The following is a 72,089-nucleotide window of genomic DNA, read 5'->3' as shown; positions in this document are numbered from 1 at the left end:
TTCCCCTAAAAATTGGGTCATCTTGAAGTGAAATTACGGCCTTCCATCTGACCTCAGAGTTCAATATCATTATGTAGTGTTATAGAAAGAGTCTTAAATTAGACATATTTGATCTTGTAATAATCCCACTTTAAGCCAAATGAATCAGTTAATTTTATGAGACCTCCCTTAATTTATTTGTAATATAATAAACTTTTAAGGTATTATTATTTGTCATAAATTGTCACTTCTACAATGAAAGTAAATCATTCCCATAAGCATAGAAAAACCACAAAATCCTGAAGAAGAGACAAAGTTAAGAGAATATGCATCAATATGGTAATAATTAATGATAATAGAAGATTCTTCTGTAGATGAAGCCAGCTCTGCCAGCTTGATCAAGATCCCATATAATTTCTTCAGCTGCAATCGGGGTCACTCCAGGATTACTCCATAATTTCCTTAACTTGATATTTAAATGCCTATATGAAACAAAGAGAAAAACAAAACAAAAACAAAAGAGGAAATGCTCTGCACTTTAACATCAGCTTTTCTTCAGGCATCCTCATATGTCCTGTTTCATATTAGCTACACCACACTGCTTTATGTGGATGACTTTGAATTCATAATTTCTGAGAGAGGTTATCATTCTATTGGGCTGGAATGACTCTCCGGAGAGGACAAATTTGATTTCAATAGAAGTATCTTTAGCAGTAGAGTTACAGGCATTCTAATGGGCATCATTGATATGGGAAAGAAAATGTGGATAAGCTGTGATTAATAGAGGTTTCAAGATACTTTCTCAAATCAATGCACAGCATAAGTGATCCCTATGGTGGTAAGCTTGGAATGCGTCTCTCAAGGTCCACTATGTTTAATTCTTTAAGCCACAGATTGTTGCAAATTCAGCTGTCTTTTGCAGAAAGAGCAGGCCAACCAAGAGATTCTGAGAAGCCATGTGTGCTGTGAGTGTTCAGGTACTTGTCCTAGAGTTGTATAAAAATCACTATACATCTGTCTATTTTTGTGTATTGCAAATAAAAGGGGAAAGTGGACAAGAGAACAGTGGTCTTCTAATCAGATTTGGAATTAAGTTCAATCCGAAGGTTTTATGAACTGTGATTCTTTTGGCATCTTACTGATTTTAAAAATAGAAATTATTCAAAACTAATGAGCTCCTATTACAGAATTTTAGAGTAACTATTACTGTTCTTGTTGATTTGTTTATCTAGAACAGATAGATACTTACACACAAACTTGATACTGTCCCTGCACTGTCTAAAGCACTGAGGAGGAGGGGAAGCACTCTTTCTCTAAGACAATGTGCATCTAAAAGCCTCCTTCTCCATTTTTCAACATTTCAGACTTGATGTTCGTCCCAATGACTAGCATTTTCTTATTACCAGTTATAATTCACTATCTCTAAGGCACCATACATACAGATATATCATTCTGTTAACATTGTCACTATAATCTCATACTTTCTTTTCTTAAAAATACAGGGTATTTAAATTTTATTATAAATGGAAAAAAGTTGACAACCCACCTCCTTCCACAAACTTCATGTCCTTAGTTTGAGAAGAAAGACAAATCTTGCTGATAATTTTCAAATGGGCTTGGACTCACATGAATTTTTTTCTTCTCCTTAGATAGTGTAGTAATCCTAAGTAATTATAAATAATGATTATCAGGGAATCCTTGTTCTCCTAAAAATAGGATGACAGAACTCAATCTTCCTTGTTCTAGATCTTCTCATTTACCGAAATCTGCCTAGGCATTGTGCCTTTGACAAAAAATGCTCCTTCTTCTACTTCTTATGTAGTCTAGTTAAGGAGAGGAAAAAAACTGTATGACCTTGGGGAGAATATATTCCCAGAGACTTACTCTATGGTCAAAATAATATTGCAAACCTAAAAAGCACTTTAAATTCCAGTTTCAGTTAAACTTAATTTAAAATTAAAACTAAGTGACTCTTTTAACATTAAAGCTTAATCAATGCTCAGCTCATAGCCATAATCCAGAAAAAAAATTTAAAAAAATAATATTTTGATTATAACTTTATTACTTAAATTAATATATGTTGATACATATATTAAATAATATGTTTATTATATAATCCAAATTATCTTATTGTTTAGAAGAATTGCTCTATTTCTAACAAACTAAAAAAGCTATATATAAATAAAAATTAGTAGAGAAATAGTCACTCTTATAGTACTTGGCCAAACAAGATAATACACCTTTAATCCTAGCACTTGGGAGACATAGCCGTAGTGTTCTCTATGAGTTCAAGGCCATCCTGGTCTATATAGAGAGTTCCAGGTCAGCTACAGCTACATAGTAAGACCCTGACTCTGATTTAAATGAACAAACAAACAAAAGAAATAAAGAAGACTGGAGACAGAAGACAGATTTGGAATGGAACTGAATTGCAACAAACTAATTCACTGAAAAACTTATGGGTGTATATACCCATAGACAGCTAAGTGTCCAACAGTACCCAAGATCCATTAAAAAGTGATTGACAGAAAATAAAAATAATACAGAGAATAAAAAAGTACAATATAAAAAAAACCAGCTTTTGTCAGAGTTGTGGGGACCCTCAATGACAGCTTAATTTTCTCTTTGGTTCACATGCAAAATATCCATATCACTGGTGGCAACTAGGAAAGAGCTTTGTTTCTGGAATAAAAATGATATAATTTTATGTGTCTATTTTATTTTCTGTAGTATAATGTTTTGGAAGTTTACAATGCAGTTGCATTATTGGTGATTTGTTCTTATTGAGTACCAAGAGATATGCTACTCTGTAGTCACTCCCTTGTGGATATTTGTATTGCCAGCTTATGACTATTATGAACAATACTTCTGTGAACATTTTTGTGCAATTTATGTGCACATAAATTTTCAGTTCTCTTGCACTGGAACATAAAACTGTAACTACTCTACACTACTGTAAAGTGTATGCAGAGTGCCTAGGGCAGTCTCATGCAGGCTCCCTCATTGTCAGTTCAGTCTCTGTGAGCCCCTATGAGTCCAGATTAGTTGATTCTGTGAGTTTTCTTGTGGTGTCCTTTACTGACTCTTACAATCCTTCCTCTTCTGCATGATTCTCCAAAGCTCAGCCTAATGTCTGCCTATGGTTCTTCATCTGTTTCCATCAATTGCTGGATGAAGCTACTCTGATGAAAATGGTGCTAAGCATCAATCTATGAGTATAGCAGAATGTCATTAGGCATCATCACATTGGCATTTTTTCCCTCCTGTTGTGTTTGTTTGTATCTTAGGTCTCTGTGTCATCCAGTCTGAGGGTCCTTGCTATGGAATAATGCTTTTGTACACTGGTTTAATAAAATGGTGATTGAGCAGTAGCCAGGTAGGAAGTATAGGTGGGATAAGCAGACAAAGGGAATTCTGGGAAGAGGAAGGCTGAGACAGGATTTGCCAGCTGCCACCCAGGGTGCAGCATGTAATGGCACACAGGTAAAGCCACGTAACTTGTGGCAACATATAGATATTAACAGAAATATGTTGAATTTAAGTGTTTGTGCTAGTCAGTGATAGGCCCGAGCTAATTGCCGAGTTGTTAAATTAATATATAACTCTGTGTGTTTACTTGGGTCAGAGTCACTGCAGACTGGGTGGGACACAGGAAAACTTTCAGCTACAGGTCCTGGTGCTTCAGGCAGTCAGGTATAGGTTTACTTGTGGCATGGGTGTTAGGCTAGACCCGTCATTGGTTAGCCACTCCCTCAATCTCTAGGTCAACCTTTCCCCAGCACTTCCCATAGGCTGGACAGGCTGTAGGTCAAATGTTGTGTGGCTGGGTTGGTGTCCCAATCCCCCTTCTTGAAGTGCTGCCTGGTTACAGAAGATGGCCAGGTCAAGCTATGTATCAACTATTGCTAGGAATCTTAGCTGGAGTCATCTTAATAGATTCCTGGGAGATTTTCGTGCATTAGGCTTTTCGCTGATTTTGAAATGCCCTCCCTTTTTAGTAGTCTCTTTCGGTGGTCTTGTCCTCTGCCCCCACAACCTGATCATGTTCTCATCCCCACCTGCTACAGTCCAATCATGAAATTTCTTCTATTTTCCCTTCCCAGGGAAATCCAGGCATTCCCCATGAACACTCTTTTTATCTAGTTTCTCATGGTCTGTGGATTATAGCATTTTTATCTCTTGTGGGCGGCAAGAATATATTATAGAGATTCAGCTGTGTATTAAAGCTATACTTTGACAAGCCAAGGGTCAATCAAAAGGCAAGCCATTTATTATGAATGTTTGATACTATCCAGCCTTTAATATTTCAGCTGTTTTCTACTATGAAATTCTTGCATGCCCAAATATTTCCAAATCTGTAGAGGGTAAGGAGATCTTGGGTAGAGATTTCTGAGTGCCGGGAGTAGAGAGTAGTAGAATGGAGAATGAGGAAACAGAGGACAAATATGAGGTTGGAAGCATAGGAGTTTAGTCATTAGCAGGACTATGAGCTAGGGAACTGGACAGAACTGAAGTTATGGGAACAGAATTTCATCACAGAGAAATAAAGTAGACAGATAAAGAGCTTGATGTATATATATTTATTGTCAATCTGAATGCCTAACAGCTATAGCCGTTTTGATAGAATTTTGTCTTTGAGGAATAAAGTTAACAGATATTAGTGCATAGTGTACGTAGATTTTTTTCCCCTCAGATATCTCATACCTGACTTAGTGCAATCCCGAAATCCTGAGTATTCAATAATTATCCTGTATTTTACAGCTAATATCCACTTATGAGTGAGTATATACCATGTTTGTCTTTCTGGGTTTGGGTTACCTCACCCAGGATGATTTTTTGTAATTCCATCTATTTGCCTTCAAATTTCCTGATATCATTGTTTTTAACAGCTGAGTAATATTCCATTTTGTAAATGTATCACATTTTCTTTATTATTCCTCAGTTGAGGGACATTTAGGTTGTTTCCAGGCTTGGGCTATTACCAATAAAGCTATTATGAGCATAGTTGACCATGTATTCTTGTGGTATGATGGATCATCCTTGTGGTATATGCCTAAGAGTAGTATAGCTGGGTCTTGTGGTAGATTGAGGCCCTGTTTTCTGAGAAACTGTCATAAAATCTTAACTGAGAAAAAGCTTGTTGTGTTTTATTTTTATTGCATGCTGACATTTTAAGCAATTTTCCTAATATGTGAGAAAACAATTGTGCCATTTTTTAACATGGACTTCAAACTTGGCATCATCAGTTTTCCAGTATGGTCTTGAGCTGTTTATAATCCTCCCTTAAAATACCTTTATTTTCTATAGAATCTAAGGAAGTAATATTTCACTCTTCATATATTTAATGTTTTTCATTTTGTATCAAAAACAAGTCTCCTTATTGCATTTGTTTGTTGCTTATGTGTCTCTTTGTGTGAACACACACTTGCCAAGGTGTGCAAATAGAGATGATTGGACAACTTTGGGAATCACATATCTCTTTTCACTATGTGGGTCCAGAAAAAGAGCTTAGGTCATTAAACTTGGTGGTTTGGTTCCTTTACCCATTGAGACATTCCACCAGTCCTGAGGTCTGATCTTTACACTCTGTTCATTTGACTATGTGAGTCTACTGCTATTGTGAACATTAGCTCATCTTATTAATGACTCATCCCTTCACTTACAGGAAGCATTTACAGAAAAGTTTGCTTTTGAGTTGTTTCAGGACTGACTTATTTTTTTAAATATTACAAACAACCACTTCTGATGCATAGAAGACAGTATTTGATTAGATTAACCAATGGTGATAATCTGGGTGTTAATATTGTTAACATAACCATATAAAGTATTCCAGGGAGGTTGTTTCGTTTGATTTGTCATTGTCTCCATTGCATATGTGGATGCTTCCAGAGTTCTCTGCTTTTTTACCCCACAGAATTGTTAGCAATGTTTGTATTCATTAATATACACCATAACCAATTGTTTCAATCTTAGACATGCTAACTTGCTTACATCTGCATAAATCTCCTATTTTAGTCATCCTAGCAATTTTCTCTGAATTTTTCAGTCTTTTCAAATGAATACATTCTACTTTATATCAGTGATATACAAAGAAAGAGTATTGAAATATATAGCAACCCTAAATGGAGTGCTACAGAAACACCCTGCAACAAGAGACTTGAGAAGATTAGACTATGACTTTTTATTACAACTTCATATCCATTAGTGAAAAATAACAGACAATTCACAAGCACAAGAAATGATTCTCACAAACTATTATATAATAAGACAATAGATTATAATTTATGTGGTATGATTCTTATAGACTGTCTTGGAACAATATAATAGACTCTGATTTATAAAGAACAATTCTCACAAACTATCTTATAATAATAAGATAGATTCTAACTGTTATGCCCAGGTTACAAGACTTCCAAGCAAGACTACCACAGAGCCAATATCCGATGCAAGCACACAGAGGATTTTAATGACAAAACAAGCAAGCTTGGTCTACCATCCAATACCTGACACAGCGGGTGAAGGAGGAGGGCCCTGAGCTCTCACTTTAAGTTGTTTATATAGGAGAAGTTTACATGCAGTTTGGGATTGCACATGGGGTCTAGAAAGGGCAGTTCTTTTTTTTTTTTTTTTTTTTTTTTTTTTTTTGGCTTTTTGGCTTTTTTGCTTTTTGAGACAGGATTTCTCTGTGTAGCTTTGGAGCCTGTCCTGGAACTTACTCTGTAGCCCAGGCTGGCCTGGAGCTCCCAGAGATCCACCTGCCTCTGCATCCTGATTGCTGGGATTAAAGGCATGCACCACCACTGCCTAGCTGAGGCAGTTCTTTGAAGTTACTGGCTGAACTATAACCATGAGGTTACTGATGGCTAACAGGATTCAGAGACATCTACAGAGACATAAATTTTTACTCCCTATGCCCTGCTTTGGTTGAACTCAGGATATATACTTTCAGATTTTTTGTTCAAGTCCTACTCTCCTCTAAGGTCAACTTCTTTTCAGTTGAGCCCATCACTCCCCATATCTTGTTTTGCCAAGTACAGGGTATATAGCTTTATTGTCCCAGCCTTGTAAGTCGAACTTCTGATCACTTCTAAAACTGCTGGACAGCAAATACCTTTGGAGGAGAGGAGGGGAAAGCATCTCTCAAGATGGCTCCTGATTTTTCCTTATACAACTTGTGTAATTTGTGCTATTCTTAGTCATAAATACATAAGGACATGTCAACCAAATTATTTGGAGAGTAGATGAAATTTGTGATTAAATTTAGAATATATCAATTCCTAAAAGAAACAAAGAGAACTTCTTATGGAATGCTAACACCTGCTTCTTAACTTAGTTGTTGGTTACATAAAAATGCTGTGCATATAAATTCATAAGCAGCACATGAGTCTTTATGCACAGTATTCTATGGCTTTACTGTTTATAATAGCTTTTAAAATTCGAAGGTTGCTATCCTTGTTTGCTTTGTGTTGCTGTGATAAGACATCATGACCAAAACTAACCTTGGAAAAAAAGGTTTACTATATCTTACAGTTTAGAGTCCATCACTGAGGGAACCAGGAATGAACTCAATCAGAAATTACAGACATAAACTAAAGCAGAGACCATGGAGAGGTACTGCTTACTGGCTTGTTTTCCATGACTTATGCAGCTCTTTCTTATAGAACCCACAGCCACCTGTCTAAGGATGACACCACTCTGAGTGAGCAAGATGCTTTCCTATCAATCACCAATCAAGACAACGTTTCCTAGACATGCTTACAGGACAGTGTGCTAGAGGTATTTTCTCAACTGAGACTCTCTCTGTCTCCCCAGGTGACCAGTTCAGAACAAGTTTTCAAAACTAATCAGCACTGTAGCATTTTATTCATCTTTGCCAGATGATATAACATGAATAATATGCCTTTAACAAGAATTTTCACCCAAAACCTAGACAGCTTTAAAGACAGCTCTAAAATGGAGTCAAGAGCAGCTTCCTAGTTGTTTCTCCTAGCTGTGATGGAGAGATAACTCAGCCTGTAGGCTTGAGCTCGCCAGTTCATCGCATAAAGGCTTGAGTGCAGCATGGCAGATTCCTGCCACTGTACACAGTGGCGTCTGAGAGCCATGCAGCACAGTGTAGTGGATTTAGCTTTTGCTAGAAAAAAAAGGAAGTGTTTTTTGGGCTATACACTGCTGGATGGAAGCATAGACCTGCTGCTTCACAGAGTCATCAATGAGCATGGTTCCTCCAGAGCTGGTTCTAAATGTAGTTCTCCCATGTAGAGAAGCTGAAGTGGGAGGATCGAGCAGCCAAAGCTGCCATTTCAGTTCTAGTAACACTGCTGTTTGAAGCAATAGAGTCACAATAAGACAAATGCAGATGGGATCAACCCAAAACAGTTCACAATGTGTGTAAAAATGTACGGAGGATTGAATGAGAGAGGAAAAGAAATATAGACAGTTATATAAAGAAATAGATAATTTTAAAAAATAAAGTATTTAAAGAGACATTAAAAGTAATATAAAAAATAAGCCATATAAAGATGGAAATCACACAGAGAGTCTGGATTATATTGTCTTTGGGATTTTTAATGAGAGAGAGACATTTACTTGTAAAGGCTGCTGAGTTAAACCAATATGTATATTTTAAAGGTATACTGACTTCAAAATTTGGATCTGAAAATATGTTGCTTTGGAAAGGTGGCTCTGCTTTTGTTTCCAGAGGAAGCAAGAGGCTATAGATTTGTTCCAGATGAAGATGGATCAGATTTGATCAAGCCAGACCTCCTGAACCTTAACAGATGGTCCCTATCAAAAAAGGTCTTAGCCGGTCTTCCCAGGACTTGACCATTATCTCAAATTGTCTCCGGATCTCCATGAGACTACCAGCATCCACTAGCAGCAGGAAGTAACCTAGAACGCTATGCCCACATTCCCAAAAAATTGATTATGAATGTTTGCCATTGTTTAGGTTGTTGGTTACAAATTGTCATTGGTCATAGTCAATATCCTTCTAAAAGAAGAAAGGGGGATATGATATAGAAATAAAGGATGTAGATATGATAAGATAAGAGGAAAGATAATTGAATCTACTTTTTTTTTGTTTTTTAACAACTTGTTTAAAATGTTTCACATTGCTATATATTTTAGTTCATTACAAATTAAAAGATAATTTGCTACACTGTATATTTCTACTCTTGTTTAAGGTATTACATTTGAGAAGCTCATTTAAATAGTATTGGAGCCGGGCAGTGGTGGCGCACGCCTTTAATCCCAGGCCTCGGGAGGCAGAGCCAGGCGGATCTATGTGAGTTCGAGGCCAGCCTGCGCTACCAAGTGAGCTTCAGGAAAGGTGCAAAGCTACGCAGAGAAACCCTGTCTCGAAAATCAAAAATAAATAAATAAATAAATAAATAAATAAATAAATAGTATTGGATAATTAAGAAATACAGATTAATAATTAGTCTTCTATGATAGTCAAAATTATAGTCATGTTAAGTTTTCTAGGTAAACATAGATATAATTCAATTAGGTAGATAATATTCAATCACTTCAAAGGCCTACAGAATATGGCATTGAAAATGTTTTAAAAACTTAGACTTTTCTGGACAATGAGACATGTCTGCTCCTGGCAGCCACAATCTACTTCAGAGAAGATAAAGGGCATTGAAGAAACTTTGCGGAATTTGCTTTCTTTGTGGCAAAAGTTAGCCACTGGGCATAAAAGTACCCTTATATCCACTGCTTGACAGTATGTTGTATAAAGTGGACATGCAGGACCCATAGGAAGGTGACAACTGAACATTGCAAGACGAGATGGTCTTTCAGGTTCCTGCTTTTCAGAAGAAACTGGAAGACATTCTACAGGACACAGAGAGAAATGACTGAGAGACTCTAGACCTGTAAACTGAAGAATGGATGTCCCAATGTTGTAGAGGAACTTTGGATGACTGTTCAGTTAGCAAGCTGTCTCTGTCATTCTAGATGTTAGAAGTTGCTCAAAATGTTCTTCCTGTTTACTTAGGTAATATTATATACTTCTGGAGTCTTTGATTTAGTGGTAGACTAGATAGTTATAATTGTGGTTTTTCTTGGTTATGAAAAGATAGATATGAAACGTTAGACTTACAAATATAGGATAGATAGGATATCTTCTTTAATTTTGCCAAACACAAATAGACTAGATATTATAACTATAATTCTTGCTGGATAACTGTTTTGTTATATATAATTTCACTATGTTAAAGTTAAAACTTTTTTTGAAAATAATTGAGGGAAAATGATGTGTGATATCATTCTGTATTATGTGAATATGTGTTGCTCTGATTAATCAATAAATAAAGCTCTTTGTCCAATGGTGAGGCAGAATAAGGTTAGTGGGACATTCCAACTAGAGAGAACAGGGAGACAGTGCTAGCTGCAGCCAGAAGAAGCGAGATGTAAATTACCAGTAAGTCACAAGGTATGTGGCAAAGTTTAGATTCATAGAAATGGGTTAATTTAAGAGGAAAGAGCTAGCTAGTGAGAAGCCTGAGCCATTAGGCCATACAGTTCATAATTAATATAAGCCTCTGTATGTTCATTTGGGTTTGAGCAGCTGTGGGACTGCAGGGTCATGGAAGGTGGTTGGGACCAGGAAAACTTCAACTACATTTAACTCATTTCTATTGAAATGTTGTGTAAAACTTTTTATGATGGCTATGTTTATGGATATATACATACATGTCTATATGATATATGAAGGTATGTCAGCTGGGAGGAGAATGCTCCTCCTAAAACTATAGACTTTCTTATAAAAACCCAAGTATCAGGAATTGGAAACCTCCATTTGAGTTTCTGGTCAAGATCCCAGAAACCCCAGACAATATACATCACTGCTATGATTCTTAGTGTCTTTCAGAAAAAGAAAATAAAACTGAATTTCTGAAGACACCACACTCTTTGGGCACAGGATTTGATGAAATTGATCTATATCTGACATGGTAACCTCTTCACTCAGGACTAACTCTTATAGTTTCAGGAGGAGCCATGCATTCTACTAACAGTGAATAGCAATAAACAGTCCTATTCTTCTGTAATATCTACAAGCCACAAAAATTAACAGCATGACAGAATAATCCAAAAGCTGCAGTAGTGACACTTGTATCCAGGAGGAATGAACTATCACCTAGTTGGACTTAAGGTCCACATGATAAGAATTCATTTACACCGTAAACTTAGCCAACCATCCATGGACCATGAGGCTATGGAACGTAGATGAGAGCCTACTACTACTCATCTACTAAATCAGTAACATTTCTCCCTGAATTCTAAAATACTTATCATTATAGCCACAGAAAGTGTATCTCCCACCTCTCATCAAGGATGCTTCTTTTGCAGCAGACAGAGACCATTACAGAAAGCATAAGTGGTGGAATTATAGACACCAGCAGACCTTGGAGTCCCTGCCCCCAGATAATCTATTATAGCACAATGCCAACAGTAGAATCTCAGGGAATATCACAAACATGGTGTGCAAAGATAGTAAGATCCAGAGGACTAGGACAATGTGAGAACATTCCTTCTTAAAACAAACAAACAAGAACATAAAATGGGGAGGGAGGCAAGGGACTGGATCAGGGATGAACTTGAGGGAAATGTGAATACAGTCAAGATACTTTGTATGAAATTCTTTTAAAATTAAAAAAAAACATATATTGCTTTTAAACAAAGCTTATTTCATTGCCAGAATATAGTCCTAATGATGAAGTAACGTACAAAAAGGCTTATGTGAGATAATACCCAGTTTATTGATGAAGGGTCCATGGAGAAACATAATTCAGGAGAGCAGATGTGCTATCTGCCCATTTATCTTCCCACAGAATAAGAAAATGACAATAGATCTTACATGCATTGACTTCTGGAACCAGTCATGGAAAACAGACATAGCTCAGAAATTTACCTCCTTTCAGAAACACTTGATGGCCCCAGACTTTCTGTAGGGCATTCTTCATCTCTGTGTTTCTCAGGGTATAGATCAGAGGGTTGAACATGGGAGCTATGATGGTGTAGAAAAGAGCAAACACTTTATCTTCCGGGAAGGTGGTAGCTGGTCTGATATAAATGAATAGAGCAGGTCCAAAAAACAGGACTATAACAGTTACGTGGGAACTGCAAGTAGACAGAGCTTTCTTTCTGCTCTCCACAGAGTATGCCCTTATGGTATACAATATGAAAAAATAAGACAACATCAAAACAACAAAAGTCACTAAAGCAATTAAGCCAGAGTTAGCAATGACTAAGAGACCTATTATGTGTGTGTTGGAACAGGCCAATTTCAACAAAGGGTACACATCACAGAAATAGTGATCTATTTCATTTGGGCCACAAAATGGTAAGAAGACAGTGAGAAGAAGCTGACTGGCTGAGTGCACAAATCCCCCAGTGCAACAAGCCATGATGATCATGTTACACCTATGCCTGCTCATGATTATGGTGTAATGCAGTGGCTTGCATAGGTCATAGGCCATCCCTGTGAGAATAAAGATTTCGATTCCTCCAAATAAATGAGTTGTAAAGAGTTGTATCATGCAGTTATTATAGGAGATTATTTTCCTTTCTGCCAGTAAGTCAGTCATTAATTTAGGGGTCACTGTGGATGTGTAGCAGAGGTCAGAAATTGATAGTTAATTGGGTTGGTCAATGAGCTGAGTGCATGTGATAGAAACAATTATGAGTACATTGCCCATCCAAATAGCAAGGTAGCAAAATAAAAAGAACACAAAGCAGAAGACTTCAGTGTTCTTATTTTGGGAAAGCCCCAATAGAATAAAAGCTGTGATGTTACTGCTTCTTCTATCCATGGTTCAGTGTAGACAGAAAAGGAAAGTCACCTGAAATGACATAATTGAGGAGTTTATGTTTAGAAGTGTCATCTCACAGTTTCTTGACCATATTTTTTCCATGATTTCTTTATTAAGAATTTTTTTTTATTCATTTTACATACCAACCACAGATCCCCCTCTCTTCCCTCTCTGTGCTCCCTCCCAGCGTTCTCTGCAACCCACCACCCATGCCCTCCTTGGAAAACATAAGGCTTCCCATGGGGAGTCAGCAAAGCCTGGTACATTCAGCTGAGGCTGGTCCAAGCCCCTTATCTTGCATCAAGGCTGTGAAAGGTGTCCCATTACAAGTAACAGGCTCCAAAAAGCCAGCTCATGCACCTGGGATAGATCCTGACCCTACTGCCTGGGGCCCTTTTCTGCTGTGCTAACTTGGCTTAATCTACTTCAGCTAAATAAAGCAGATGATAACAATCTTGTGTTCAGTTGCTATAGCTTTCAGGATTTTGTGAAAATATAAGATGGTTTCAAAGAAATCTTAAATCAGATTGAGATTTGTGTTCTATAATTATCCCATGTAATCCTTTGTCCAAATCCGTATACTCTCTAGACAGTGAAAATCACAAATAACTGTGGTTAACAGAGAAAGATGTCTCAATGTAGGCTGTGTTCTTTTTATTCTTCTATAATGTGTCTTTGCATTACAACAACTTCATGTGATTCTCAATAGAGTATAAAATATAACCAGCTCTGATAATAGGCTTATAGAAGACACAGAATAATAGAGTGAATTTTTTGGAAATTCTACAGACTTTCACATGGATATTATTAGTTAAGTATTAGTAAAAACAACTTGGTAACCTTAATTCTGAAAAGTACAATCGCATTTGAGATGTTAAGCTATATGAACCTAGGGTCTTGAAGTCACCTTCCCAACTGTCCTCCTTCACAAGGGTGAGTTTAATTTTAACCCATAGAAATGGATCATTGCTGTGATTCTCACTATCCATCATGAAAAATCATAACAACTGGAAAGATTTGGCTACATGAAATATGGAAATTGTAGTAGATAGTTCCCAGACTTATGACTAGGCTGTTTGAATCGTGGACATGCCTGACTCATTAACAGTTTTTACATTTCATTTTTAATACTTCTAAATGAAACACCTTAAAATTAATTCTTACCAAATAGTCTCAAAACGTTACCTCTTATCTGTATTTTCAGCTACAATTTCACATTCAGATTTTCTTTTTTTTTTTAATTTGTAAATGTTGTACAAATTTTAACAGCTTAAATTGTATATACAGCCAAATAAAAACTTGCATTAATGACTGGTGGGGCTTGTAACTTAGGGCAGGGATCCTTTCCCTTGCCTAGCCCATAGACTTATGGTCTGTGGTCTCCTGGAATGCGGATGCCAAGATATTTAACAACTAGACATGCTTTCATCTTACACGTGGAAAACCTGAGCTCTGAGAGGCTGATATCTCTTCTACCTTCGGTCTGAAGTCAAGCAGGGTAGCCAGGATCTGAACACTGATAACCAATTTAATGGTGGAGTTGGAAAAGTGGCTGATATGGGATGGGACAGCAGGAGTGAAAAGCCTTCATTTTCTTGTCTTCAAACCTCAACATAGCTGATTCCAGGCCAGCAGGCTGATGTCCCCAACCCTACCTATTACAGCACTCAGAACCTAAGATATTTTTGTCTGTCCATTGCAGTCCATGTCATTGTACTGTGTTGTCTATGTTGTTTTCCATATTCACCACTAAGCCCAGTTTGGATTATAGCAAAGGCTCCAAAGGCCAAGGATGCATGTCCCTGATGGGTTGTTTCCAGAATGGCTGACTTAAGAAATGCACCACAGAGTATAAAGAAACAGCAGTTAATGTCTCCCTTGTCAGCCTGGGCTCCCACACTGGACACTTAAACATAGGTCTTTTTCCTCTTTATGGAAGCAAGGATTGATCTCAATGTCCTTTACCTCTAAGTCCTAATCCCTGTGCTCTGAATCCCATTCCAGATTCTCCAAATCTACTTCCTCTCTCGATGCCAGTCTGTGGAGGGCACTGACATGGACTGATCATCAGGCCTCAGAAGCCTGTCTCAAGAAGCCAGGCTTTAAGCTGCTCATCAAAGTAGCCCTTGATTCGAAGAGTACTTGTCACCCAGCTGTGGGCTCAGAAATTCTTCCACATCCTTCTGTAGAGCCCAGATGTCCCCTTCCACCTTCTGGATCACAGTTATCTGTTGGTTTCCATGTGTGATGTCTTTGTAGACAAGGATGTTATACATCTGGGATCACTGAACAAAGTAAGGCAAGTTGGGAGGGGGATCTCTGGGATGCTGCCAGCCACTGGGATTGGGATAATGTTTATGTTTTGTTGGGTCTGGGATTTTGGTAGGGGGGAACAGGCGCTCCACAAACTGGTATTCATCCAGACTCCACAAAGCTGGGGTTATCAGGAGGACCCTGGATTTGGCTCAGCTGCCACAGCCCTTTGCTCCACTGGACACAGTGGCCCCAGTCCTTCAGAGCTGTTCAGATCACAGCTGCTGCCATCTTGGATTGACCAACTGCCCACATTCAGATTTTCAATGAAATGCTATTTAATTTCCCTCTATTATTTGATATACTATTAATTAATACTGACATCTACCTTAAAAGAAAAACAGCTGTTTCTTTATTGAAAATAAATTTTTACATGGTTTGTCCTTCCCAAGCTTCTCCCAGATGATTGTCACCTCTCTACCCATACAACTCCATTCCTTTTTTCTCTCTTTATAGAACAAACAGGCAAACAGGCAAAACAAACCAACAAACAATTAACCTGAAAGAAACCAGATATTAAAAATGAAGAAAAAAAGAAGAAACACAACCCCCCCCACACACATACAACATAAAAACACAAAATTGAAAGATGTGATATATAAGCATAAGATCAGTAAGACAAGAATGCCAAAAAATTAATATGAGGCAAAAGTCTACAAAAATACAATTGAGTCCATGCTGTTTATGATACTGAATTCTGAAATGAAGACTATCATTTCCATAGTGAAATTTCAAGAAGCAGAATTAGACTAAAGGTATAAGATTTTTAGAAGTAAGTTCTAATCTTTCTCCAAAGTAGATAATAGTAATACATTGCCATTATACAAAAAATATGTTTTAATTATTCTTAAATTAGGTTACTAATATAAATTTTCACAAGCAAAATCACACACATATACATATATGTATGTGTGTGTGTGTATACCTGAATTATACTTTTGTACATCTGTAAATCACATAAAGATTTCACACACACACACACACACACATACATATATATGTATATGTATATATGTTACATATATTATTAAAGCTTTCAGAATTCTCAGGCACAGTCGAACAGTTGCTTTCCATTCATTTATTAAGAATTTATTAGAATATATTGCTGGAATCTTGAGTTTTCTTGACTCCAAAGGCTTCTGTTGTTGTTTAACATTCTCCCTGAAATTTGGTTTCTTTTTATATAAAATTTTTATTTATTATTAGTTTGAGATTAGAATATAATTACATTTTCTCCTTCTCTTTCTCTCTCCAAACCCTTCTCTATGCCCCTCACTGTGATGCTTCAAAGTCCTGGCCTCCTTTTTCACTTTGATTCAATCTCTTCATGAACATAGAAATATTGAGTTTAAATGCCACTGTATTAGTGTTTTAAAATATTACTGGTAAGTACTTAATTACCCTTTATAGTTTAGATAACTCCTTGGTTACACATGGTAAATCGAGAGCTGACTTCATATATGATCCTTGTGAATTTAAATGTAAAAATAAATTATTTGCTTTAAAAAAACACTTTAAAGTTGAAATAAATATATACATTTTACTTTATTGTTAGAGATTTATTCTGAGTTTTATCTTTCATAATAGGTCAAAAAACACTTGTTAAAATGTTTTTGGAATGTCAGCATTGAAGCAGTATTGATGTGCCTCTTAGAAAGGTACAGTGGTATTCTAATTGTACTGAAATGTGATTTTGAGTATATGTTAATAAATAAAGTTGCCTGGGCATCAGAACTATTAGAGCCATAGCAAGAGTGTGGCAGTGGTGGCACATGCCTTTAATCCCAGCACTTGGTAGAAGAGCTAGGTAGATCTCTGTGTGTTCAGGGATACAGCCAGCATTGGAGACATATGCCTTTAAGACTTGGGGGCCTGTACATACAGACAGTGAGGAGGCAAATTCATGTTTGGGTTTACAACCAATGAGAAGGCAGAACAAAAAGACTATGAAAAGACGTACACACAGGAAGTAGCTTTTTTTCAGAGAGCTAGGACCACCACAGGAGGAAGGGTGAGATTTTAGCTCTGAGCTCTAACCTCTTGGCTTTCTCTTTTATATTGGTTCTGTGTTTCTTATTTAATAAGACAGTTGGTTACATTATATCTGGTGCCCAACATCACAAGAATTCATTAAAAACCGCTTGGCTTGGCTGCAGGTCCGCTTTCCGGCAAGGGCCGGCTCCCTAGCCCATGGGCGGTTGGCTCCCTAGTCTGAGCGGTCAGCTTCCTAGCCCGGGCCCAGGTCTACTTGGCCTCAGGCAGGACTAACTGTGAGCTGCTTGCTTAAAGTGGGTGCTACAAACAACTCAGGCCTGTCCTGCCGAACAGGGCCCCACCTGTAAAGCCAACGCATGTGGTTGGAGCTTAAGGAAGCCAGAGCCAAGCCTTGACTCGGCTGAGGGAACACGTGGCTGGGTTTAAGCTTTAGTCGGCTACACTTTCTTGCTCTCTCTCTCTCTCTCTCTCTCTCTCTGGATTCAAACCTCGGACACTAGGTAGCTGTTTTGAAAATCCCCTTGGATTTCTACTGTTCTACGCAGATTTGGTAAGTCACAACATATCAGATATTTTAAAGGAAACTATTTAAAAGAGAAATTTTTTCCACATTAAAAAGAAAATGGGTTTTATGTGTACATTGGAAGAAAACTGGGTTTTGTTTGAAATTTTAGGCAGTCTGACAATGGAACAATCAGATGCCTGATCAAATGGCTACACAAAATATTTGGGCTCCAATTGAACTGATGGATTTTAAAAGGTTTAAGGAGGCAATAGTATCTTATGGCATGCATTCCCCATATGTAAAGCAAATGTTAAACTCTTGGTCAACATATAATAAATAGGATTGCACCACAGGACTGGCAGGACCTTGCACAAGGTGTTCTGGAACCTAGCCAGAGACTTCAATTTCTGACCTGGTTTAAAGATGAGGCTAAAAACATAGAAAAACAATGGAGGGATAAAGGAATACAAGTTTGCCAGGATCAGCTTATTGGAGAAGGCCAATATGCTTCAGTACAAACACAATGTTTGTATGATGTCCTAACCCTAATTTTATGTCGAATGCAGCCTTGAATGCATGGGACAGAGTTGAGGAACCAGGAAAAAAATCTGAGTCATTTACCAAGGTGATGCAAGGCCTCATGCAGGCCCCCATTTCAAATCCAGTTCAAACCTTTCCTGCAGCCATAGAGTAAATCCCTGCTCTGAGAGATTAAATAACCAAATGCCTATTGGAATAAATCATGCTGGTCAGGATGATGAAACAGAGAGAACAGAAAATTCAGGAGAAAACATGATGAAAATTTTTTGGCAAACTTCTATTAATGAACAAAGACCAAAATTAACGATAAAAATAAATGGTGTTTTGTTGTCTGGTCTGGTAAAGACAGGTGTGGATGTTACCATAATTGCACCAGAATTTTGGCATCCAACTTGGCCTCTTCAGGAGGTAAATGTTATCTCAGTTGAAACAGAGTGCAAGATGGCTCAAATGTATAGGTCAAGAAGGACAGCGAGGAAAATTAAAACCATATGTGGCTAACATAGCTATGAACCTGTGGGGTCGAGACTTGTTGCAACAATGGAATACTCAGATTAACATCCCTCTAATCACAGAAACAAATCATAAACTAGCACATGTTTCTGAGAGAAATATTAGAAGATATTGTTCTAATGAGTGGTCACCGGCCATCCATATTATACAAGAAAAGGGCACAACTGATGATCTTCCAAAGACACCAACAGCTCTACCTTTAAAATGGTTAACAGACAAGCCTGTATGGTTCAGCAATGGCCTTTAACAACAGAGAAACTCCAGGCTTTAGAAGAGCTGGTAGAAGAACAGTTAAATGCTCAGCATATTGAAGAATCAACCAGCCCTTGGAATTCTCCTGGATTTGTTATTAAAAAGAAATCTGGTAAATGGAGAATGGTAACAGACCTTAGAGCAATTAACAAAGTAATTCAGCCAATGGGCTCTCTACAATCTGGGATGCCTTTGCCTACTCTCTTACCAAATGGATGGCCTCTCATAGTTATTGATTTAAAAGACTGTTTCTTTTAAATACCCTTACAAGAAAAAGACAAAGAAAGATCTGCTTTTACAGTGCCTACTTATAATGATTCTCAACTGGTTAAAAGATTTCAATGGAGGGTCCTCCCACAGGGAATGCTGAATAGCCCAACTCTGTGCCAATATTTTGTACAACAGCCATTGGAAGTGATATGTAAAAAATTTCCTAAATATATAATTTATCATTATATGGATGATATTTTACTAGCTGACTCAAATGCAGATACTTTAGAAAGGGCACATGGATCTTATTGATCCAAAGCTGGATTTCATTTTGGTTATTTTACCTTCTAGGCGTTCTCCTACAGGAATATTAATGCAGAGGGAAGATATTATATTGGAATGGATATTTTTACCACATAAACCAAATAAAAAATTAAAAACTTATGTGGAAAAAAATCTCTGACTTGATTTGGAAAGGAAAATTGAGACTTCTTCAATTAGCAGAAATAGACCCAGCAGACCCAGCACACCATCGATACTTATTCAGGATTTCAATGGTCAACTGCTTTTAGTTCTGAAAAAGCTGATTCTGTAATCACTCATTTGCTAGAAGTTATGGCCATCATGGGTATACCTGCACAAATCAAAACTGACAATGCTCCATCATATGTCTCTGTTAGAATGAAACATTTTTTTGCTTATTATAATATAAAGCATATTACAGGCATACCACATAATCCTACAGGTCAAGCAGTTATAGAAAGATCAAACAGAACTCTAAAGGATATGCTAAGCCGGGCGGTGGTGGCGCACGCCTTTAATCCCAGCACTCGGGAGGCAGAGCCAGGCGGATCTCTGTGAGTTCAAGGCCAGCCTGGGCTACCAAGTGAGTTCCAGGAAAAGGCACAAAGCTACACAGAGAAACCCTGTCTCAAAAAACCAAAAAAAAAAAGGATATGCTAAATAAACAGAAAGGGGTAACAAAAAAAACAGAAATAGACTGCATAATGCTCTATTAACTTTGAATTTTCTCAACGCCAATGATAAAGGAACAACAGCTGCAGAGAGACATTGGATAATAGAAAAAACTACAGAATTAAATCAGCCTATATACTTTAAGGATGTGCTGACCTCAGAATGGAAACCAGAGTATATATTACATTGGGGATGATGTTTTGCTTTTGTTTCTACAGGAGAAGATAAGCTGTAGGTACCATCAAAATTGATAAAGGTTCGATTTGAACAAGAGAGACCTCTTAATTAGAGGAGGTGATAGTTCATCAACCAGCATGAACATCCAATTTAAACTAACTTGTACCAGTAACACATGCCTTTTCATTTAATCAGATAATAACTTGCCAAAAAGGAATATCCCCAAAATTAGTCTTGGGGAAAGGCTTTTGTTTTTGTCTTTTAGGAGAATGAAGGTTAAGGAATCTGAAGAACACAAGAAAAATGAGACAACTGAAAAAAAGGGACAAATCATCTATCCCAGGAAACAGAGTGAAACGGTGTATGGTTATACATTATCTAAAAAATTTTAGGTCTTCCTACATGTTTGCTTCTGCTTTTCTCTAATGATTTAACACTATTAGTCTTCTAATAGTCCCAGTTCAATTAAAATTTAAAGCTGACTTTGGAGTTGGAGAATGGCTCTCTCCTTCTTTAAACTCAAGCATGTTGTTAAAAGGAAAATGCAAACTCCCTGTATCATGCCAAAACAAAAGAGCCATCTTCTGCTATGGGACAGGACAAAAGCCAAATTAATTAAGGGACTATTCTATTACTAATCTCAACTCTTTGATTCTATTCTGATTCTTTAAACTTTTCTTAAAGTATGAATTTTATATCAAAATTTACAAGATTAACATATATATATATGTATATGTATATGTATATATATATATATATATACATACCTTTTAAACTTTGTTAAGATATGAATGGTCATATAGAGTACTAACTAATTCTAGAAAAAAAGGCTTCAATTAGCTGCATATATATGTCTTTGTGTTCGAGTCTCTTATCAGTTTTCTGCCGGAAATCACGGCCAGGCCTAACATCAACTAAAGTCTCCAGAAAGAAGATGGGGCCCCACAACAACAACAATTCCACGTGGACAATAATAATATCACTAAGCTGACAAACATCATCTACAGATCTACTTTGAACTACAAGGTGCTCAAAGAAATTTTGAGAGGACTAGCTGAGATGATCCAGTCTCAAAGACTACTTGAATAAGGACTTGAGATAAACCCTGAACTTTGGCATTATACACAGACTGGATAATGAAGGATATAGTTACCTTTCCTAGAATTTGACAGCTAACCTAAATTTTTCTTTCATGATAAAGATAAGTTCGCCCATACCCAGCAGGAAGCAATTTTAAGAATACGAAGCCCACATTCCCAAAGAGGTGGTGTGGGGCAGGTGGGTTTTTTTGGTCCTTTTAATGGGTTTTGGGTCTGGGATAATTTTCATTGTTTAGGGGGGTTGGTTACAAGTTGTTGTCAAGGGTTAGAAAAAAGGCTAAGCAAAGGAGATTAGATTTAAGGTTCTTGTTTAAAAAAAAAGAAAGAAAGAAAAGAAAAAGACAATTACTAGTTTTAAATACTTTACATTGGATTGGATTGTTTTATATTGTATACAAATATAAAATTGATAGTTAGAAAATGCTGTATGTATATTTCTAATTGTATTTATACCATTCATTTAACAATGTAATGCAATTTTCTGATCCTTGAATGCTATTATTACCAACTATTAGGATATAAAGAAATGAAAGTTAGTAGTTAGACATTACAATAGAACTTGTAGTCATATTAGATATGTTTTAAAAATTGAGTAGATATATTTTAGACAGGTCATCTTCAAACACTTCAGAGATCTACAGAATATGGCATTTAAAATGCTTTGATAACTTAGATTTTTCTTTTTTGAGACATGTTGGCTCCTGGCAGTACCAATCTACTCCAGAGAAAATATGGGCATTGAAGAAACTGCATATGGAGTTAACTTTCATTGTGGCAAAAGTTAGCCACTGGACAACAAAGTATCCTTGAATCAACAGGACAAAATGGACAGACAGAACATGAAACAAAGGACTACTGATTCTTGTCAAAACAAGTGTGATTATGGCTTTATCAAAAGACATCTTCTGAGGCCAGGACAATATGGCACCATCCCTGAAGTGGCCTTCACAATCCAGAAAAGGTACAGTGCCCTTTTCTTGGACGGCACCTGAACAGGCAGTGGGCTGATGGCTTCTGTTGTGCAATGGAACAGCAGCTGAAGACTCACACCTCTCAATAGTAGACTGGCATTTAATAGAGGAATGTGGAGAAGAAGGGGATGCTGAGATGAAGCCATATATACACAACCAAGAAGAATGGACAGCTGAATTAAAAAACCATCAACAATTTCCAGAATTTAAAATCCTGAATCATGACAAGACACTAGTGGAATTCAGGTGTTTCTGGTACATGGACTGCTCTCACCCAATGTGAAGTTGAACTGATGACCTTGTGTACATCCTACTTCACAAATGAGTCTGTCAGATACACTAAGCCTATAGACTGAAGATGATGCCCCAACACTGCGGAGAAACCTCAGGTGACTGTCCAGGCAGCTGGCTGTTTCTGTCAACTCACAAATTTTTTGGAAGTTGCTTGCATGCACTTCCTGTTTTTATATTTGTTAGCTAATATTATTTCCTTCTTGGGTCTCTGAGGAAGTTGAAGAATAGTTAGTTATAGTTGAAGATTAGTTAGTTATAGTTGAAGATTAATTAGGATAGAAAGTGAATTAGATACATCTTGGATTTACCAAAATAGGATAGATAGTGGAATTATTTTCTCTGATTTGTCAAATACAAATGGACTAGAGATTATTTAGGTATTTATTACTTGTATATATTGTATATAGTTATTGTACTTTTGTATATAGTTTTTCTTATGTTAGTTATAACCTTTTGCTTTTTTCCTTTTTATTAAAATAGAAAAGGGGAAATGTGATAGTATTCTAATTGTACTGAAATGTGATTTTAATTATATGTTAATAAATAAAGTTGCCCGGGGGTCAGAGCTATTAGAGCCATAGCAAGAGTGTGGTGGTCATGGCACACGCCTTTAATCCCAGCACTTGATAGAAGAGCTATGTAGATCTCTATGTGTTCAGGGATATAGCCAGCATTGGAGACATATGCCTTTAAGACTTGGGGGGCTGTACATACAGACAGTAATGAGGCAGTCATGTGTTTAGGTTTACAAACAATGAGAAGGCAGAACAAAAAGACTATGAAAAGATGTACACACAGGAAGTAGTTTTTTTTCGGAGAGCTAGGACCACTGCAGGAGGAAGGGTGAGAGATTTTAGCTCTGAGCTCTCAACTCTTGGCTTTCTCTTTTATATTGGTTCTGTGTTTCTTATTTAATAAGGTGGCTGGTTACATCTACAGAAAGGTAAATAAAAATAGCTATAACCTTATCCAGGAAGATACTTATGCATGGTAACACATCCAGCATATAGCCAACCACATCTTGAAAAGAGAGTTTTCTGACCCCAGATCCTGAATTCATCACCACCTCTTTATATGTCTTGTCCAAAGTCAAGAAAAAGTAGAGATAAATTGAACATTCATTTTGCATTGCCAAACTTTGAATTTTATACATCTGTTTGAATAAGTCAATAAACAGATACATTTTGATATTGCTTCAAAGGCAATTATTTTAAATAGAAAACCTTCAATTAGAAAATGAGAATATAAGACAATTTGAAGTCTGTTCACAAATCATGAACTGAATCAGTTCTTAGATCCATAACTAGCCCTGAAAAGTTGCAATAGCATAGTTCTTACAAGGTTTTAGGTAGCAGTATCTGTTACCTTCCAAGAATGATTAGTGATATTATATTCTCAGATATTGGTCATTTGTGAAAAATAAGGGATGAGGGGAGAAATTTGACGTCAAGTCCTAATAATGTCACTTTTTAGATTCAATACTTATCATTCTTAGTCCATAACATTAAGGATCTAGAATGAACGGTTTTCAAATATTCTTCCTACACAAGTTATTAGCAAATATTACAAGTTTAGGCATAATAGAAGGTAATGAAATGCTTTACTCACTTATGTCTTATTCTTATTTTAAATATGTTATTTTAGTTTATAATCATATCCATCTCCTTTTCAGGACATTAGTCATGTAACTGTTTAAATTATTTCCTGGCAATTTCTGACTTGAAGCCTGTAGCACAAATAGCAATACTGATATTTTACCAAGATTATATATGAGAAAAAACAAATTTAAAAACTATGAGTCCAACTATCAAACCACCAAATTCAAATTATAGGATCTGTTCACTCTAAATAGCATTTGAGACACCAATATATTGTTTTTGAAAACAAGATCCATTATAACCTCTATAGAACCAATTTAATTCTAAACATTTCAAACTCTACTGCTGAGCAAAATTTTTGGGCAAACACTATTTCTTAAAGGTAAATTTAAATTTACTCTGAAGATAGTATTTATTGAAAATTTATTATTCACATATGCTCAAATTATCAATTCACCAGTTAACAGCATCCTTTGAGATACGAAATGTCAGAGCAAATTCTTCAACAGAATTATAAATGTTTTGTAAAAACATTGTTTCTCATTCATGACAAAATTTTAATGACTGATAAGCAATTTTCTGATTTTGCAATTTGAATTTCTTTTTCCTTCTTTGTTGTATGGGAAGGAAACTATAGTTATCCTCATGCTGAGAATTAGCCTCAAACAGTTCACACAGCTTTTTTTTATTATGTTCTCTGGGGAGGTGCTATATGTTCAAGTGTGTTTGATGTATTTATTTTTACAATTCTAAAAGTGGAGTTCAGGGCATTGCATGTGACAGGTACATGGTCTGATACATAGAGATGCCTCACAACCTTCTGTGTACCAATACATGTCTAGTCAAGTATGAAGAAGAATAGATAGTGAATGTTGGAAATAATAGGTTGATTAAACCCTGTGTGACTCATTTTTAGATGGATTTTACTATAATTATCTAAAACAGATACACACAGGATGCCTAACTCTACAGTCATAGATATTTTGTTTACAAAGGTTAGTGTACACTCCACAATTTACTATAATGTTATTTTACTTGAAATATGCTTGCATGTAATATTCATTGCCTATATCTTTAACATAAATATTATTCTCTGATATAATGGCATTAAGATACATAGAAAAATGTATTATTCTAGTACTAGTGTGTGTGAGAGAGAGGTGGATAAAGACAGGTTTAATACACCCCAAACAAAAGTGTGCACCAAACTAGATACACAACAAGGGGACTAAAGGCCTGACATGAAAGTGCACCCAATCCAGATAGAACAATAAAAAATAACTGTAGTATTTAATTAAATTCTAAAGAATAAATACATAGTTTATACTAATAAAGAAATAAATGGAAAGATGAATAGAAGCTTTTAAAATTTTATTCTAAAATTATTCGTGAAATTTTAAAAAAATCTTAAATAATGGATGCTTGTACTTAGAAGAATGAAGATAAGTCCGTAAGTATCACCCTGTACAAATCTCAATTCCAAATGGATCAAAGACTTAACATGAAACAAGATATACTGAACCTGCTAGAACAGAAAGTGAGGAATAGCCTTCAACTCTTTGGAACAGGAAAATACTTCTGAATACAACATTGCTATCACAGATAAAACATTAAAAGTGGGACCTCATGAAACAGAAACGCTTCTGTATGGAAAAGGACAATGTCATTTAGAAAAAGTGGCAGGCTACAGATTTGGAAAAGTTTTTTTTTTTCAACTTCATGTATGATAGAGAGCTAGTATCCAAAAATATATAAAGAACTAAAAACTAGGCATCAAGAAAACAACCCAATTAAAAACTGGCATACATACCATGTTTGTGCTTCTGAATCTTGGTTACCTCACTCAGGATGATATTTTCTAGTTCCATTCATTTGCCTGCAAATTTCATGATGGCATTATTTTTCTCTGCTGAGTAGTACTCCATTGTGTACATGTACCACATTTTCTTAATCCATTCTTCAGTTGAGGGCCATCTAGGTTGTTTCCAGGTTCACAGTATGTACCCACTCATAAGTGGATACTAGATATAAAGCAAAGGGTAATCAGGCAACAACCCACAACTCCAGAGAAGCTAATTAACAGGGAAGATACAAAGAAACATGCATGGACTGCGATGGGAAAGGGAAATAGATGAGATCTCCATGAGTAAACTAGAGATGAGGGGTGGGCAGTAGAGGGTATGAATAGAGGATGAGAGCATAAGGGAATACGATGGTTGAACTGGAACAGGGAGGGAGGGGTAATGTAATGAAAGAGGTGCCATGACAGAAAGAGACATCATGGAGATAGAGAAAAACCCAGTGCTAGGGAAATTGCCAGGAATCCCCAAGGATGACTCTAGTCTGGGCTACTAGCAATAGTGGAGAGGATGCTTGAACTGAAGTGGCTTGCCCCAGAGATCAGACAGGTGAATACCCCAACTGTCATCACAGAAGTTTTCTTCAATGACTGATGGAAGCACATGCAGTGATCCACAGCCAATTACTAAACAGAGCTCCAGGAATCTAGTCAAAGAGAGAGAAGAGGGATTCTATGAGCAAGTGCATCAGTATCATGATGAGGAAACATGCAGGGACAACCAAACCAAACTAGAGGGAATGTGTGAAAGTCCGATCAATGGGACTGGACTAGGCCCTTTGCATGGTGAGACAGTTGTGTAGCTTGATCTGCTTGGGAGAACCCCTGGTGGTAGGATCAGAATCCATCTCTGGTGCATGTGTGGGCTTTGTGGAGCCCATTACCTATGATAGGACACCTCATGCAGCCTTGAGGCAAGGACAAGGGCTTGGACTTGCCTCTACTCAATGTGCCTCCCTATGGGAGGCCTTGTTTTCTTGTGGGAGGGAATGGGGGATGGGTTAGAAGGGGAAACAGGTGGGCGTGGGAGGAAGAAAGGGGGATCTTTGATTGGTGTGTAAAATGAATGAAAACATTTTAATAATAAATAAATAAAAACTGACATACAGATCTAAATCAAGAATTCTCAGAAGAAGAAACTCAACTGCTTAAGAAGTACCTAAAAAATTGAGTATTGTTCTTTCCAGGTCTGTGAAAAATTGTGTTGGGATTTTGATGAAGATTGCATTGAATCTGTAGATTCCTTTTGGTAAGATTACCATTTTTATTATGTTAATCCTACCTATCCATGAGCATGGGAGATCTTTCCATTTTCTGATATCTTCTTCAATTTCTTTCTTCAGAGACTTAAAGTTCTTGTTGTACAGGTCTTTCACTTGCTTAGTTAGAGTTATCCCATGATATTTTTTTTATTACTTGTGGCTATTGTAAAGGGTGATGTTTCTCTGATTTCTTTCTCAGCCCTTTTATCATTTGTATGTAGGAGGACTACTGATTTTTATGAGTTAATCTATCCTGCCACATTACTGAAGGAGTTTATCAGCTGTAGGAGTTCCCTGGTAGAATTTTTGGGGTCACTTATGTACACTATCATATCATCTGCAAATAGGGAGGTTCCCAGGAATCCACAAGGATGACTCCTCCATAGACTAGTGGCAATAGTTGAGAGGGTACCTGAGGTGGCCTACTCTGGTGATCAGATGGCTGAATACTCTGTCATCATAGAGACCTAATCCAGTGACTGATGGAAGCAGATGCAGAGATCCACTGCTGAGTCTCAGGCAGAGCTCCAGGAATCCGGTCGATGAGAGAGAGGAAGGGTTCTATGAGCAAGGAATATCGAGCCCATGACTGGAAAAATTACAGAGACAACTAGCCAAACTAGTAGAAACAAATGAACTGTGATCCAATAGCTGAGGAGCCCCCATGGTACTGGATTAGGCCCTCTGGATAAGTGAGACAGTTGTTCAGCTTGAACTGTATAGGAGTCCCCTAGGCAGTGGGATCGGGACCTGTCCCTACTACATGAGCCTGGTTTTTGGAGCCTAGTGTCTATGATGAGACACTTTGGGCAGGCTTGGCGCAGGAAGGATGTGCTTGGACCTACCTCAACTGAATGTACCATGCTGTGCTGACTCCCTGTGGGAGACCTTGCCTTGGAGGAGGTGGGAATAGGGGTGTGTGGGTTGGGGCATAGGCTGGGGTTGGAAGGAGGGAGGACAGGGGAATCTGTGGTTGGTATGTAAAATGAATAGAAAATCTCTTAATAAAAAATTTTATTTAAAACAAAAGAAATAAAATAAAAGAAGCACTTAAAAATGCTTAATATCTCTGGCTACCAGGAAAATGCATATCAAACTAACTTGAGATTTTATTGCATACCAGTCAAGATGGCCAAGATCGTTAAAACAAATGACAGCTCATGCTGGGAAGGATAAGGAGAGATGAAAACATTCATCCATTGTGAGTGTGACTGAAAACTTATACAGAAACTATGGAAATCAGTGTGGTGGTTTCTCGGTAAGCTGGGCAGAGAAATACCTCATCATCCAGATAACTTGCTCTTAGATATATAACCCAACGGACATCTATCCTAATACAGAGACATTTGTTCAACCATGTTCATTGCTGATGTATCTGTTATAACCAGAAACTAGATGTCTGTATAGAGTTGAATGGGTAGGGAAAATACAGTATATTTACACAATGGAATATTACCTGGCTCTTTTAAAAATGAAATAATGGAATTCTTTGGTAAATGGATACAATTATAAAAGTCATCATGAGTGAGGTAACCCAGACCCTGAAGAACAAACATAGTATGCATTTTTTTGTGTGTGGATGTTAGCTGTTAAGTCATTAATAAGCAGCTACAATCAGTAGAGTCATAGAGAATAGGTAGAGAGTGGGGTACTTGGGAATGGGTGCAAATACATCTCCTAGGAAGGAGAAATAGAGATGGGGGAGGATCAAATGGGAAGGGGGATAGTAGATAGGGAAAGGAAAAAACAGCCAAAACATAGGGCCATTTGAGAGGTTGTAAAGAAATGTAATACAGAATAATCTTCCTAAAATATTTACATATATGAAGGTAATCTAACTGAAATCAACAAGGAATGAGGATACAGAGCCCCAGCTGGACATCTCTTGTCACCTAATGAAGCTAATTCCAGGACCAGGAATGGGATACATCTAATCAATTTGTTGTCCAAAGGGGTTGCATTGGAAAATCCAATCAACCCAGGCTATTGTCAAGGCTATTGGTTGCCCTCCACAAACTGAAGGTAAGGTCCTATTGCTGAAGACAACACCTATACAACTTGGTGAACACTGAGAAGTCGAGCTGGTGGATATCTAGAGCCTTCAATACTATGGACTAATGTTCATGATACTGGAGGGTAGTCCACATGTTACAAAAGAAGAAAGATAAACATCAACCCTGCTGTGATGAAGACCTGCCTGGAAGATATGCTGGTGTGATAATGGCACTAATCTTGTGGGAGTAACCAATCAATATCTGATTTTATTTAAAGCCCATTCCATGAGAGTCAACCAATATCTGATACTACTTAGATGGCCAGGAACCTGAGACTAAATAAGGGAAAACCATCACTATTGTTTTCCAAAGGAACATAGCAATAAAATGACTCCTAACCACATTCTGCTGTACTCATCAGAGAAGCTTCCTCTCATAGCTGATGAAGACAAATATAGAGAATCACAGCCAGGAAATATGAAGCGAGTGATAAACCTTGGCACACTGAACCCCAAAAGGGATGTTTTATTAAATCTCTCCCCTCTCTCATGGCTCAGGGAACTCTGTGGTAGAGAAGTTAGAAAGAGTATCAGACCCAGAGAGGATGGAAGACACCAAGGAAACAAAGCATTCTAAACTCAGTTGATGGCCACAGATATAAACTCAGAGACTGAGGTGGCATACATGGGTCTGCATCAGATGGTGTCCTAGAGCTGAAAGAAGTGGACAGAAACAGCCATACCTAACCCAGAAGCTATCTTCAATTGATAACCACTTTCAAATGAAAAATTAGTTTCTCCAAGGGAGTATCAATGGGAAAGCAAACCACCCTTAAGGGTAGGTCCATGTCCAGAAATAGATGGCCAATAAAAAGTGAACTCAAAGCCACCTTTGAAAGTTCTTTGTTTCATATTGTTATGTCACAGACTTCCTCCCTCCCTCCCTTCATCACCTTTCTTTTTTTCCTTCTTTCTTTCTTTCTTTCTTTCTTTCTTTCTTTCTTTCTTTCTTTCTTTCTTTTTCTTTCTTTCTTTCTTTTCTTTTTTTCTTTCTTTTCTTTCTTTCTTCCCTTCCTTCCTTCTTTTTTTCTCTTTCTTTCTTTCTTTCTTTCTTTCTTTCTTTCTTTCTTTCTTTCTTTATTTCTCTCTTTCTCTCTTTCTCTTTCTTGTCTTGTCTTACATGTCCTTTTAACATATTTATTTGCCCTCTTCTGAGATGTTTGGTTTTGTTTCATATTGTCTTATTTTGTTGTTATTATTACTTAGATGCCTGTTTGTTTTCTAAGAGATACAGAAAGGATATGGATCTGTATAACAGTGGATGTACAGAAGAAGTGGGGGAGCTGGAGAGAAAGCCATAAACCAAATATATTATATGAAAAACTATTTTCAATGAAATAAAAAATATACTTAAGCAAAAAAAAATTTCCCTAACCACTCCTCTTATAGAAGAAGGTGAGACTCAACTCACATAGACCTGCACTGAGAATAAACTAGAGTTAGTAGTTCATTTTTAAAATACAGATTAGGGAAAGGGAAGATAGCAACTTTCTTGTGATGTGAAATGGTAGACACTTCTTTAACCAGTTGATTTACTGTGATGCTGAAGTTATATGAGGTGATAAGATTCAACTGAATACCTTCCATCTCTATAATATTATCCAAAAACAAATAGCTCAGATTAGGGTCATTCAGTATTGTACCTGATTCCTTTTGGCTTGAACAACAACAGAAGCCTGTAAAATTGAGAAATGTTAAGGATGTGAGAAGACTTATAGGGAAAGCAAGAAAAAAATGTAGTGTGATGTTTTGGTTCATATTTTTGACTACAGAAAGACTGGTAATTATAATAATGATAATAATAATAAATCTGATGAAATCCAAATATATTCTAGAGTTCAGTTGATAGGACTGTCTTAATGACCAGTTTCTGAATTATAACAAATGAACTATGAGAATGTAAGTTTTGACAAAGGAGAAATTCTATGTGACTTATTTGGGACTGTTTTTCTCTCAAGTTTTCTTAATGTCTAAAGTTATTCCTTGTTGCGGTAACGGCAGCATTACCAATACCCGTTCACCATGTCCGAGCGAAGGGCTGCGGATTAAAAAATAGAGACAAGAGACAGCGGGTCATCCATACGATTGGATGTTGAATGCCGTTTATTGAAAGAGGGAAGAAACCTTAAATACGTACAGGCTTACAGCATAAATGGAGGAACCCCCGGAGGGCAGTCAGAGTCTCTTCTGGAGCGTGTGAGCATCATCTGTGTCTAGCTGCCACGGTCCACTGGCATGGACACGGCTCCAGGAACACGAACCACCAAGGCCCATTTTTCTTGATCCCAGCACTACTTAGGCTGGCAGGTCTGCAAGAGAACAACTGAGAAACATAAAGAAAACAGAAAACAAAAACAGCAAACAAGGAGCAGAACTAATGGCCTCAATAATGGCCACATTCAGGCTTACAAATTTTGAGGTATCTTCAAAAAGGCTAGATGAATTTCAGGAGGCAAATAAATGTTGCACAGAGCCATTCCTGAAAAGTAGGTACTACACCAGCTTGAGGGGGGTTGCAAAATGCGAAAAAGGCTTAGCTGGTATGCTACTGTTTACAACTGAAGTTCATTGACCTTCAGAGTTATCCTTATTCTCCAAGGTGTGGTACATTCTCAATGTTTTTTTTTTGAAAAAAGTTACCATACATTACCTTCTGAAGAATCCAACCACATGGCTACAGTTCCTAGGCTTAGAATAATGTTTGCCAAGGCTGGCTGTATTGGGCTCTCAATCCCCATTGGCATCAGAAGGGGAGAGTTTTTTACGAAGGCCCAATAGGTCTCTGCCATGCTGGGATTCAGCAGCAGCCACAGGGCACACACAGCGTTCAGGAACCCAGAGAGGAACTTCATTGTCCTGTGGAAAGACACAAACAGATCCCCGGGCCCACACCAACACCGGATCGGGTCCCCTCCAAGTGCCAGTAGAAAGATCTTTCCATTGCACCAGAAGATGATTTGCAACAGGAGCCCTCCAGTGCTTATCTGTAGCAGATACTCCAGCAGAATCCACCGATAAAAAATTTAAAATATATAAAACAAGGGAAAGAATAGAATGTGGAGAGGAGAGATGAGCCCCTAGCTCCCCCCTTTTTACTTTAGCAATATAAGTTTTTAAGGTACGATGGCAGCGTTCTACTATAGCCTGCCCTTGAGGATTATAAGGAATACCAGTCTTATTAACAATAGAAAAATCTTGGCAGAATTTTGAAAATCCCGTACTACTGTAGGCGGGACCATTATCAGTTTTTATGCATTTTGGCACTCCCATGTAAGCAAAAGCACGAAGACAATGATTCTTTACATCCTTAACCTTTTCCCCTGAATGGACAGAAGCAAAAATTAGAGAAGAATATGTATCAATAGACACATGGACATATTGTAATTTTCCAAAGGAAGGCACGTGTGTGACGTCCATCTGCCACACATGATTAGGTAAAAGTCCTCGAGGATTAACTCCCAAATGAGGAACAGGTAAAAATTCCACACAAATAGGGCATGATTTAACTATCTGGATGGCTTGTTCCCGGGTTATGCCTGTATGATAACGGAGAGATCCAGCATTAAGATGATAACGCTGATGCAACTGAGTAGCCTTATCAAAGGCAGAACAGACTAATGTGACAGCCATACGAGTAATGGCGTCAGCCCTCTGATTACCTTCACTTAGAGGTCCAGGCAATTGAGTATGAGCTCTAATATGGCCCACATAAAGGTTATGTGAGCGAGACCATATAAGTCCTTGCACTTGCAATAAGTATTCATGAATGGAAGAAATGGATGGTATGTAGGCTGTTGTTTCCAAAGGCATAATGGCATGTGCCACATATTGACTATCAGTATAAATATTTACACTCTCATCAGAAAACATCTGTAAAGCAAGCAACAGCGCCTGTACCTCTGCCACCTGGGCAGAAGTGCCCTGGACTTTTATTTTCTTTACTATGTTACCAGAAACCACCACAGCAAAACCACGTGAAGTGCCATCAGTAAATACCACACGGGCCTGAGGAATAGGAGTCATTTGTACTATCTTGGGAAATATAACAGGATGCAATTTTAAAAATTGACACACATCATTGGAGGGGTAGTGAGTATCAAAATGACCCTGCATGGAGCATGTCAATATGGCCCAATCATTATCATTAGCTTGCAACCATGCTACTTGAGACTGGGTGTATGGGGTCACCACAATATCTGGCTCCTTACCAAAAGTTTGAACACTGATCTTGATTCCTTTAAATATAATCTGAGCGACAGCCTGTGGATAAGGAGTGATGAGTTTTGCTGGAGAAGCTGGGGAATGTACCCATAAAATAGGACCTGTTTGCCAAAACACTCCAGTAGGTGAATGAGTAAAACAAAATATCAAATACAATAAGGGAGAATTAAGATCTATATACTGTACGTGAGCCTGTTCCAGGGCCTCTTGCACACGTTGTAGGGCTACACGTCCTTCAGCTGTTAATTTACGGGGGATGAAGGGTCAGGGTCGCCCTTTAAGACATCATACAAGGGGCGAAGCTGACCTGTTGGAATTTTTAAAGTGGGCCAAAGCCATTGAATATCTCCCAGAAAGGTTTGGAAATCATTAATCGTGCGTAGCTGATCCATACGCAGAGTAATCTTTTGTGGGCATATGCCCGTGCGTAACAATTCATGACCTAAATAATGATAGGGAAAAGATACCTGTACCTTTTCTGGGGCTATCTGTAAATTAGCCAAGCTAAGAACCTCTTGTAAATAAGAAAAGGCATCAAAAACAAGTTTTTTATCTTTAGCAGCCATTAATATATCATCCGTATAGTGAATTATATAAACACCTGGAAAAGCTTTTCGAACTGGAGCTAGGGCCAAAGACACATAAATTTGACATATAGTAGGGCTATTGGCCATTCCTTGAGACAATACCACCCATTGATATCTCTGATAAGGTTAATTAAGATTTTCTGAAGGAACACTGAAAGCAAAGCGAGGACTGTCCTCGGGATGCAAAGGAATGGTGAAGAAACAATCCCTCAAGTCAACCACAATTAAGTGCCAATGCTTAGGAATTGCCACAGGGGCAGGCAAGCCAGGCTGTGTTGCTCCCATGAGAAGCATGGTTTTATTTACAGCTCTAAGATCCTGTAATAGCCTCCATTTTCCTGATTTCTTTTTAATAACAAATATAGGTGAGTTCCAAGGTGAAGTGGAAGGAATGATATGTTCAGCATCTAACTGCTCCTTAACCAATGCATACGCAGCCTCCAATTTTTCCTTAGCAAGGGGCCACTGCTCCACCCATACAGGGTCATCACTCTTCCAAGTGATTTTTATCGGTTGTATTATTGAAGGCTGCTGTGCAGTGACCCCTACGGAAAAGACCCTAATCCTCTAGTATCGCCAGGACCCCTAGTGACACAGTTTTTGTCTGCCGCAGGGAGCGGGTCTCCTTGCAACATTTTCCCTAAGCCTTTGCCCGGGCAGTAGCCCTGACTCTTCAGCATCTGTTGTACAGGCTGTGTAGTAAGCACCGCTCCCATGCCATCCAACACATCCCGTCCCCACAAGTTCACTGGAATGTCAGGTAGCACAAAGGGTTGAAAAGTTCCTGCATGACCTTCCTCATCCTTCCAATTTAAAAGTAGCTTGCTCTGTAATGGCATCTGAGCTGTGCCGATACCTTGTAGGTGAGAGGTAGAATCTTTAAGGGGCCAAGCTTCGGGCCAATGTTTTAAAGAAATAACTGAAGTGTCAGCGCCAGTATCTAAAAGACCCCGAAAACTGTGATCATTAACTTTTAAATTTAGCATGGGTCTTTGTTCTAAGGTGGAAACCCAGCATGCTGGAGGGCCCGTAGAGCCAAATCCACCCTCACCTCTGTGTGGTTTAAGAAAAGGATTATTGTGCTATGCGAGCACCCTGGGGAATAATTGTCACCCCTTTACCAGCCTCAACCATGATTCTAATTTCCCCTTCAGAGTCTTCATCTATCACTCCTGGAATTACTCTAATACCTTGCATAAGAGTGCTACTCCTGCCCAGAATCAGTCCTAAAGACCCTGCAGGTAGTGGACCCATAACTCCAGTACCGAGAGCCTGGGGACCCATCTGAGGTGTTAATACTGTTCTGGTGGAGGAGCAGAGGTCCAATCCTGCGCTTCCAGGGGTGCCTCTGATAAGGTCTTGGACAAAAAGGGGTTCCTTCGAGGAACAAATTGGATGGGATGGTGGGAAACTGGGGATGGGACAGGTGTATCCAGGGCTCCGTACACCTGGCTTCGGGGGGTCCGGAGCGGACCCCGCTGCCCGTTTCCCGACGGCGGTAAAATTTTCCCTGAGCATAAACCTTAGATCGGCACTCATTACTCCAGTGATGTCCCTTTTTACATCGCGGGCAAAGTCCCGGTGTCTTTGCCGTTGCTTGGGCTCCAGGACAATTATTCTTAATATGACCTTGCTGGCCGCATCCAAAACAGGTTTTTGGGCGGTTTCCTCCAGAATTAATGCCCTTCATGGCTGAGGCCATTACCTGTCCCATGATGTGATGCCCATCTATATCTCTACATAGTTTAAGATAATCATTTAAGCTCTTATTTTTATGAGGCCTAATGGCCTCCTTGCAATATTTATTGGCATTTTCAAAGGCCAGTTGTTTTACTATGGGCATGGCTTGATCAACATCCCCAAACACTCTTCCTGCTAGTTGAAGCAGGCGATCTACAAATTCTGCAAATGGTTCTGACGGCCCTTGAATGACTTTAGATAGCTGTTCACCAGCAGCTTTATTAGGTAGCCCTTTCCACGCTCTGGTAGCAGCCACACTAATCTGTGCATAAACTGCAGGATCATACAAAATCTGTGCTTGTAAAGTGGCATACTGCCCTGTACCCGTGAGCATCTCAAGATTACGAGCCGGGAAGCCTGCAGCAGCATTTCTATTAGCTGTAGTTTGACAATGTTCTTGAAACTCACTCCTCCAAATTAAATAATCCCCCCCCCCAGAGAGAGCAGCGAGACACAGCTGCATCCAATCGCTAGGGGTGCAATTTAAGGCAAAAAAAGATTCAAGTATAGCGGTCGTAAAAGGAGCAGGGGGCCCATATGACATCACAGCTTCCTTGAGCTGTTTGATGCTTTTAAAATCTAGAGGATTGTGCTCCCTTTGTCTCTGCCCTTGAGCATTTTGAGTCTCTATAACCGGGTAAGCAACTCCCCCCGTCAATCCCTCCATGGGTGCGGAAGGAAGGACCTCCGTGTTGCAAAAGTCAAGGTTATGGGCTGGAGGTCTATCCTTGCAAGAAATCTGTGATTTCCCTCTTAGGCATCTAGCATCCTTTTTTGATCTGACTTCTACATCATCACCCTCTGAAGATGACTCTGCAGAATCAGAAGACGACTCTGCCGAATCAGAGACATCAGAAGTTTGAAAGGTTCTGAGAGCCTCCTCTATCTGAGACTCCTCCAACACAGCTTTAGCTTCATTTAAGTGTTCTTGGACTTCAATATCATCACTAAGCAATGCATCCTTAACCAAGCACCACAAAGAAAAAGTAGCTAAGGATACGGAATCAGGTCCTTCTTTATGCAAATATTTCTGTAAGTCAACCTTGACCTGTTCCCAATCTGGTATATTAAATCCTCCGGAGACCAGAAACCAAGGACTAGCATTCTGGAGGACTTGAACAAAATCTTTAGCCATCTTGCTCTTAATAATAGTGCCTTGCTGCCTCAACAGTCCAATTAATTGTTCCTCGAGGAGTGACTGTGAGCTAGCCGCACCCATTTCAATCCACTCTTACCTTTACAATGCCGGCCGGCCTTCCAAGAGTGTTCGTCAGCTGGTCCTTCTTTCTCAGACCTCGGTAGGAACCTCCATCTGTTGCGGTAACGCCAGCATTACCAATACCCGTTCACCATGTCCGAGCGAAGGGCTGCGGATTAAAAAATAGAGACAAGAGACAGCGGGTCATCCGTATGATTGGATGTCGAATGCCGTTTATTGAAAGAGGGAAGAAACCTTAAATACGTACAGGCTTACAGCACAAATGGAGGAACCCCCGGAGGGCAGAAGTTCGCTGTCAATGGTCTACATTCCAGACCCAATGTTCTACAATCTTGCATCTAAGTAGTTAACGCCCAAAATGCAGGATACACAACAAGGAACTTCCCTTAAGCATTCAGAAGGGTGGATACCGGCAGGGAATCTGAATAGGGAGGACACAAGGAACTTCCCTTAAGCATTCAGAAGGGTGGATACCGGCAGGGAATCTGAATAGGGAGGACATCTGATCAAGGTCAAGCAAGCAAGGCCACAGCCACTCCCAGTCGGGGGCCAGGGCCCATGGCGCCCACAATTCCTAAATATGTTTCACTAAAAATTCTTCATCAGCACTTGACCATACTTGATATAACAGTATTGCTATAATGTATCTCCAGTCAGAGGTCAGAAAAGGAATGGGTGGGGAATGGTGGAAACAATAGCTAAAGTAAACCCTGTTTTTCTCAGTAGACAGACTTTGCTGGTGTTTAGCTAATGCACAATTGGTCTCAAAATTAAAATTGATTTTTAAAACTACTCTTTCAGGTAACATAAAAAATTTCCAAATGCAGTAAAATAGAGAGTTTTACAGTGGTGGGTATAAAATCATTGCCATTTTTCCTAACTCTGGTGTGTGTGTGTGTGTGTGTGTGTGTGAAGAAACACCTATTTGTGACATTGTTTCTCATTTTACATTTCTATTTCAGTGTTGCACATCAACATTCCCCATGCCATTAAAGTTCTTGCTACATATTATTTTGCCCAAAATAATCTCCATCAGTTGCAAGACATAGGATATATGCATAGGAGAGGTATTTTAAATAAGATATTTGAATAAGGTATTTTAAATAAAACATAACTTCATAATAATATATATCTCTGTTCAAACAATCAGTTTAAAATAGATAAAAAACCAATGTCATTTCATTTTATTAGAAATTTTTTTCTAGAGGGCCAGGGGGTTTGAAGCATATAGTACAAGGATGAGTTCTATCATCAACATCAACCTGAAAGCTGGTAGTGTCTGCATGCACCTGTAACCCAGCACTAAGAGATGACTAGAGGCTGGGGCAGGGACAGGAGTATCTCTGGACAGCCTCAATAAATTATGGCAAGTTCCAGGTTATGTACTAAGTACTGCTAGTATGTAGGTTCTTAACAAGAAAAGCTCACATTAAAAAAAAAAACTGTAATAACAAATATCCAGGTACAGGGAACTCAGCTCCCAGCTGAAAACCCAGTGAGTGTCAAATAGAGATTTGTAGAACACCAGCTTCTAAGAGAAGTTCTTTCCATCACAGGAGATAATGAATCCCCATAAGACAAGTTTCAGATAAAAAAAAAACTGCTGAAATCTGGAAGCATACGGCTTTAAATACTCTTTTAATGTAGGGCACAGATGTTTCCTCATTGAAAGACTGACCAGGAGTGGAATGATTTGAACGTTTTTTTGCAGTTTTGCTACCTCCTTCCCTGTAGGACCAGAATCAGGAAACAAATATTATTTCTCTGTAGTGCCTTACAAGTATCACAGTTCATGCTTTCTTTGAAATAATTTTAATTTGGAGGGAACAGAGGAAGATTTTTCTTATGGAGACACTTCCTTAACACATGTCTATTTGAGAGTAAGTTATTTAAGGACTTTCTTTGCAAATGTGTTTATATCTTTTCATAGTAAAAGTTTCTTTTCTCTGGGGGGAGTGTCTCACTGAAGGTGGTTTTGAAGTGAACACTGAAGACTCACAACCATGGTCAAGATCATTTTCAACTGCTAAGGTACGTTTCTCAAATGTGCTTATTAGATACTGTGATTTTTCATATATGGGAATCATTACTTCTTAATGTTTTTCAAATACAGTCAGAGAAGTTTTCCTCTTCATTCTAATTTTTAAAATTCAACAGATAAATATCTATCATTTTCATTAGATAATTTGAAACTAATAGAAATCAAGCAATTAATAAGACCCACCTATCTATTATATGAAATATATTTTGCCCTTAGACACTTGTATTAAAAATGAGAATAAATTATGAGGATAAAAATGATTAGTTGTACCTCTCACTCATATGTCCCAAAGATTAGTATTAATTGCATTATTGCTAAGTCCTTGATTCTAAGCACAGATAACTCACTGTGATACCTATCTTTTTGACTTCTTAGAAAGTAAGGTTGCGGAGGATTCTTCTTGAGTTCATGACAGTGTCAAATGTTTCTCCACGTTTTGCCCACTCACTCATGCTAATCGGGTAAATATATACATCTTTGCAAAAAAAAAAAAAACTTGAAGCCTTGTACTTGTAAGTTGTGCATGTTTTTCTATTTTAAACAATTCTCACCATAAATTATAAGGCAGGTTTTACTTTATAGACAGATGATGAAGCAGCTTCATGTGGTGCCAGGAAATGAATGTAAGGTGAGAGGAAAGACAGAGGGAAACAGGTTTTTATTTGCTCCTTACAATCCTTGAATGGATGTGTTCAGCCAATGCTACAGTAGTTCTTAATGGATTACAAAAGAATTTATAATAATGTTAGAGAAAAGTGGCATTAAGGTAGGCCAAGATAAAAGAATAATTCCAGGAATCCAAACATGAATTTCTTAGTACTTGGAATGTAAATATGTCATGATGCATCGACATGTTCATTGACAAAATTGGTCATATGAAGTTATCACTCAAATCATATAAAATGCAATAAAGTATTATAAGCACATTCAGAGAAAATTATGAACCAACATTTGTATAAAATGGCAATTATGGAGTATAATTTTAGTGGTAAGAATTTGAGGAATAACACTTGCTGAAAATTGTCAGATAAAATTAAGTAAGAAGAAGAATAATCAAAATTATCATTTTTCTTCTGATTTCCAGCATAGGAATATTAACTTTTCTGGTTTTATATTATATAAACTAACTATAAAAATGTAGAAAATAATTATATTAATTAGCAACTTTGTGTACAAGTGGGATTGAATAAACAAATACCTATAGAAACTACTACTAAAAGAGAGTAAGTAAAAATGTCGGTGGTGGCACATGCATTTAATCCCAGCACTCAGGAGGCAGAGCCAGGCGGATCTTTGTGAGTTCAAGGCCAGCCTGGGCTACAGAGTGAGTTCCAGGCACAAAGCTACATGAGAAACTGTGACTCAAAAAAAAAAACCACAAAAAAAGAGAGAGTAAATATTGTCATTTAATTTAATACTTCTTTGATTTTATACATGGTCCTATTCATCATTTCCTTACGAATAAAATAGATAAATAGCAACATCTACACAGGTTATTAAAAGTATTAAAAGAAATGAGGAATAATGTGCAGTACACAGAAGAAATACTTTTTTATAGCTATTACAAGGCTTTCATATATATTGTCAAATATTATGGATTCCTTTATAATAACACAATTATTCATTTATTAAATCATTTTATTATTACCATAACCTTCTTTATATCCATGGTTAGGCCATTTTAATTGCTCATTAATAGTTATTTTGGATAAGTATATCAAGATGAATATTTTTCCAGATCCTCTTAATTTGTTAGAAAAGGATAGACTCATAAATTGTATGTATTTGTTCCCTGCCAAGCAAAAATACCTTTATTAAGTGATGAAAAGAAAACTTGATAAATAGTCTAATCCCTCAGTTTCCTTCTCTGGATTTGATGGAGAAATGAACTCACTTCTGTTTCTTTCAAGGCAAAAGTCAGCTTACTATGTTGGTTCCCAGAGTTTCCTCTTATTCAAATAACTTGCTTGTTTGGAAGTTATATTTTTAATTACCTTTTATGGTTCCTCATTTCATAAGTTAAAGAAAGAAATCTTTAGCTTCACCGTGGTGGCCATTACTTCAATTCTCTACCTCCTTGAAACCCTCCACCTCCAGCTTTGTCTACAACAAAGTTGATGTTTGTACTCTTTGCATGTATCTTCATTCTGTCATCCGTGAGTCAACTTGACTAACACAAAGTATGAAGAACTGTTTTTTGTATATGAGAAACAACAATAACAATATCCATAAAATTTTACAACAGAGCAGCATCTAAATATTAATTATAAGAATGAAGAAATTAAATGAAGTCGAGGATGCATTATTTTTCCTGGCAATGTGACTAACTTTTCCATGAAGCAGATGGCGAAGAGGAATGTGACAGAATTTGTTCTCCTGGGGCTCACACAGAACCAAAACATGCAAGCAATTGTATTTGTGGTGTTTTTGGTCATCTACATAGTCTCTGTTGTTGGAAATTTGCTCATTCTGGTCACCATTATACACAGTCCATTGGTAGGGTCCCCTATGTATTTCTTCCTTGCCTATCTCTCCTTTATTGATGCCTGCTATTCTTCTGTCAATAACCCTAAACTGATTTTTGATTCACTTCATGAAAAAAAGACTATCCAGTTCAATGGTTGCATGACCCAAGTCTTTGGAGAGCATTTCTTTGCAGCGGTTGAAGTCATCCTGCTTACCGTGATGGCTTATGATCGCTATGTGGCCATCTGCAAGCCACTGCACTATGCATCCATCATGAACCGAGCAATATGTAACCTACTAGTGGGAGTGTCATGGATGGGAGGCTTTCTTCATGGAATCATACAGATGCTGTTCATTATTGATTTACCTTTCTGTGGCCCTAATGTCATAGATCACTTTATGTGTGATCTTAACCCTTTGCTTGAACTGGTCTGCACTGATACTCACATTCTGGGTCTCTTTGTTGCTGCCAACAGTGGGTTTATCTGTCTATTAACATTTACTCTTCTTCTGGGCTCCTACACAGTTATCCTGTGCTCACTAAGAAACCACAGTGCAGAAGGGAGGCACAAAGCACTCTCCACTTGTGTCTCCCACATCACAGTGGTTGTCTTATTCTTTGTGCCTTCCATTTTTGTGTACATGAGGCCTGCAACTACTTTACCCATTGATAAGGCAGTTGCTGTATTCTATACAATGATAACTCCCATGTTAAACCCTTTAATCTATACCTTGAGAAATGCTCAAATGAAAAATGCTATTAGGGGATGGTTCAATAGAAAAATTCATTCAGAAGACAAATAAATATATTTCTGTGAAAATGAGGAAAGGTTTCAATGTACATTTTATATTGACTCCATATAGAACATTTACAGCATGAGGATTAAAACAACTGTTGTTTGTCATGTGGCTTTGAAAGAAGCAGAAATAAGATCCGTATAATGGAGAAACTTAACCCTATGTTAAAATTACACTACTGGTCTAACACACATTTACTCTCTCTAATGCTTATTCAGTACTGATTATTGTGTCTCACTCTAGAAATGCTTGTTATAATGAGGTGAGCCACAAGGCTTTTTAGGTCAGAATATCCTGATTTCTGTTTCAACTGTCTTATTCATTATCTAGGCACAACAAACTATGTTTTTCAAAGTTGAGTATTTGCTGTTGACTCCTGCCACCTAAACCCCATTCTTAATTTTCATTGATATTTCCTCGTTCTGTTATATATCTACTGTAAGTCCCCATTAACAGTAAAGAGTGATAACAGAAACATTCATGGTCTATTCTCTCAATCATAACTACCTTTCCCAGGGTTTTTATCAAAATTGTCTTCTGAGCTTTGCTAGGTTGAGTAGTAGGATTTGCATGATAAATAGCACTAATATTCCTATTTCATTGATATTTGAAAATCTCCTCCACCATCTTTAGATGAGGGAATTATCAACATTTATAATTTACTCATTGTGAACTCTCCTTTTTAGCCATGTCACAACCAAATATATGAACAATGACCTCATCACTACCCAAACTGCAACACTGAATGAAGGCTCTTGGTCTAGCAAGTCTACATTATTAAAGCGGAAGTGATAGAGCCTGAAGTTTGCCCCACCATGATCACACATGATCCTGTGTGAATTAAACAAATACGGAAGTTCTTTGAAATGTAGTGCACCTGGGTCACAATACACTCATAGATCTTCCTTGGAGTATAGTTTTTGTTTGAGAAGAAAATTAGGGTTGTGGGAGTGATTTACATAAGCTATTTTCTTTATTCTCCCATAAACCCATCCTTGTTCTCTTTCAAATGCATGGTCTTGTTTTACAGTTATTGTCTATCAGAGCCATGCCCTCAGAGCTTGCCATAATAGTTTCTCCAGACAATGTAGTTAAGCCCTTCAGGTAGACATCAATTAGGGGGAAGGCACTTTTACTGAATGGATGAAATTTATCACATTTAAAGTTTCTTTTCTTTCTGTTCAGTTTTCTTAATTTCTTCTTCCATCTAATGATGGAGTCAAGGAAGCAAAATTCATCTTTCTCTAATCTTCTTTGTACTAAAATTTATTTGGCCTGAGAACTCCAAATCTCCATGCAGATTCTCTAGCTGCAGAATATGAGATGAGATTTTTATTTCTGATTTAAGATATGTAAACTTATATTTTTCACTTTAAAAATAATATTGACCCACCCTATGCCTTGTGGCCAAGGTGGGCAGGCCTTAGTCAAGCAGGAATCCGGTTCCCTAAACTTGGCCCATTGCACTATAGTAAAGTACACACCTCATGCCATGTGGCCTGTTTAGATGAAACTCAGTCAAATTCACCATCCAGGAATGCACCCAATGCTTTAGCACGTGGCAATTGAGCAGTATAATGATCTCTTTTTGATGAGGAAGCATGACCCAGCCCATTGTCATGGCAATCTGAATGGAGCAAGTAGACCCACAGACAGACCTTGGGCTGTCTACCCTGTACTCCCAGGGGAAAACAAAGGCCCACATGGTATCTTGCAGCACCACCCAGATGGACACTATTAGAGGGAACAAGGTGTGGTATGGTATGATATGGAGTTTTATGGGGGTGGAGAATAGACAGAATGGTTCAGGTCCTGTGGACAGGGGTACATCTGAAGAGACAAGAGAGGAGGGACTGGCTGAGTGGTGAGGGAAATGACCCCTTGACCAGTGGCAACACACCGGAAAGGAGCCCTGCACATTGTCTGGGCAGCACAACAGAGATGACCCTGGTGTTGAGAGCATAGGTGAGCCAACCCTGAGAACCTGAACATGGGAAACCTAGCCCTAGCCCTCACCTGCCCCTTGGTGGCATGGGCAGATGCTCTTCCCTTGCTCCCACCCATCAATGCCTAAGGCAGGTGAGAAAGTCTACCCTGAAGTAACAAGAGTGGAAGATCTGGCCCTGACCCCCACATGCTGGAACATACCTGTACCTCACCAGTGCAGCACAATGAGGCCAAACCTGTTAGCACAGGTGTGGGTGAGTCAGCTTCAAATTTGTGAGCATGGGAGAGCTGTCCCCATTACTCATCTGTCTTGCAACAGCATCGATGAGGGCCAGCTGTCCTCCTCGCCCCTGTGCCCATCAAAGCCTGATTCACTTTCTATCCTAACTTATATTACTAACAGAACTATTTTATAATGTCTTTCAAATGTATACACTTACACTTCTTTAGTGAGTTTCTTTTCTAAAATTCTTAACAAGGAAAACTATAAGAATCTAAACTATAACTATCTAATCTTCAACTCCCTCAGAGACCCAAGAGGGAAATAATATTACCTAAAATAAATAAATAAATAAAAAATAAATAGAGGAAGTGCAAGCAAGTGGCTTCCAAAAAAGTTGTGAGTTGACAGAAACAACCAGCTGCCTGGACAATCACCTGAGGCTTCCCCGTAGCACTGGGGCATCATCTTCAGCCTATAGGGTTAGCATATCCGACAGACTCATTTGTGAAGTAGGATGTACCCAAGGCTAATAGTTCAACCTCACATTTGGTGAGAGTAGTCCATGTACCAGAAACACCTGTGTTCCACTAGTGTCCTTTCATGATTCAGGATTTAAATTCTGAAAATTGCTGATGGTTTTTAATTCAGCTGTCCATTCTTCTTGGCTTTTGTAGGGCTTCGTTTCGGCATCCTGTTTTTCTCTGCATCCCATTCTTTACAGCTTGTGGGTGGCTTCAACTCGTTTATTAAATGCCAGTCTACCATTGAGAGGTTAGACCCTGTCAGCTTAGTTACTCTTTCAAGAATAACTGTTTTAGTTGCTGTTCCACTGCACATAAGAAGCCATGAGTCCACTGCCAGTTCAGCTGCCTTCAAAGAAAAGGGTACTGTGTCTTTTCCAGATTGCAAAGGCCACTTCAGGGATAGTGCCATATTGTCCTGGCCTCAGAGGATGCCTTTTGCTAAAGCCACAACCACACTTGTCTTGGCAAGGATCGGTAGTCCTTTGTTTCATGTCCTGTCTGTCCATTTTGTCCTGTTTGTCAGCAGTTGATTCGAGGATACTTTGTGTCCATTGGCTAACTTTTGCCACAATGAAAGTTAACTCCATATGAAGTTTCTTAAATGCTCATATCTTCTCTGGAGTCGATTGGTAATGCCAGGAGCCGACATGTCTCATAGTCATAAAAAAAGAAAAAAATTCTAAGTTATTAAAACACTTTAAATGTCATATTCTGTAGATCTCTGAAGGGTTTGGAGATCACCTGTCTATCTAATATATATCTGCTCGATCTTGAAAACATACCCAATATAACTACAGGTTGGACTGTAATGTCTAAATACTAACTTTCATTTCTTTATATCCTAATAGTTGGTAATAATAACATTCAAGGATTAGCAAATTGTATTACATTGTTAAATGAATGGTATAAGTACAATATCTTGAATAAGATTAGAAATATACATATTGCATTTTCTAACAATATCAATTTCAATATATATAATTTGTATACAATATACAAAAATCCAATCCACGTAAACTATTTAAAACTACAAATTGTCTTTTAAAAGTAAATTCAACAATGTATCTTCTTATCTATATCACATCTATATCTTCTCTTTATTTTTCCGAGTAGATTAAATAATCTACCCTCTGTTCTATCATTTCCATATATCCTTTTTGTTTTTTGAACAAGAACCTTAAATCTAATCTCCTTTGCTTAGCCCTTTTCCTAACCCTTAACAACTTGTAACCAACCCTCCTAAACAATGAAAATTATCTCAGACCCAAAACTCATTAAAAGACAAAAAAAACTACCCACTCCACACTACCTCTTTGGGAATGTGGGCATTGCATTCTTAAAATTGCTTCCTGCTGGATATGGGTGAAGATATCTTTATTCGGAAAAGAAAAATTTTGGGTTAATTGTCAAATTCTAGGAAAAGTAGCTATATCCTTTGTTGTCCAGTCTGTGCATAATGCCAAAGTTCAGATCTTATCTCAAGTCCTTATTCAAGTAGTCTGTGATACTGGATCATCACAGCTAGCCATCTCAAAATTGCTCTGAGCAGTTTATAGTCTAAAGCTGATCCATAGATGATATTTGTCAGCTTAGTGGTATTATTATTGTCCACATGGAACTGTTGTTGTTGTGGGCCCCCATCTCCTTCATGGACACTTCAGTTTTGATGTTAGACCTTGCCATGATTCCCTGTAGAAAACGGATAGAGACTCGAACACAAAGACATGCATAGGCCATTAATTGAAGCCCTTTTTCTAGAATTAGTAGTAGTCTATATGACAATTAATATCTTAACAAAATTTAATATATATATATATATTAATCTTGTAAATTTTGATATGAAATTCATACTTTAAGAAAAGTTTAAAGAATCAGAATAGAATCAAAGAATTGAGATTAGGAGTAATAGAATAGTCCCTTAATATTTTTTGTTTGGTTTTGTTTTTTGTTTTTCCTCCTGTCCCATATCAGAAGATGGCTCTTTCTTCTGGCATGATACAGGGAGTTTGCATTTTCCTTTTTAACAACATGCTTGGGTTTAAAGAAGGAGAGAGCCATTCTCCAACTCCAAAGTCAGCTTTAAATTTTAATTGAACTGGCACTACAAGAAGACCAATAGTGTTAAATTTCTTTAGAGAAGAGCAGAAACAAACATTTAGGAAGACCTATGAAATTTTATAGATGATATACAAATAGGCCATTTTATTCTTTTTCTTAGGACATTTTTTTTTTGATGATTTGGCCTTTTTCTTCAAATGTCTCTTTTGTCCAGTATTCTTCAGATTCCTTAGCCTTCATTCTCCTAAAAGACAAAAACAAAAACCTTTCCCCAAGGCTAACTTTGGAGAGGTTCCCTTTTGGCAAGTTATATCTGATTAAATGAAAACGCATGTGCTAATGGTATAAGTTAGTTTAAATTGGATGGTCACGTTGGTTGAGAAAGTTTGGGGGAAAGGCTGTTCTGTTAATATTTAGCATGTGCTTACTTACATTTATTTACATGTTTTTCTGATCATGGTTTTCTGAAACCAACCTTCCTTGCATAATTGCTTTCTTTGTTTCATTCCTGTATAATGTGTTTCATTCAGTATACTGAAACTGGAATAGGGTTGTCTATAGCATTAGACTGTAGTCTGCCTTATTCTTTCAGATCTTCAGATCCCAGGTCCCACAAACAAGATCTGCATAGGTTGAGGAAAAATGAGAATGATGTGAAAGATCTGGTTGACATAAAGGGAACCTAGCATTGAGAAGGAGCTTGAGGGAAAATGTAGAAATCACTTCTCTGACATTTTCAAAGAGGCTACCATATGAAATTATATTATGTTATGTTATACAGTTTTTAAATATATTTAAAGAATTATTTTATTTTTAACTATGTGTGTGGGTGTGTGACTGTGTATGGGGTATGGGCACCTGAGTACAAGGATTTTAGAGGCCAGAAGTATCAGAATCATCTGAAGCTGGAGTCACAAGCAGGTGTGAGCTGCCTGACACAGGTGCTGTAAATCACACCAGAGTAATCTGTAGGATCAATGCATGCTCTTAAACTCTGAGTAATCTCTCCAGCCTCATATTATACAGTTTTAAAGCATCATGTCACACTCATTTTATATGAATTTATATATCACAAGAAAATTCAGAATTTATGTGATTCATGAATAATAATTTAAATAAAATAATTTAAAATGTCCCCAGAAGAACCATCATCTATGTAGTATATAAATTTAGCATACAGAGATTACTTTCTTTTAATTTAAATATTAAGTATGTGTCCTGATACAGCATAATAACCTGATATGGATTTCATTCTGTGTCCCTGAGTTTTACTTAAACTATGCTTAGTATTTTCTACTTTGTGATACTGACTGTCTACCTACTGCTCTAAGGAGGCAGAAACCATTTTATGTTCTATTCTTTACATTGTCTCAGTTCATCCTCAGTTATCTGTGTGTGTTAGAAAAGCAGAGTGCAATACCAAAGAAATGATATTGTGAAAATGAATCAAAACAGAAAAAAATAATTATTTTTGCACAATTATAAAAATTGAAGAGGGGCTTTAAGTTCATATTATTTAAAAAAGAGGACCACATCCAATAAAATGTAAGCAATTTGATATTTGGAACATAATTTAGGCTTACCTGAATTGCCTACTCTTTAATTTTTTTCCTGACATAATATTTTTACTAATTATTTGGGAATTGTGTATAATGAAACCAAATCACACTTGGTTCCCATTCCTCCCAGGTCCACCCTCCCACCTTTGTGCCATTCCCCCCAAAAGAATAAAGAACCACCAAGTCCAATTTTTGTTGCCCATTTACAGATTGGGCGATGGTCAAACTCGCAGTGCCCAGTCCCTTAAAGAAAAGAGTCCCTCCCCCCTCCCCCCTCCAAAAATTGTCAACTGTGAAGTTACCATTCAACATCTTGCTCAATTTTTCAGGACTCCCTTCACAATAGCTTCTTGTCCAGACTTTTCCTTTTGTTGGGGGAGAGGGACATGTTGTCATAGAAGCCTTCAATGTCTCTCATTCTCAGTTATGAGTCTACAGTCACTGATAACACAGCAAAAGATAACACCCATTCTCAACATTTATTATGGAATGAGCTAGCATGGAGGATATTCTCAGCTCAGAACAAGTTTGATTTCTGTAGTGTACAAAGTGTATGATGTCTCCACATTGGGGTTTTACTCTCTAGTGATGATGGGCAACCATCATCAGTAACAGAATTCATTGTTTTGTGTAGCTTGTAACCAGAGTCACAAGTTATATACTGAGATGATACATCAAATCAAACCCCTAAGGTGGTTCAGCATAGTAAGGGGAATCATCAAAGAAGCAAAAACCTTTGCCAGCTATGCTAGACAAAAAATTAACAATATGTCATGAACTACAAAAAATCCATCACCCAAAACTAAATCTTCCAATTAATAATTTAAGTCCAATCAATAAATTAAGTCGTTTCCTAAAGAAGAAATATAAATGGGCAATGCATGCATAAAAATGTTCTACATTCTTAGCCACCAGGGACAGACAAGTTAAAGCTGTTTTAATTCCACTTCTCAGGACTGAGGCGATGGCTACGTGGTTAGGCATTCTTGCTACGTCTGCAAAGGAGACCAGGTTTCAATGCCCAGCACCCACACGTTGGCATGCACATACCTGCCACTATCATTCCAGCTCCAGTGGTTCACCACTCTTTCCTGGCTTCCAAGAGCACAGCGTGCATGTGGTACACATATATACAATGAAGGCAAAAATCTCATACAAAAAATTAAAAATACATTAAAAAGTCCTCTTCACTTCAGTCAGAGTGGATGTCAAGAACAGAAATAAAAACAAAATCTGATGAGGACGTAAAATGAGGCATTGCTGTTCATGGCTGGCAGGCACATAGGCTGGTGCAGCCCCTATGATTATTAGTGTTTTTTTTTTTTTTTTTTTTTTTTTTTGCAAAAGAATGAGAAATGAAAGTGTTAATCCCCCTTCTAATTCCTAAGTCCTACCGCTGTTGATACTGGTCCCCTTTTAATTTCATGGCTCACACCTCCCATATACACACACCTGCCTACATAAACCTATTTTTAAAAATCTGGAATCTGCATATGAAAGAAAATGTGGTATTTGTTTTTCTGGGACTAGGATAATTTACTTAAGATGATTTCTATTTCCATCAATTGCCCTTCAAAAGTGTAATTTCAGTTTTTTGCAGATTATTTTCTCTTTTTAACATCTATCTATCTATCTATCTATCTATCTATCTATCTATCTATCTATCTATCACCTATTTATCTATTGAGGGAAAGGATATATGAACATTCCACAATGTATGTGTGGAGGTCAGAGGAAAACTTGTCAACTTACACAAGTCAGTTCTCTCTTTTATTTTTTTTTTTAACCATGTTGGCACTGGGGTTTCCAGAGATTGAACTCAGTTTGTCAGATACTATGGGAAGCATATGTACCAGGTGAGTCATCTCAGTGGCTCTTTTTTACACATCATTTTCATTATCTATTCAGTGGTTGGGGAGGATTTCCTAAATCTGTTTCATAGATATTGTGAAAACTGCAGTTCATATAGATGAGCAGTCAGAGTGGCTGTCAAGGAGACAAATGAAAACAAAAGCTGATGAGGATGTGAGAGATGAGGAATTGTTATTCATGGCTGGCAGGCATACAGATGGATAGAGAATGGAGTGTTAGAGAGGGGAAAACACAGGAACATCCTTGTATTGTGGAAGAGGAAGGCAGCTTGTGAATGGGAGAGAACAGCCAGATTGGGGGGGGGGGGATGACTTTGTAGACTAGAGTTGGAGACAGTGAGCAACAAAATATGCATTAGAATCCCCAGATGAGACTTCTTACTATGTATAATTTTTTTAAAGTAGGAATGTTGGCAACAAATATCTTCAGTAAACATAAAAACATAGAATGAATAAAAAAGCATATGACATACTAATACTAATGCCCATTATGAGAAGAAAATTATAAGTAAAACATATCTTCAGCAGCAAAAATGTTGGGACCCAAAGACATGAAAATTAGGCATACGTAACTTGAGATGAGCAAAGCCAAGCAAAGATTTGATGGAAATTAGGTGGTATGTGTTTCATATTGTGCAAATATACTGTCAGATTGAATCCTCTAGTTCGGCAGATCCAAGTGCATGAGTGGATCATGTTAACTAGGTGTTATCCTAGTTGAAAGCCATGAACACAGAACTTGGAATGTAGACATCTGTTCTTTTTTACAGTACAATGGTTATAAAAATAGAACTTTTCATTAAGATTATTCGTCATGTAAAAACAATAACACTCAGAGTTAAGTGAGCAGAATTTAGCCATCTTTTCCTTTTTTAGACTGAATTGCCTACAAATGAATTTCAGAATTATTGTTACAATGAACTTAGCTTTTTGAGGATAACAGAGGCTTTTTGAAGGCAACAGTTTTTCAGTGCTTGTATGTAGAGACTCAGCATGAAGTGCACAAGGAACTCACTGTGGCTCACATATAACAACTCTTGCCCTGTAAGACACCCCAAATAGAAATTCAGACATGCCAACTTGTTTTGTTTAAGGCAGGGTCTCACTGGCTGCCCTAAATTCCTCCACCATCCTCCCTAGGCTTCCTGAGTGTTTGGATGTAGGCATGTGACACCTTATCCGTACATCAGTTTGTCTCTTATAGAAGACTGAGAAGGGTTTATTCAAGTGTGGGTTATATAAAAAGTAAATGCCATTTCTCAGCTTTGGAGCATGATTTTTTTTATTATTACAAGTTTAGGAAACATGTCTGTAACAGTGTTTAGTGTTTAACAATTCTGAATGAAATGTCTTACTCTTTTGAGTGACAGAAAAAAAATGTTCTTACTTTAAATGAGATACATATGTGATCTCCTTGTAAAAATTATCAGCTTGTGAAGACAAAAATAAAATCAGCTGAGGGTTCATAATTGTCATTATAAAAAGCTTATGCTAGAATCCTGTAATATATCCTCATAGACCTTTATTGTGGTCCTATTTTGGGTGTCTACATAAGATGAATGGATCCCAAAATCAGTTATTTTTTTCTATTAGTTTTTCAGTGCTAATTTCTGTTTCATATTGATAAAATAAAAAGAAAATTTGATGTAAAAATGTGATGATTCAGTGATATCAAACATGACGACTATGGTTCCCAAGTGCAATGGCTGAGAAACTCACCAAGATGCTCACAGCTCTCTAACGCTGTGCCACCTTCTGTCTCCTGACCACTCTCTTAGAGCTTATTCACCTATTCTCCAGCCAAGCCTAATAATTGCTGTTCCTGTAAACTAAGAAAGTCCCACTCTCAGGTTGTTCATAGCAAAAAGGCTGATGACCTTGGCCCTACTCTAGTATCCCCATATCCAATGTGGAAATAGAACCCAGTATCAATCTGTCTTTGCAGAAAGCTTTCCTGACTTACCATACCGGATCACCTTCTTTTCAATGCCTTTCTAAGGAAATGTGTAATGTGTGTGCTATTAAATTATGTATGCTCTGAATAACATGATCGTTCTCTTGTGCTTTTCTTCAATATCTTTCAGTCAGTTTTACAGTATTTTCACTAGAAGTTGAGAAGAAATACAACCCCCTGTCTCTGGGAAACTTTATTAGTTATAAATTTTAATAAATAATAATAGGATTTCAAATCAATGTAGAATATATTCATTTGGATATAATCAATTACATTTTAAAGTTATATTTTAATTTAAAATATATGAAAATATTGTGTGTGTGTGTGTGTGTGTGTGTGTGTGTGTGTGTGTGTGTGTGTTTGTGTGTTTTGCAGGGTGCCATGGAGTTCAGAAGACAACTTCTGGAGAATTAGTTCTTGGCTTCCACCATGTGCATCCCAGATCATCAGGCTTTATGACAAATGCCTTCACCTGTTGAGCTACCTCACTGGATCCTGGATTATTGGTAGCCATGTCTGAGGATCAGCAGATGGAAGCTGACTTCAAGGTGTCAGTCTACCAGGAAGAAAATCCATGATGGGCAAATCTCAGATAGACAAAGCCCCGAGACCACAGACTCCAGAATGTCTTTTGCTTCTGCTGTGCCTTCTCATGTTTTCTGCTGCCATCTTTCTCTAGTATCTGGTAGAGTGTGAATGTGTGTGGGGAGATCCCCACTGCCTGTAATGTAGCATATTTATCTCATGGAAGTATCCCATTCCACTGGTCATTTTTATGTTTTGATTATTATGAAGGTGGTTTCTTCTTAAGCTGTATTGCGTAATTGATAGTAATAATAATGTTAGTTTAAATAGAGTTTTGATGATAAAAAATAAAACAAGAAAGTGTCACACAGCTAGAACACATGAGTTCCTATTGAGGAGCTGTGTAGACTATGGCCTAGGTTAATGATTAAGAAAAACAATTGAGTCCCAGTAGCCTAGCTAGTTTAAATTCTTCTAATTATAATGTTGGGAGAAGTGTTCATAGGTTTCTGAGTGCATCATAGTTGAAATAAAACTTGAAAATAACTTAAATTTAGACTAAGATGTTTTTTCAAATAGCTCTGAGGTGAAAAACCAATGAAGATTGTCTAAAGTTTTAGAAAGGTACACAGTTGAATGAGGAACACATTAAGGTCATGGAACAAATACAAAGCAGTCCAATTATTACTAGTTGATGTACTTTCCTTGCTAAGATTAGTTGGTGATCAAAGATGATGATTAATTTTTTTTGTCCTTAATCTACTGATATAAAAAATACTATTGATGAATGGGTATGAACCATAGAGATTAAAAATAGAGCTGACTGATGCTTTTTGATATATAAAAGTTTAAATTTGTGATTCCTTTAAGATTCCTTATAAGATTACCATTCAAGATAAATAATAAAGTGATTGGTCCTTTCTTTGTAACTGCAAAATGCAGCCTGTGAAGAAAAGATTGTCTTGCTTGATTACACTCTTTTAATCTATAACAAGTTGCTTGGGTATGAGTGTATGTGGATTCTTGAGATAATTTTTTTAGCTGTAATATGTAAAATATTTCATCATGTAAGGGATATGGAAAATATGTTTTTTTAACTTGTGTTCATTGTAATCATTCACTTGAAAAGCAGAATGTAACCACACTGTAATTTTTATATTGTCTGAAAGATTTTGCTGGCATATATATTCTTCAAATAAAGTATAGAGATAAAATAAGTTAGAAGGAAAACATTGAGAATAAGAGAGTTAGAAGGAGGAGAAGGAAAACATCAAAATAGGACAATAAGGAAGAACAAAGATATAAGGAAAAAGGGAAAAGGAAAATATCAAGAATGAGGGAGTTAGAAGGAGGAGAAGGAAAACATCAAGCATGGGACAATACAGAAGAACAAAGATAGACTAAGGAAACCATCAACAATAAAGATAGAGTTAGAAGAAAAATATCAAGAATGAGAAAAGGAAATCAGCAGGGAAATAAAAAATAAAGATAATTCAAAAGATGAATAAAGGTCTGAAGAAAATCATCAAGAGAGTGTGTGTCTTTTTCCTTAATCTCCTCAGATCAAAAAGACATATTAGCACTGATTCTGTGGATTCCCTTCGAGCCCTGCTGATGCTGGAGGCTGGCCCCCAAAGCAGCAATACTAGATACATTGGAAAAAACTAATTTTCATCTATAGTTTCATCCCCCATATTTCTTGTATTTCTTTTGCTGTGACATCTATCTCATTAAAAAATATTTGATCTTAATATATCATTCCAGATTTTATACCAACTTAAAATAATTCTTAAAGGTTTTAACTCATTTTACAATATTGTTTATATTTTATTTCACTGTTATTTTTTCAATAGACACAATTAGTAGAAGATTAAATAAAGTGGGACAAAAAAATAAAACATAAGATAATAAAGGTAGTTTGAACTGAGATTCAGGGATTCAGAAAGTTTTAGCATCTGACTGGGATGAGATAGTCTGACAAATATCAGTTCTACTCATAGTGAGACCAAATCAGGTGATTCTTCTATGTCTAGACACACAATCAAAATTTCCATTTAAAGAATATAATGTAAAGGTCCTTCTGAGTACTATTATTTATGAATTTTCCCACAAATCACTTAAAATCTACAATTATTTCAGTGATAATTAAATAGATAGAAAACTGTATAAGGTGCAATTCATAAAACTGCATAAAGACACAAATAGTTTGATCTGGTTTATTTCTCAATGGTTGTAGGGGGCTACTCTCAATATTTTCCTCAACTATCCATTTCTTTTTTATAGCTTTGAAAATATATTAGCTATCTATCATCTATTAACCTATCTTTCATCTGCCTATCATCTATCTATCTATCTATCTATCTATCTATCTATCTATCTATCTATCTATCTATCTATCATCTATCTATCTATCATCTATCCATCATCTATCTACCTACTTATCTATCTATCATCTATCTATCTATCTATCTATCTATCTATCATCTATCATCTCAAGTCGAAGTGGATCAAAGACCTCAACATAAATCCAGTTACACTAAACTTAATAGAAGAGAAAGTAGGAAGTACTCTTGAACTCATTGGCACCGGATATCACTTCCTAAATATAATTCCAGCAGCACAGACACTGAGCACAACAATTAATAAATGGGACCTCTTGAAACTGAGAAGCTTTTGTAGGGCAAAAGACATGGCCAATAAGACAAAAAGACAGCCTACAGAATGGGAAAAGACCTTCACCAACACCACATCTGATAGAGGACTGATCTCCAAAGTATATAAAGAACTCAAGAAACTAGACATCAAAATACTGACCAATCTAATTTTAAAATGGGCTACAGAGCTAACTAGAGAATTCTCAAAAGAAGAAATACAAATGACTGAAAGACATTTAAACAAATGTTCAACATCTGTAATCATCAGAGAAATGCAAATCAAAATGATGCTACCTTACACCTGTCAGAATGGCTATGATCAAAAACACTAATGACAGTCTATGTTGGAGATGATGCAGAGCAAGGAACCATTTCTCCACTGTTGGTGGGAATTTAACTTGTACAACTACTGTGGAAATCAGTATGGTGGTTTCTCAGAAAATTGGGAATCGATCTACCTCAAGACCCAGCCATACCACTCTTGGGTATATACCCAAGGAATGCTCAATCATACCACAAAAATACATGCTCAACTATTGTTCATAGCAGCACTATTTGTAACAGCCAGAACCTTAAAATAGCCTAGATGCCTGTCAACTGAAGAATGGATTTAGAAAATGTGGTACATATACACAGTGGAGTACTATTCAGTAGAGAAAAACAATGAGAGTATGAGGTTTGCAGGCAGATGGATGGAATTAGAAAATATCATCCTGAGTGAGGTAACCCAAACCCAGAAGAACAAACATAGTATGTACTCCCTCATAAGTGGGTACTAGATAAAAAGCAAAGAACAATCAAACTGCAACACATAGAACCAGGGAGGCTATATAGCAGGGGGGACCCTAGATGCGTGTGGCTTATAATAAGTTTTGGTTTTACTCAATTACTGGGCAAACCTCAATATAATATTTCACTATTAGGATAAGAATTTGTACTGTATCAAACTGATAATAGAAAAATAAATAAAAGAAGAAGAAAAAGAAAGAAAACAGGCTGAACAAACCATGTAAGCAGCATCCCCCTGTGGCCTATGCATCAGCTCCTGCCTCCAGGTTCCTTCCCTGTTTGAGTTCCTGTCTTGGATTCCTTCAATTATGGATTAACATGTGGAAGTATGAATGTATATGATTTTTCAGAGACACTCTATTCCATCCTTATGAAAAGTGTTATATTCTTGAACTTTATGAGATTTTAAAGAATTATCAAATACAAACTCAAGAAAATATTTAAAACAAAATAAAAACTAAGCTCTAGTTTGGCTGTGGCATACAAAATAATTATAAACACTCAAACATGTAAAAGGCAGACTACACTGTGTCTGGAAGCCAGTGCTGCCAGCTCTTCTGAACCCTGGGGAACTAAGAATGAATCTCGCAGGTTCATGACCTCTGAGGGAAACTTCCTTAAACTCCAGCTGGCATCAAGGAGGAAAATTTAGCTCTTTCATTTTCCCTTAACTAAGATGATGCTGGGTACAGCACTAGCATAGGACAGTAACATCCCTACCTGCATGCCACAGCTGCCCTTCTTCTCTCTCCTAAGGGGAAAAAGAAGAGGAGGATCCAAATATAGTGTTCTGGTCATCACCAAAAGGACTTCTCCACAGAGAAGAGAAGACTATCCTCAGATTTTCACAGAGTTGGAATGTAAGATACTTTTTTTTGCATTTTTAGAGATGCTTTTAAGCTATGAAAAAATGATTTAATGTTTGGATGTGTAGGCAGGCTGCTGTGTTTAATGTAGTCATGGGCCTTTGACTTTGTAACTGTTCTTGAGAGAGTTACGGAAATTAGTGTTTAGACTCTTCATCTTTAATGTGGATTGCATGGCAAAGCACAAAGGACATATACAAGACTAAAATAAACCTGTGGAGCCCAGAGAACAGCATTTTGTAAATGTCAAATATCTAACAGCTGTTAGAATAAAAACTCCTTCATTAATTCTTTCCCATCCCTTCCTTCATTCTGTTCTTCCTCCTTCCTTTCCTCCTATTCCTTCCTCAGTCCTCCATTCCTCCTTTCCTTTCTTATATATTTCCTTTCTTACTTCTGAACACATGTCCCAAAACCTCTCTATCTGTCACAAAAATAAACTTGCAACCAGAAAAACTAAAAATTAATTAAATGGACATTTGCTACTCTATCTCTAAATAGGACTTTGGTTTTAGCAATCACAGTCATGTTGTTCTAGTATACAAATATTCACATCATTCTGCTTTTTTTAATGCATGGAGTATGGTTTGAGACTATATAAAGTATACTGACAATATCAGAGATTGACGTGATGCTCCACCCTGTATAGTTATTGTGAGAGAAGATAAAGTGTATTCTTTCTACAACCACATATTAACATACAGCACAGGGAAGAACATTATATATCAGAGTGACTCAAACTTTTTTGTTAACTACATCTACTTAATTTTCCCTCAGTGTGTTGGTTCTGTAGTTATTATCAGGTCCATATCCCGGGACTGCTCGGGGACATGTGAAGTGGTTGATATTCTGAACTAGGTCAGTGCTTTAGACATCACATGCTCTCCTTCTAAAAAAAAAAATATAAATCATTAAGAGGAGAAAAATAGAAAGTTCAGGTACCTGTTAGGAGGGAGATAAAAGGGACAGCAAATGGTACCTTCCCCTACATTTCATAAATAATAAAACACTAAAGCTGCGACATTATGGGAATCTAAAGTAAAACAGCGAGAAGAGGGACTGACAGTAATTGAAGGGAGCACAGATAGTTCCAGAAAAATGTCTGCTACCTGCGTTTGTAGGAAATATTTATTTTCAGTGATAGTCTTAGATCAAAATAGGGTAGGTTTAATGGATTTAACATAAAAGCCACTTCACACAAGATATTCAGTTATTCTTTTTCTTTGTAAAATCAATATTTATTTGTTTGAATTATATATTTTAGACAGTGTTTATCTGAGAAAGTGCTACTCATCCTTCTGATAAACTTGAATGTTACATACAATTCTTTATTAATAAAGAAATTCTGTTATTTGGAGAATAACAAATGTTGCTACAAATAGATTTTTTTGTTAAAATTAATGAGAAGGAAATAGTGCCTAATGTGAATAGTGGGGCACAGGGAAGCATAATTCCAGAGGTCACCGCTCCAGGAGGTAGCTCAGTGGCCACATTTCCTTTTGTGAAGGGTCCCTGAGCATGACCAGGTACTGCTGTAGTGCATTCAAGATTGTGGGGTTTTCTGTAATTACTTTTTTCATTTATTTTACATAATATTGAGGTTCTTAAGCAAAAAAAATTATGGAATATTTCTGGAGACATGGACAGAATAAGTTGTTCCATGTATGAGAATGTGTATTTGAAATCTTTATCAAAGAACACATCATGGTTGGGGTTTGGGTCCATGGTATGGCTGTTTGTAACAGTTTTAAAATGTTAATGAAATAAGTTGTGTGGTACTAGCCTGACTTCCATGTCTGCTAATCAAGGATCTGCAAACCTCACATACTTTTTCTGAACTTAAAAAAATAGATTGTGCATTCACAGTTTTTATTCAAGAGTTTTTCATCCAATATAGTTTGATCATACTATTTCTCCCAATTTGTTCCAGATCCTCCTTGATCCTCTGCCCACACAACTTTTTAAGAGAAGGAAAGTTGATTTTTATGGATTTTTTTCCATCACAGGCAATTTATTTTGTTCTATTCATTCACAGTTAATACAGAAAATACTTGGAAACATTTCCATATAATGTTTGACACAGAAATCATCAAATAGAAGTATACAATGTTGACAGGAGGCAGTACATTTATAATTTATAACCCCAAATGTATTTATAAATTAGAAATGGAAAGATCTACAAATGAAATTATGGAGGTTCACCAAAGTCATTTAATCTGTCAGTTTCTCATTCATTTTTATGTCTTAATAATATTCTATTGTATGAATAAGCCACATTTTATTTCTCTCCAGTATTTGATAGCTATTTGAGTTGTTACTGAACTCTTAAAACTGGTATTGTAACATTATTACAATGTTTTGCACCAATTTTATAAACTTTACAGTACAATATGTGTTCCTTTTCTGAGGCAAACCAAAGGTATATTTCTCAAGGTTCTGCTGCTATCAGCAGCGTTGATGGAGGATTTTTTATACATTTGTAATAGATAGAAATAAACCAGAAAAAAAGAAGAAAAAAAAGTGGTGGAGGAAAAGGTGAACACTGCAAGAATACTCAAAAGGGCTGAGAGTTGCAAACGCCAAGATTGGCTTTGCATAGTAAATGGAATAGAACAGCTCTGAACTATAGCTTACTTTTCCTGGTTTGGTCTGACAGAATGATTGAATGCTTTTGTACAAAAATCAGAGCCTTAAAAACAAGGATTTGGTGAGATTGTAAAATGGTGTGCCACTTTGGCAAAACAGTCTGGTGGTTGGTCAAAATGCAAAACATTGTTACTCTGTTACTCAACAATTCTACCCTTAGGAATATAACCTCAAACTACTGAAAATGTGCACCTATGAAACATGTACATGAAGGTTTACAGCAGTGTGTTGCTAATAGTAAAAAAGTTAAAACAACTCAAATAGATTTTTATGGATTTTAAAACTGAATTTTATACTCAAAATGTTATGTCACCAGTAAGATGACAAATGCTGAAAATAAATAGTCTTGACTCTTATTATATACTTCCTTCTAGGTTATAAATTAGGTGTAAAATATCTGTATTATTTTTTTTCTACCTCGTCACATGTATTATTAGTGTTTAATTATTCCATCTTCATACTATGGGTATTTTACTTATATGAGTGATTTGTAATTTAATAAAATTCTTATTTAATTAGATATCACTGTTATTGAATGCTTAAGATATTTTCATTTTTCAATATATTTGTGACACAGCATCATATCATGATACGGAATTTCCCCAGCTCATTTTAACTGTAGAATAAAATTTTAGAACTCAGGTTACTAATATAAAAGATATAAAGGTTTTTAGGATCTTGAAATTATTCATCAATACATTTGGATGAACACATATTTTATACTTAGTATAATACTTAAAGTGTGATTTTTATGAAGACATTTTAGGATTGATTAAAATTTTCTATTAATTTGCGTGTGCAGGCATTCACATCTTCTTTTGTATTTACACTTTTTGGAATGTTAATATGACAAATTATGTCCATAACCTCTTGAGAACCAATGAGTTTGTGGGGGAATAATTTGTTCAATAACACCTGGATGTTAGGCCACATCATTATTTTGCTATCTTTAAAATATATATTTTGGAATATTATAATATAATTGTATCATTTCACCCCATATTTCATCACTCCTAAGCCTCCTGCATACCCACCCCTCTGTGCTTCCTTTCAATTTCATTAATTATTACTATCTTTTTGATAATAGGAAATGAGGACATTTTTCCCTTCACTGTTTTATTTTTATTAATTATGAGTATGATAACATTTTATTAATTAACATGAGTATGATAACATTCCAACAGAATTCCACTTCACTCCAGTTGATAGTGCCATCATATATCACTATGATGCGTTTGTAATGATTATGAGATAAAAATATATTTCTCCCAACTAAATATAATATTTTGTATTTAACTGAAGTTCCACTATTATGTCTTTTACTCATACTTCCCACTTAGTTAATAGTTCAATTCAACATTGTTTTCATCATTTATGTAATAGTAATTTATATATACATATAACTGCTTATACACAATGCATTATACATGATAATATTCACATCACCCTCTCCTACATCCCTCTAACCCCTGCTGATCCCCATTGTTTCCACAACTATTCCCTGACTATTGTCTTCTCTGTCTTCCTCTCTCTTTCTCATGTGTGCTGTTTGTATGTGGGTGTGGGTGTGTCTGTGTGTGTGTGTGTGCGTGCACGTTTAAGTTATGTGTTCTTGTGTGAATGTTCACATATGTGTGCAAGTATGCCTATGTGTAGAGGCATTGGTTGATGTCAGGTGTTTTTAATAATTGATGCTCACTTAAATATGTGTTTGAAACAGGATTTCTCACTTAACCTGGAGCTCACCCATAGCTATATTAAAATTTTTTTTTGCTCTTAGGAGAAAAAAAGATAAGCATTAATGAAAGGTAATATTTACATTGTTCTAGATTAATATTGAGATTTGATTTCCTTTTAGCTTCCTACCCAATTTGTCTTACTTTTGCAAAATAAGGCTATGTTAAATAGGAATAGATGTGGTGGTCTGTGGGCTACAGCACTGAACTTGATAATTACTTAAGAAATAAAATGTTTATATTTAAAAATGCCAGCTCTCACTGTAATTATGAGACAAAAATATTTTAATTTATTTATAAATATGAAGGAAAGCACACATCAGGCTTTGCTGTGGATTATGTTCATTATTAATAATAAAATGGATTGGTCAATAGCTGGACAGGAAGAGACTGAGTGCGAGAGCCAGACTGGTAGAATTCTGGGAAGAGGAAGGGCAGAGTCGAAGGAGAGAGTTGCTGGCAAACGCAGAGAAGCAAGATGAAATTGCCGTACTGAAAAAGGTACCAAGCCACGTGGCTAAATATAGATAAGAACTGTTTGTTAATTTAAGTGTAATAACTAGTTAGTAATAAGCCTCAGCTTTTTGGCTGAGCATTTATAATTAATATAAGCCTCTGTATCGTAATTTGGGAAGCAGTTGCCGGGTATTTGGGAAAAGGCAGCTAGAACAGAAAACGTGTGTTTACAAAAACAAGAAGCAGAATTAAAAATGTGTTTTCTGTGTGTCTATATGCAACAGCTAGGACTAAGCATTCACAGGCACTTCTCCTGGAGCGTCTGACTCTGTTGGTATCTATGTGATCCTCACATGACAACTAGTGGTGGCTCTAATGATTATGTCCATTTGCAGATCTGAAATCTGAGGCTTGTCAAATTTCTAGGCCTTGAAGTAATGTGATACATAACAAAAAGTAGAGTTAGGATTTAGAGTCTTAAGTTGGTTTGTTGTTGTTGTTGTTGTTTAGTTTTGTTTTTTGTTTGTGTATCTGTTTATATGTTCATTGTAAATAATTATGAGTTTTATTGTAGCATTAACATGAATAATGCCTTGTGATCTTTTTACTTGCTATAAGGTTATTTTTTTCTGATCTTTGGTCTGAAGCTAAACTGGCCATTGCTAATTTATATATTGATGTTTTTACACTATCATAAATGAATATTATCTGATCTAATGACCCTCTAGAGTTTGTTTTATACTATTCTTCCTTCAGGTATAACTCATGGGTGGAGATGGAGCTTGTGTTACACACACTGGTGAAGATTGCGGTCGAGAACACGTGGGAGTTGTTACTTTAAGTCAAAAGTACAGTGCTGAGTACTGTAGTTCTATAAACATGCAATAACGGGTCTACCGACTCTGCCATCCCTTGAAATCAACTTATCTTTCTCTCTCTCTCTCTCTCTCTCTCTCTCTCTCTCTCTCTCTCTCTCTCTCTCTCTCTCTCTTTCTCTCTCTCTCTCTCTGTATGTATATAGACATAAATTTAGTAATAAATATGTATTACTCTATTCAGACATTTTAACAAATGCATATATAAACATATGTATGTACATATATATGTATGTATGTATATGTGTATATGAAAATGTGTGGGCATAAAAATGTGTTTTACTAATGTATTTCAGTTGTCTATACAAGAGAGGACTCAGATACAGTTGCAGCAGTATCTGCCTGTGGAAAATGAATTTAAGAGCTGGAATATTTATCTGGTGATCTCATGGGAAAGCTATCTGAGAATAGGACAGCTGACTTTAGAGATGATTTATAACTGGAATTGGTAAGGACATTTAATGTGAGTCCTGTTTTCACATGTTCACATTTTATGTTTTTCTTAAATCTTGCAGTCTAGGAGGTAAGCTCTTTATAAATATCTCTGCTATAGGAAGTCTTTTAAATTTCATATCATATATCTTGAAAAACTTTGTTTGCATAAACAAGGCTAATATTGACTAAATAATTGGCAATTATAAATTTTCAAGACTCTTCAACTTACAATTTCTCCTCCTTACTTATGTGTCTGTTGCCAATTTCTATATGTAGATGATTGAAACATTGACTTTTCTTCATCATTTTCTCTGTTAGCTTGATTAATTGTGTCAATCACACATATACAAAGTAACAAGATATTTTAGTTTTTATACCTGGAAATAGAGTGTATAAAGACCACCACTACTCTGCAATTCCTGTCTGAAAATATAAATTCCCTTTCTTCTCTGTTTATCCCAAGGAGATTTTGCACTTTAGAACTATAAAGTCTGTACTAAAATACCAGAATAAGCATCCTTTGTGAGTTTGAATTTAACACCTAGTACTAAAATTTTCACCACAAAAATAGTAGTAATAAACCTACCACTTCTTGTTAGCTAAGTTCTAAGCAGTTACTTAACTTGTGGTATCTCATTTATCATGACAAAAGGCATTATTATATCACATTCTGGGCACAGTTTAAAATAATGATTTAAAAGAAAAATCTCTTCACTTTGAACATGCACATTATAATTAGTGACAAAAATTTCTGGTAGGTTTATATCCTTTTTAAGAAAAAATTTGTTCATTTGAGATTCTAATTATCCTCAGGATGTTCAAGATAATTTAAAATGTGTTGAGGATTTCCAATTGCATTCTACACTATATTTTGCCCATTTTTCTGTTGGTAGATGAATGTTCTGATCAGACATGACAGAATACTCATCTCTGTGAATTCGAAATAGATATCTGACATGATTAATACATAGTATTTTCTCTATGGGTATAACATGTAAATATCTCGTTATGCTTTTTTGATACTCCAGGAATCTATTAGAGAATCATAAATGTCAGCATTTCAAGGACAAACTGCATGTGAATGCTTTGCAGAATGAAAATAGCCAGCACTTTAATTCTACATGATCTTTGAATACTGTGTTCAGGAAATGACTTTTTTCTTTTGTTAAAAACAAATTCATACATGTATACCTTGTCTGTATAATCTACTCTTACTTTTCTCCTTCCCTTTCAGACTCTTACTGTAATCTTCCCTTAAGATTCATGGTCTTTTCCTTACTTATTATTAATATACATGTAAATATATACATATACAGGCCTATCATCTATCTGTCTATCTATCTATCTGTCTATCTATCATCTATCGACCTATCATCCATCATTTATCTATCTATTATATGTACAAATATATATAAAACCTGTTCAATTTACTTAGTGTTGATTGTATGTACATGTGTTGGGCAATGCACTTGGTTTATCTATTGTCAATTCCAGGAAAAAAATTATTTACTATTACCCCAAATTTTGATAATAATATACACTTAATTGAGGCAATTTTTCCTAATATTTGCAGATTTACTTCTAGATTCTCCGTGAAATTATACAAAACCAGAGTTTTGTAACAGAGTTTATATTCCTTGGACTTTCGCAGAACCCTAAAGTCCAGAAAATTGTTTTTATTGTATTTTTGTTTGTCTACATTGCAACTGTTGGTGGCAACATGATAATTGTGGTGACCATTGTCTGTAACCCAGCACTCATAGACTGCCCCATGTACTTCTTCTTCTTGGCATTCTTGTCACTACTGGATGCATGCTTCTCTTCTGTCATCACACCAAAAATGGTTGTGGACTCCCTCTATGAGAAGAAAACCATCTCCTTTGAAGGATGCATGACGCAGCTCTTTGCTGAACACTTGCTTGCAGCAGTAGAAGTGATTGTCTTGACAGCCATGGCCTATGACCGTTATGTGGCCATTTGTAAGCCCCTGCACTACTCTTCCATCATGAACTGGAAGCTCTGTGGGACACTGATGGGGATAGCATGGACTGGGGGATTCTTGCATTCTATCATACAAATTATCTTCACTTTGCAGTTACCCTTCTGTGGACCCAACGTCATTGATCATTTCATGTGTGACTTGTTCCCATTACTAGAACTTGCCTGCACCGACACACATATCTTTGGCTTTTTGGTGGTTGCCAACAGTGGGTCTATCTGCATAATAATCTTCTCTATTTTCCTAGTATCCTATGGTGTCATCTTGTTCTCTCTGAGAGCCCATAGTTCTGAAGGACGACGGAAAGCTCTTTCCACCTGTGGATCCCACATTGCAGTTGTGGTTTTGTTCTTTGTTCCATGCATATTTATATATGCACGGCCTCCATCTGCATTCTATTTTGACAAAATGGTGGCAATATTTTATACTATCCTAACTCCCTTGCTCAATCCTGTGATTTATACTTTTAGGAATAAAGACATGAAAAGTGCCATGAAGAAAATGTGGAAAAGACTGGTATCTGATGGAAAGTGAGATACAGAACATAATCAGTGCTGGAGTTGAGCTCCAGATGAGGGCAGGGTCTGAAGCTGGAGGATGCAAAATTGGAGATGGAGAAATAAGACACAGGATACCTTTCAGTTTTGTTTTATGAGAGACCGAGAGAGAGAAAGCACAACTCGGCACGACTTGACCTACTCTGACAATCTGCCTCTCCTACAGGTTATATTTATATGTGAAATTTCCTCATAGATTTTAATCATTGATTACAAGACCTTCTAATGGTACATACTTTTCCTAAAGTCTCCTTTGATTAGGTAAGCATATCAAAGTAAAAGAAGCAAATGAACAAACAGCAAATTTTAGGGGGAACTAAAATATATTTTAGTTCATAAAACATTATGATAAAATCATTTTTTCTTTTTTTAATTTAAAAGCTTTTTTACATACCAACCAGAGTTCCCTCTTCCACCCTTCTCCCATTTGCCTCCCACTTTCCCCCACCCACCTCCCACTGCATTCCTCAGAGAGAGTAAGGTCTCCCATGGTGAGTCAACAAAGTCTGTCATATCAAGTTGAGGCAGGGCCAAGCCCCTCTCCTCTCCATCAAGTTTAAGCAAGGTATGCCTCCATAGGGAATAGGCTCCAAAAAGCCAATGAATGTACTAAGGATAAATTCTGGCCCCACTTCTAGGGGCCCCACAAACTGTCCAAGCCATACAACTGTCACACACATTCAGAGGAATTAGTTCAGTCCCATCCAAATTTCCCAGCTGTCATTCCAGAGTCAGTGAGCTTCAGCTAGCTTGGGTCAGCTGTCTCTATGAGTTTCTCCATCATGATCTTGACCTAAAGTCATTTCTTTTTAAACTCAATGACTTTTTCCTTAAAATCAATGCCGTAAAGCCTTGCAGGTACAGAACACGAGACAGACTATCTCTATTAAAGTTTGACTAAGTTAACAGAAGTTATTTTCTACTACCTGTTATATTAAACTTCTCCTGTAATTTTCTATCAATCTACTATAATGAATATCTGATCTTTCTATGGAAACCTAATCCCTCAGTTCTTTGTTTAATTTTTCCTTTCCTTTTCTTATTTTCTTTCATTTATGACATGAGACCACCATACTTTCTTTTGACTTTTGAAGTGCTGCACTCTGCCCTTTATTCTTTCTACAATATCAGCAAAGTCCTGATCCAACAAGTCTCTCAGGAAGCAAGGTAGTTCACTCAGCCAGAATGTTTCTCTTTGTGTCTTTGTCATAAACTCTTGTTTAATATAGTTCCTATCTGTATTACAACCCTTAAAAAAGTACGAGAACATAAGATTCCTAAAACTGCTTACTCTGCCTTCAGGAGGGTACCAAGGCTTGTCAGTTTTATAATCAAAAGCTTTTGCTGTCCATGTTAGTTCTGTGTTTCTGAGGCAGAACATGAAAATCTAATGATTCAGTTATAGTTTGGCAACTTCTGGAATTTCCTAAGATTTTCTTCTTTAATAATTTTTTTCCAGATCCCATGCCTCATGCTTACTAATACTACTTAAATAAAAAGTTCTGTAGAAGACTATTTTTTTTTGCATAGCTGATTCTCCTAGGGAACTACCATGAGTTTATTCTTATTAACATCAGCTTCTATAGGAATTGTTACATTATTCCAGTTCCAGCCTTCATTGTAGGGCCCTTAACAACAAGGAATTCAAACACTAAACCTTAACAACAAATAATTCAAACATTAAACCTTAAAAACAAGGAATTCAAACATTAAACCTATAAAAGACACAGGCAAGTGTTGAGTGGCAAATTCTACCACGGGCAGTGAAGGGTCAGTCCAAGCCATCCAATCCCTGGAGGTTTGTCAGGCAGCGTATTCAAGATGCTTAGCATCACAATATCAATAAAGAAGCCAAATGATTTTAATAAAAAACATTCTGGGTTTTCCTTTGTACAGAACAGGTCATGTCTGTTAGTTGCGAAAAAATTTTTAAAGGGTCAAAAATAATGTGTTCATTTTATTTTAAGTATCAATTCTTAGCTGGCAACCCATTATTTTCAAGTGTATATGAATGAGATTTGAAATTTGTGCTTCCTTATGTTGTAGTAATTTTAGAACAATCGAAAGGGAAATTATGTATCTAGTTATTTGATATTCACTCTACACTAAGCACAATCAAAAACATTTTATAGATTACAGTGACTCCTGGAAATAACCAGGGCTCAAGACAGGAACATAGGGAAGACCTCAAAGAACCTCAGTTGTAGATGTTTTTGTGTGATAGGATGCCTGGATTTAGTGTGGGATTATCAATAGAAGCTACATAGTATGAGTACTATCTTTAATTTATTGAGATATGTAATTTGATTAAATCAATTGTGTGTGTTCCTCTACTGAGAGGTGAGATACTCTTTTGTACTGATTTTGGTACAGGAATTGATTGGGGAAGATAATTTTTTCAAGTATCAAGAATGAGAACACTTAAGCAACTCCATAATAGCAACATATGAAAATGGAGGGACCCTATTTCCCCAGTTCCTATAGTAACAATGTAGCCAGAGAATCAAAACCCAAAAAGTTGAACCACATATTACATATCAACCTCTTAGTTGAGTCTTATTAATTTCACCCAGCCATGTGGTTTCTGAAATAAATGTATTTTATGAAAAAAATGATTTTCTCTTGTGATATCAATAAAGATGAAATGCCAATTAAACATGTAATATGCAAACAATACTGAAAAATCTATTTGTTCTTTTCTTAATATTTCATGCCTATTCAAAGTAAAAGAGTACATTTTTTCCTTCAAAATGTATGTGGCATAAGTTTTCATCAATATTTGGAAGGAAGATTTCATGAGGAATTATTATTAGGGTATAAACAATCATCTGAAATATGCTTATGTATTACATATGACCACATGGGTAACAGAAGCACAGGGACTTAAATGGGGCTCCCCCCTACATTTCTGTGGTCCATCATCTTTCTTTCTCCTAACAGGGTTTGATTCTTGATGTCTTTTTCTCTCCAAAAATGATTTTTACTCTTGATCAGTCCCTTTATTTATGAGTACTAATGAGGAAAACTAATCCTGGTTCAGTTGTTTTATGATTCTTTGGATCCACATTGAAACACAAAACAACAAAACCTTACTCAGGACAGAATGTAGTAATGGATACAGATTGATGTCAAATTCAAATACTTGTCAAATATTCAAATTAAATTCAAGTACTTGCTTGTAGTTTTATCCACTCACAGCTCTGGGTAGACTCTGCCAATGATCCATAAAGAGAGGAATTCCTAATACTTTTCTTGGGGATAAACAAATGCCGAGGGAGGGTTACTCAGTACTTTTCATTCTTACTTGCTTAGTTCATGGTTTGGCAAAATTCTTTCTATAACAATTGCTGATTTAGCTTCTCATTTTGTTTCCTAAGCTGAGTCTCCATACACATGGTGAAAACCATTCTCATATTTTTAGCTCTTGGACAATACATCTCTTGAACTCACACTAAATTAGCTCATTGCTATTACTATAAGTATTAAAATAAATTTAAATGAATGATTTCCAATGTTAAAGTGTAAATTAAAAAAATCGAGGGACACATAAATCTCTAGAATATACTATATATGTGTATGTATTCAACATATATTAAATATTTATGCATGTGTGTACATGTACACACACACACACAAACACACACACACACACACACAAACACACACACAGAGAGCAAGAGAAAGAGTATGTCTTAAAAGCTCAGGTTCTCCTTGAGTGTTTTAGTTAGCTAAGCCCTTAATTGGATATCCTGCATCCATCTACAAAGTGCCAAGATTAAGTCATTTGGCATTGTGCCTTGTTCTTGAAGCACTGGCACATAACCCAGCACCTTGTATATGCCAGGTATGGAGTCAACCATCGGAAACACATTAGTAAATCAAATCTATGAAAGGAATTCAAGGTGTGTGTGTGTGTGTGTGTGTGTGTGTGTGTGTGTGTGTGTGTGTGTGTGTATGTGTGTGTGTGTGTGTGTGTGTGTCTACACATAAGCACAAATATCTATGACTATGCATATTCACTGTGTGCTTGTGTTCATGAAGAGAAGAGGTAACATTCAGTGTTGTATCTCAGGAATCATCTTTCTAGTTTTCTTGAGCCATTGTCTCTCATTTGTGAGGAACATTCCAATTTGTTGCTGGAGGGCTTCTCTCCAGGTTCCACCAAGCCCCGTAGTCCCACAATCCACATATAAAATAATCACTCAGACGCTTATATTACTTATAAACTGTATGGCCGTGGCAGAATTCTTGCTAACTGTTCTTATATCTTAAATTAACCCATTTTTATAAATCTATACCTTGCCACATGGCTGGTGGCATACCGGCATCTTTACATGTTGCTTGTCCTGGCGGTGGCTCCAGTATCTCCCTCCCCTTCTTCCTGTTTTCCCAATTCTCCTCTCTCCTTGTCCCACCTATACTTTCTGTCTGGTCACAGGCCATCAGTGTTTTATTTATGTAGAATGATATCCACAGCACCAATTAGTTAGCCTGGCTGGTGAGTGAGCCCTAGGAATTAGCCTGTCTCTGTTTCCATAGCTCTGTGATGATAAGTGTACCATTATTTCTGGATTCTTTATATAGTTTCTGGGCTTGGAATTAAGACCTTGTTCTTGTAGAGTGAATTGTGTCCCATAGAGCATTTTGTTGGGAAAGGAGCAAGCCTGACTGGCTAGATAATTTTTGATCAGCTTGAAGCTAGAAAAAGTCATCCAAGAGGAGAGAATCTTAATTAAGAAACTGTCTCCATAATATCAGGCTGAAGGCATACCTGTAAAACATTATCTTATATAGTGATTGATGGGGAAGGTCTACCTCATTCTTGTTTGTGCCATTCCTGGGGTGGTGATCCTGGGTTCTACAACTAAGCAGGATCAGTAAGCCAGGAAGAGCAAGCCAATAAGCAGCACCCTTCTATGGCCTCTAAATCAGATTCTACCTTCAGGTTCTTACCTTGTTTGAGTTTTGTCTCTTGTCCTAACTTTATTTGGTAATAAATTGTGCTATAGAAGTGCATGTTTTATTTAAACTTGCTGTGGATATCACTCTATATAAATAAAACACTGATGACCAGTGACCGGACAGGAAGTATAGGCGGGACAAGGAGAGAGGAGAATTGGGGAAACAGGAAGGAGGAGAGACACTCCAGCCACCGCCAGGACAAGCAACATATAAAGGTGCTGGTAAGCCATGTGCCAAGGTATAGATTTATAGAAATGGGTTAATTTAAGATATAAGAACAGTTAGCAAGAAGCCTGCCACAGCCATACAGTTTATAAATAATATAAGCGTCTGAGTGATTATTTTATACATGGATTGTGGGACTGCGGGGCTTGGTGGAACCTGGAGAGAAGCCCTCCAGCAACATAAACTCTTTCCTCCCAACTTACTTTATTGGTTATGATGTTTCATTATAACAATGGAAACCCCAGCTAAGACACTGACTGTGGTGGTTTGAAAGAAAATGTCCCCCAAAGGAAGTAGCACTAATGGAAGGTGTGACTTTGTTGGAGTAGGTTTGGTCTTGTTGGAGGAAGTGTGTCACTGTAGATGCGGGCTTTGATGTCTCATGTATGCTCAAGCCATGCCCAGTGACATGAACCACTTCCTGTTGCCCACAAGTCAGGATGTAGAACACTCAGCTATTTTGCCAGTACTGTATCTACCTGAATACTACCATGTCACACCACAGTGAGAATGGACTAAAGCTTTGAAAATATAAGGCACTCCAGTTAAATATTTTTCCTTTATAAGAGTTGCCATGGTCATAGTGTCTCTTTACAACAACAGAAACCCTAACTAAGACAGAAAATTGTATCAGGAGTGAGGTATTGTTGCTATAGGCCTGACCATGCTTTTCCGTGAAGGAATATGAACCCTGGGACTATGGATTAGAAAAGCAGTTGGACACTTTAAGTGCTGCTTAA

General features: G+C 36.9%; 2 protein-coding genes and 2 pseudogenes across 2 annotated transcripts; 2 read left to right on the top strand and 2 right to left on the bottom strand.

The window, feature by feature from the left end:
• Positions 1-11,867: 11,867 nt before the first annotated feature.
• Positions 11,868-12,800, bottom strand: LOC143272633 (olfactory receptor 4P4-like; annotated as a pseudogene).
• Positions 12,801-14,874: 2,074 nt separating this feature from the next.
• On the bottom strand, positions 14,875-15,344 carry LOC102914704 (large ribosomal subunit protein mL49 pseudogene; annotated as a pseudogene).
• Positions 15,345-41,558: 26,214 nt separating this feature from the next.
• On the top strand, positions 41,559-42,494 carry LOC143272711 (olfactory receptor 4C46-like). The gene has a single exon (XM_076568683.1). It carries the CDS (start codon positions 41,559-41,561, stop codon positions 42,492-42,494), a length of 936 nt encoding a protein of 311 aa, XP_076424798.1.
• Positions 42,495-44,554: 2,060 nt separating this feature from the next.
• LOC102921744 (olfactory receptor 4C15-like) lies at positions 44,555-66,139 on the top strand. Its single transcript, XM_076568409.1, has 3 exons — positions 44,555-44,689; positions 62,216-62,341; positions 65,192-66,139. Exons 1-3 carry the CDS (start codon positions 44,555-44,557, stop codon positions 66,137-66,139), a joined length of 1,209 nt encoding a protein of 402 aa, XP_076424524.1.
• Positions 66,140-72,089: the final 5,950 nt, after the last annotated feature.

The sequence above is a fragment of the Peromyscus maniculatus genome, chromosome 4 (genome assembly GCF_049852395.1).
Source record: "Peromyscus maniculatus bairdii isolate BWxNUB_F1_BW_parent chromosome 4, HU_Pman_BW_mat_3.1, whole genome shotgun sequence".
Lineage (NCBI taxonomy): Eukaryota > Metazoa > Chordata > Mammalia > Rodentia > Cricetidae > Peromyscus > Peromyscus maniculatus.
The sequence above is the reverse complement of the archived record's forward strand: the minus strand, read 5'-3'. Positions and strand labels throughout refer to the sequence as shown.

Bases quoted from the DNA above. Each gene is read 5' to 3' on its own strand.
- LOC143272711 (XM_076568683.1), top strand. From the start codon at position 41,559: ATGAAGCAGATGGCGAAGAGGAATGTGACAGAATTTGTTCTCCTGGGG.
- LOC102921744 (XM_076568409.1), top strand. From the start codon at position 44,555: ATGCCTAAGGCAGGTGAGAAAGTCTACCCTGAAGTAACAAGAGTGGAA. The intron at 44,690-62,215 runs GTGAGTCAGCTT...ATTGGTCAATAG, and splicing joins ACCTGTTAGCACAGGTGTGG to CTGGACAGGAAGAGACTGAG. The intron at 62,342-65,191 runs GTACCAAGCCAC...ATTTACTTCTAG, and splicing joins AAATTGCCGTACTGAAAAAG to ATTCTCCGTGAAATTATACA.